The 71,448-nt window shown below is 36.3% G+C and overlaps 8 protein-coding genes across 9 annotated transcripts; 6 read left to right on the forward strand and 2 right to left on the reverse strand.

Annotated features, from left to right (window-relative positions):
- Positions 1-5,471: 5,471 nt before the first annotated feature.
- Positions 5,472-22,343, forward strand: LOC149629843 (uncharacterized). Of its 2 annotated transcripts, XM_089851522.1 has the most exons (6): positions 5,472-5,714; positions 17,044-17,217; positions 18,384-18,525; positions 20,281-20,486; positions 20,551-20,777; positions 21,361-22,343. In XM_089851522.1, the coding sequence occupies exons 2-6, from the start codon at positions 17,047-17,049 to the stop codon at positions 21,566-21,568; spliced, it is 954 nt and encodes a 317-aa protein (XP_089707648.1). In that variant the 5' UTR covers positions 5,472-5,714; positions 17,044-17,046; the 3' UTR covers positions 21,569-22,343. The 2 variants fall into 2 exon arrangements, with proteins under 2 accessions (XP_089707648.1, XP_089707649.1); XM_089851523.1 differs by lacking the exon at positions 5,472-5,714 and having other exon boundaries at positions 16,729-17,217.
- Positions 22,344-25,445: 3,102 nt separating this feature from the next.
- LOC149629844 (uncharacterized) lies at positions 25,446-28,982 on the forward strand. The gene is made up of 9 exons (XM_089851714.1): positions 25,446-25,496; positions 25,905-25,948; positions 25,998-26,040; positions 26,130-26,228; positions 26,369-26,554; positions 27,178-27,319; positions 27,398-27,615; positions 27,776-28,032; positions 28,102-28,982. The coding sequence occupies exons 1-9, from the start codon at positions 25,446-25,448 to the stop codon at positions 28,343-28,345; spliced, it is 1,284 nt and encodes a 427-aa protein (XP_089707840.1). The 3' UTR covers positions 28,346-28,982.
- A 4,196-nt stretch (positions 28,983-33,178) lies between these two features.
- LOC149629845 (uncharacterized) lies at positions 33,179-35,947 on the forward strand. The gene is made up of 3 exons (XM_089851524.1): positions 33,179-34,166; positions 34,250-35,492; positions 35,558-35,947. Exons 2-3 carry the CDS (start codon positions 35,217-35,219, stop codon positions 35,921-35,923), a joined length of 642 nt encoding a protein of 213 aa, XP_089707650.1. The 5' UTR covers positions 33,179-34,166; positions 34,250-35,216; the 3' UTR covers positions 35,924-35,947.
- A 268-nt stretch (positions 35,948-36,215) lies between these two features.
- LOC149629846 (uncharacterized) lies at positions 36,216-38,874 on the forward strand. The gene is made up of 6 exons (XM_089851715.1): positions 36,216-37,466; positions 37,523-37,664; positions 37,716-37,943; positions 38,005-38,092; positions 38,153-38,562; positions 38,621-38,874. The coding sequence occupies exons 1-6, from the start codon at positions 36,216-36,218 to the stop codon at positions 38,872-38,874; spliced, it is 2,373 nt and encodes a 790-aa protein (XP_089707841.1).
- Positions 38,875-39,038: 164 nt separating this feature from the next.
- Positions 39,039-40,471, forward strand: LOC149629847 (uncharacterized). The gene is made up of 2 exons (XM_089851716.1): positions 39,039-39,651; positions 39,711-40,471. The coding sequence occupies exons 1-2, from the start codon at positions 39,039-39,041 to the stop codon at positions 40,469-40,471; spliced, it is 1,374 nt and encodes a 457-aa protein (XP_089707842.1).
- Positions 40,472-41,116: 645 nt separating this feature from the next.
- On the reverse strand, positions 41,117-42,388 carry LOC149629848 (uncharacterized protein F54H12.2-like). Its single transcript, XM_089851717.1, has one exon. It carries the CDS (start codon positions 42,386-42,388, stop codon positions 41,117-41,119), a length of 1,272 nt encoding a protein of 423 aa, XP_089707843.1.
- A 1,245-nt stretch (positions 42,389-43,633) lies between these two features.
- Positions 43,634-44,737, reverse strand: LOC149629849 (uncharacterized). The gene has a single exon (XM_089851718.1). It carries the CDS (start codon positions 44,735-44,737, stop codon positions 43,634-43,636), a length of 1,104 nt encoding a protein of 367 aa, XP_089707844.1.
- Positions 44,738-56,217: 11,480 nt separating this feature from the next.
- LOC149629850 (uncharacterized) lies at positions 56,218-59,055 on the forward strand. The gene is made up of 3 exons (XM_089851719.1): positions 56,218-56,239; positions 56,299-58,052; positions 58,993-59,055. Exons 1-3 carry the CDS (start codon positions 56,218-56,220, stop codon positions 59,053-59,055), a joined length of 1,839 nt encoding a protein of 612 aa, XP_089707845.1.
- The last annotated feature ends 12,393 nt before the right edge of the window (positions 59,056-71,448 follow it).

Genomic DNA, 71,448 nt, shown 5'->3' on the forward strand with positions numbered 1-71,448 from the left:
TCGCGACCAATTTGAAAAACATAGGTTTACGAAAACAATCCCATTGGAAACTTCGAATGTTTCCTCTTCAATTTAAACACTTTAAACGAGAGTTTATGCCTTAAAATTATTGAGAAAATTCGAATAGAAAATATGTTGTAACCACGCTTGCGATATTTATAAACTCGCCCTACGTGGCCATAAAAGCCTTGGCTACTACTAAGAATAACTACTACGGCTCCTTAGGTTAACTCTCACTTTTATTTAACTAAATTATAAACTAAATTATAATTAAATGCCGACTTGCATTAATACAAATTAAAGAACTGAAACATAATTACTATTAACGGATGAAGTCCAATACTAGGGCAAAGCCAGCGTGGGAAATAAGGCGGTGGCACAGGGCAAATGACCAGTTTAAAAATTGCCTGGACCAGTTTAAAAATTAAATCGGAGGGGGGTCAGTGGTCCACAGGACCACTAAGAAAATTCATGGGTTTACAGAGTCCAGACATTAGCTAATATATATTAATTATCCACTTCTTCAATTTAGCAGACGACGCGCCCTGGTCAGTGGTCATGGACCAGTTTATTTATTCCAGGCCAGAGGGGTCACTGGCTCAATGTCCAGTTTAAAAAAATCCTTATTTCCCACCCTGGGCAAAGCCCTTCGCTCGAGCGAAATACTACATCTTAGTAGTGAAGAAAGACTGACTTAATAGGATAAGCAGTCGACGCTTATACAGGGTGTATCTGAATTGGACGTAGGTGCGAAAGTATTTGGGTTCCTGGGGCCAATATAAGGCGAAACTGTGGTATGACATTTTGTCGTACGCCAACCCATTTGGAAGTTACTTGAACCTCACACTTGCTAGTTTGCATAAATCACAGCATGTTGACTTCGTCTAAAACAGTAGGAATTAAGTTCAAGATAGGAAGAGTATTGCAAATTAGTGGTTGCCAGCGAAAACAAAAAAAGCCTCATAGCCATAGAGTCAATTTTTAAGGAGTAGAAAGTCGTACAGTTGGTGACTCATAAAGAACATAAATGTAAAGCAACATGTTACGATTTAGTGTGTTGAAACAACTGACCGATACTAACGGTAAACTGACAGCGATAAGTAGCGCAAACGAAAAAGGAACACCGACATTTTGCTTCATTCTTCAAACAATCGAAAGGTTGCATTTAGTTTAAAGATTAGGTTAATGTTGCAACTTATCGAAATCGGTATTCGTGAATGAATGTTAGTGGGCGAATGTTTGGGATAGATGTTGGGCAACGCCTGTTAAAACTGAGCAGTAAAATGCATAATTTGTAAAATTTAATCCTTATAAAAATCAACAAATAATGAAGAAACCTAAATGTTGAAAATGAAATTTATTACGGTTCAAAGTGAAAAAAAAGGGAACATTCCTTTCTCTAAAAAATTACAGTGAGGGAGTAATGGCGGTTTTCTTGGGGCCTCACCCGAAACTTCACCCGTAACAAAGTAAATACGGATGCTTGAACAAGAAAGTGTAAGAGAAATGATTGAAGTATCGTGATATGCGAACGTTTTATAGTGATTTGCAGACCACCCTAAAACTTTAGACTAATGACGTTTACTAACTGGTAGCAATCTGCCAGCCTTGAGATCGACAGGAGACCTACGTGCAATGCGAGATGCAATGTAATGTACCCATAAGGAAATGTACATTCTTACTCCTTAGAATTATTCTATGAAAATTGCCAATAAAAACGGTAAAAAAAGGTTCTTCTTTTAAAGGTTCAAATGCTTTAAAGCATGTAAAAAAATAATTTGCTAATTTAATGGAAACAAGACGTCGCCAGATATGAAGTCTTGTACACAAACCAAAATGAACGCTTTTGCAACCTTTCGATTGTTTGAAGAATGAAGCAAAATGTCGGTGTTCCATATTAGTTTCCGCTACTTATCGCTGTCAGTTTCCCGTTAGTATCGGTCAGTTGTTTCTGTAATATTCTTTATTTATTTAGTTAGAATATCAAACTTGCTGAACCTTATTTAGTTGGTTAAATAATTGTGCATTGTCCTTTAATGTTAAGATAAACTTTAATCTTATTCGGCATACATTTAGACTTCGACTAGGCGTCGATCATAACAAAACAATACTGGTGAATGCGCGTTGTGTCGAGTCACGGGGACCCAACTGGATAAGCTTACAACGCCATCTGGCCATATTATAGTACACTAAAGTAACATATATATCAGTTTCAACAAACTAATCGTAACATGTTGTTTTACAATGATGTTCGCTATGAGTCACCAACTGTACAACTTTCTACTCCTTAAAAATTGACTCTATGGCTATGAGGCTTTTTTTGTTTTAGCTAGCAATCACTAAATTGCAATAATCATCCTATCTTGAAGTATTTCCTACTGTTTTAGACGAAGTCAACATGCTGTGATTTAAACAAACTAGCAAGTGCGCGGTTCAAGTAACTTCCAAATGGGTTGGCGTACGACAAAATGTCATACCACAGTTTCGCCTTATATTGGCCCCAGGAACCCAAATACTTTCGCTGCTACGGCCATTTCAGATACACCTTGTATAGTACGGGGAAAGGTCAGAGGTAACAAAGGGTGTTAATCCTCTATGTAACCTTACACCCCTGGAGTAGAAACTCAGGAGGTCCCTTAATTACTACGTAAGGTTACAATGTTTTCATTTGCTTAAAATAGAACACCCCAAAATACGGAAATTTTTAATTTACTCTATCTTTTTACATCCATAACTAATGTTTTATTCACTAGAAGACAACAAAAAGACCTTAGAAGATGCGTAGATTAATGATATTGGTCCCTTAAGCGTAGATTAAAATGCGGAAAAGATACGGGTACTATTAGCCTAGTATTCCGATTTAGTCATAATCGTGATGCCAATTTTAGCTGATTTAGCATGTTTTGCCGAGTGATATTGCGTTTTACAATCTTTCCAAACACCGTATATTCACTCGCTTGATGTAAAATATAAAACATAGTTTCTTCTGATATGTTACTGAATCTGAGCTCTTGAATTTATTTATTTTTTCAGATATTATCAACATTTCATAAATTCGCCGTATCACGAATGTTTTATTACATTTTTGACAACAACAAACGTCTCAGGTGAAGTAGAAAAACCAACCTATGATCTAAAGCAAATAAAAATGGAATACAATTCTCAGCTATTAGCTGCAATTCCATATTCGCGACAGTTTCTCTAAAGCCTCGAAGCAAACGATAGTTGAAAATGTTGTTAAACTCCCAGGGTCGCTATGTAAACGGATAGTAGCGAATACTTTAGTCAAACAAGTTGGGAAAACCAAAATATTACCTCTCCGTGTCGAGATGATTATATAAACTTAAGTATCCAATGAAAACGTCGACCTTTTTGCCCTCATCCTTTCCCGCGCTTTGCGCTTCCGCATTTCATCCTAACTCTCAACATTATCTTCCTCCATTTTACATACAAAAATCGAATACTCACTAAAAGAAGCGGCAAAAACCTGCTGGCTCTTTACAACCACTTAATTTGACTTAATATCCAACTTCCAAACACAAATATTTTCTGGTAGATAAATTAACAACCTACAAGCAAAGAAAAATTCTCAAGAATGGCTCCCGCAAATTTAATAGGTCTATTTTCAACTAGGTGGGCGTATCTGATTAGATTTAAAATATATATTTTTGAAATTTTTGGTCTGGCTGTTATCTACACCTAGATGGTTTTCAGTGAAACAAACAAGGAGCATAAACACAATAGTGGAAGCTTCAGTCTTATTCAAAACATGTAAAACAATTATCATCTCTGCAAATAGCTTACACATGTCTTTTTTACCAATGCCTAACCGTTTGGGTTTTTCTAAAGCAATCTCAGCACCAAAAAATATTTTTTGATACAAAATAAATGTTTTATATTCTTATCTATATCTATATAAATCATAGTCCTTACTGACTGACTGACTGACAGACTGACTGATAATCAACGCCCAGCCCAAACCGCTTGCCCTAGAAGGCTGAAAATTTGCAGGAACGTTACTCATAAGTAGTAGGCGCGTACTAAGAAAGATATTGCCAATCCGCCGCCATCTTAAAAAATGGCGCCCAGAAATGTAAAAAATATTCTCTATGCAATTAAGTACGCGCGTTTCAACCGATTTCTCAAATATTTAGTACACTGGTTTGCTTTAACCTTAAGACGGGCTGAATGGTCTTTCGGGTTCGATTTTTCGCCATCTTTTAAAATGGCGCCCAGAAATGTAAGAAAATATTCTCTATGCAATAAAGTCCGCGCGTTTCAACCGTTTTCACAAATATTTAGTACACTGGTTTCCTTTAACCTATAGACGGGCTGAATGGTATTTTGGGTTCGATTTGTTGCCATCTTTTTAAATGGCGGCCAAAAACTTAAAACCCTTCTTTATGGAATAATGTCCGCGTGAAAAGTAATAAAAAATATCCCGACGGGCTGACGGACTGTGCCGAGTGCCTTCGCTCCTAGGGTGCTACAAAAATATTAGTCATCAGTAAAATCTACACATTCTTTATATCATTTTGGATGGAAGTTCTTATTACACGCGAGCGACGCCTCGGGTAACGGCTAGTTAAGAATAAAACAAGAGGATAAAAAAGGTCTGTCCTCTCGTAATTTTTTAAGCTTTTATCATGATTACTCTATACAACAGTAACAAGGAGTATAAACCCATTAGTGGAAGCAGTATTTTTTTTCGAAACAATCTCGCTTATGTTTATCCTCTCTAGACTTCGCTAAAAACGTATTACTCCTACGTAAAATATTAATAGACAGGCAAGGATTCATACCATTAAAGAAGGAGCGCAATATTATCCATATTTTCATTTCATATACAGAGAAAAGAAATTATTATGTTTCTGAGAGGAGCTTCCCATTTTGGTTGTTGTTTTGAAAAGTATATCACAATGCACGGGCCTTGATAGATATAGGAGGCAATGAAGGAAATATATCGCATGCACGGGCCTTGGTAGATATAGGAGGCGATGATAATCTCTCTCTTTGCACGAGAGGTTTATCTTTAAAATTTAAATAAATATAATTATTTTTAATTATTTTAATCTTCAATAATTAACATTAATAATAGTTAAATCGTTTAAAATAAAGTTATACCTATTATCATCTCAAACTTTGTTAATATTGACGTTTAAAGTGAAGGGTACCCCTCTTGCCCGCTTTCTTCAAATTTTGGGGTATATATACGATCATAAAAAATAATATATAGCTCCCTATAAGTATGAAACTCTCCATTTAAGCCATGTAAACAGCATTTTCTTCCATTGAAATTTGTAAAAAGTTTCTAATGCCACCTATTAAGAGTTTTTGGCGTTAAAAAGGTGAAATATTTGTTTATAAAATTTTCAAATTTTATATTGTAATTAAATAGTTAAAGGTCTCGAAGTTATTATTATCAGGAGCAGATGACAAAGGAGTCTCGGACGCTACCTTCCACAATATAGAGGGCAATGGCACCCGCGTACGTCACAGCTGTAGCGGTATCGTTTGCCATAGACGCTCTATCAGACATTATAGCAGACGATGCTTTTGCTGGATTATATCTGGCACCAAAGTCTGCTGGGAATTGTTTTGTAATAACGGACTAACGGTGGCTACTGAGGTTCGTCTTACCCGATCGCGACATAAATATACACAATATAATTACTTTATTCAAACAGCTGTAACCGTTGGTATTAAGATAAAAGGTAAGACCACATTTTGTGACTTTAAACCTACTAAATAGTAAATTAAGTCCAAACTAGCAGAGAAACCCAGGTAAGCCAAGGCTTATTTAACAATTTGTGCCCACTGGAATGATTGGGCTCGGGTTTTCAAATTATAAAAGCAAGGTTTTAAAAGATGCCGAAACACAATGTTATATATGTGTTTTAGGGCCAAAATATTCCGAATTTTTTGGAATTAATTGACTGCTACAAGAGGTTGGAAACGAAATCACTGTCTCTTACTTTTTGGGTTTTAAAAGATCGTGAGTGATTTCTTTTCCCAACCTCTTAGCTGTCATTTAATTCAAGACGAAATTAAGAAAAGATTGGCTCTGAAACACGTTTTAGTTTTTTAATAGTGTACATACGTTAATCGCTGGGCTTTTCATTATCAATTTTAGTCTAAAAAAGATTAAAAAGCCGTTGATTAATTATAAGCAGACGATACGTATTTTTAAAGAGAGGCTCCAGACGTGATTTCCCAGATCTCCTTTCGAGACTTTGCAGCCTCGCTATTGGTTGGAAAATAAAGCTCAAATTTTCTACGAGAGGTGGCACTAGCGTAATGATTTTGGTTATTAACCGTGACGTTCGCGGATCCCATTGCCCTCTACATTATGGAAGCTAGCGTCCGAGACTCCTTTGTCATCTGCTCCTGGAATTACTGGGTATCGCTTTAATTTGAACAGAAGTTTATGACTTCTTATCCTGGAAAGTATTGGACTCTAACCATATCCGGAACCATCTCGCTGTGGTTTGAGGTAACGAATCAAAAACGGTGACAAGAACAGCTGTTTTAATAGACTGCTAGAAATTCCGGTCAAACTAGTGTGGGGTCCTGGGCCCACGGATTGTAATGGATTTTCATAGAGTTCTAGCCAGACGGCTTTTCAACGATTGGCGCTGAAGAAGTTTTGAACACGCCCCACAGTTTGAGTGCCACAGCCTCTCGGCGTGGGATTTTTTTCAGTAGATTAGATAGTTTTCCTAGTGGGGAGGAAACTTTCGACCCTCTTTTACGATTGCCATAGGCAATTTTGACTTGCAGGGATGGATACTATTTAATGCCTTAGTGTCCAATACTTCCCAGTCATCAACTTCTGATTTGAAGGAAACTGAAATAGATTTAGTTCAAATCGACTCAATTTGGAATAAATCAGATTCAAGAACACCTAATAACACAACTTCAATGTCTTTTGAATCAGTGGGAGTAATTTTAAAATGATAAGATTATATTTAAGGGGCGACCTAAAAATTAGAAAATTTTGTGTAAACGTAATTGTATAATTTAGTTTTAAATTTTAAGTGTTTGATTTCCTGATAATTTGTGGTAAAATTTCTTGTAAATTAATTTAGAATCATTGATTGAACTTGTAAATATTATTTTAGTTTTGGTGAGCTGAATTGTTCATTGTTAAGATTTGAAACTTTGTCATGATGCTTCCTTTCAAGTTGTTTTCGACCTTTTTCTAAACAGGGTTTTCTCTATTTCAAGTTGTTTTGATAACACTTAAAAATCCTGAACGTTGGAAAAACCAAAATATTACCAAAACTAGCTGTTACCCGCGGCGTCGCTCGCGTGTAATAAGAACTTCCATCAAAATGATATAAAGAATGGGTCGATTTTATTGATGACTAATATTTTTGTAGCACCCTAGGAGCGAAGGCACACGGCGTTGCCCGTCGGGACATTTTTTATTACCTTTCACGCGGACATTATTCCATGAAGAAGGGTTTTTAGGTTTTTGGCCTCCATTTTAAAAGATAGCAACAAATCGAACCCAAAAGACCATTCAGCCCATCTATAGGTTAAAGGAAACCAGTGTACTAAACATCTGCGAAATCGGTTGAAACGCGCGGACTTTGTTGCATAGAGAAGAGTTTTTACATTACTGGGCGCCATTTTTTAAGATGGCGGCGGATTGAAAAAAATCTTTCTTAGTACGCGCCTACTGCTTATGAGTAACGTTCCTGCAAATTTTCAGTCAGTCAGTCCGAGTCAGTCAGTCAGTCAATCAGTCAGTCAGGACTTTGATTTATATAGATATAGATTAAATGAGAACTGAATTCAGCAAGTATCTAATTCTATTGTTTATATGAGTCATGACGACAATTAGTTCGCCGCTGTTATAGGTCTTATGGGCCAAGCTTCCATTCTTTGTTGCGTGTTCTCGTTTTGGAGAAACGTTAACAATCATGCTGTATAGCTAAGAATAATGTTGAGTGTAACGACATGGTTGTGTTTTCTGGCCAATCGAGTTGTCAATGGAGCTCTTAATAACGCTTGAATAATTCATTTAAAATTTTATGGTCTGTAAAGTTGCTTATCAATATACAGCGATAGTTGCAAATTCAGAAAATACATAGGCCTAGTCTCGGCTCGGAGAGGTTTATTTTGGTTTCCCAACTTGTTTTTACATACCAACACCGAACCGAACCAACCGCGCATTATGGAACCGATGTTTCAGTCCGTCTGAACGGTATTTTAGATTTTTAAGCTCTCCCAAAACTAATTCACCTACAGTAATACTTTGAACAGACCACTTTGGTTGTCTAGCGTGTACTCCTGCTACTCTTGCTTCTGTTATTAAAAGAAAATATTTCCTAATTGACATTAATTTAAAGGTATGTCGATTGTCCAGATGAATGCCCTCCTCTAGATGAAGATAATGTTATCAGCGTAAGTGTAACAAATTATTAGAAATACCATACGTGTTGAAGCGTACCTTACGTAGGAACTAATTGTGGCTTAAATCTGTAGCAATTTGAAGCTTTCGAATTTTGTTCTGTGAAAGGCAAAATTTTGTAACTCAATTTCCACGCGGTTGGTTTAAAATAACAATCTTACCCGTTCAGCATCTGCATAATGCAGAATTGAATTCTAGCCTATAAGACCGAATCGCAATCAAACGACACAAATTAGTGATTGCGATTATCGCGGGAAGATTGCGAGGTTACTGTCTATTTAAAATTGGAGGGAGCGTGCTTCAGAACTGCTTCGTGTTCTTTGTTTGCTCTTTAATTGAGTTTTTAGTGTTTAAGTGTGGTTATATAACCAGACCTAGTTATTTTGACGGGGTTTTGTCTGTGGTGTGTGTTTTTTTGAAGCCAGGGCTACAAGAAAAACCAGAGTTGATAGAAACCGATTTCGGAAAAGATCCACTTGTCAGACTATGGTGCAATCTAAATGCCGGACTCGATATTTAATAGATGGCCTTACGGTCTCTAGTTTAGAATATATTTTTTGTTTTTTTTTCTCTCTTGTAACTTTTAGTTTTACTTCGAGTTAGCCATTTAAAAGTTTCTTTATTACACTACGCTCCCGCTCGCTTTCTTTTTAAGCTAAGCAAAATCTAACAGGTTATGGGTCCAAAACGCGACTTCATACGCATTTAAGAGAAGAAAAATAAAGACGAAGAAGAATAGTACGCTTGACTTATTGAGAAGAATTAAGAAGAAGGAAAATAAAGAATCAAGAAGACGATATCAAGTATTGTGACAAGGCTTAATATTTTTTGACGACGTATATATTATTGCATGGTTATAAACCGCCCGAGACGCAGAGCGAAAAATGGCCACACAAGGCGACGAATTTAAAATTACTAGACTATCAGCCGAAAAGAGTAACTATCATTCATGGTCCATTAGGACAAAAGCCGCGTTAATTAGCAAGAGCATTTGGGAAGCTATAGACCCTGGTTTCGGCCCTGCAATGACGAATGCAGAAAGGAAGATAAACGAGAAGGCTTTATCGTTTCTCTATCTCGTGGTTGAAGACAACTTTCTAGACGATATTGGCAATCACCAAAGAGCTAAAGACGCGTGGCAAACCTTAAGCGACATGCACACCAAATATGGCCTACTTCATATTTTGCAATTATTGCGTGATTTATTTAATGTAAATAAAGGAAAGGACGAGAAAATGCAAACTTATCTAGGAAGAATAATTGAGCTTCACAGGAAACTAGACGCCTGCGGCTATGGGTTTCAAGATAAAGAATTGGCACTGATAATGTTGATGGGTTTACCAAAGAGCTACGAACATATTATTCTCAATCTGGAGCATGACGTTAACGCAATATCCACACAGCTCGTGAAAGCACGACTCGCAGTAGAAGAGAAGCGACAAGACCGAAGAGATGAAGAAGAAGAATCAGAGAGGCAAACATCCAATTAAGATTTGGGATTAGGCAAGGCGTTAGTTATCAGAAGCAAGGGTAGAGATGACGGAAAAGGCTACTATAAAGGAAGAAAACCCAGGATCGACTGGAAGAACGACCAAAGGGGAACAGAAGGCCCAAGGACTACTCCCTTTAACTCTCGCCATGTCACATGTTTTTGCTGTGGAAAATACGGACATATTGCAAATGAATGCCCTGACAAGGACCAAGCTACAGGAGCGAACACTAAGACGAAGAAGAGCACAGCGAAGAAAGCCCAGTTATGTAATGATGATGTAATCTTGCACAAAGCCCTGTATTTAGGTGAAAAGACGGATGAAGAACCAAACTATAACTCATGGTTTCTGGATAGCGGTGCAACCGATCACATGTCCTCGTGCAAAGCAAGAATGACTGACTACCGTGAAGAAAAGGCAACCGTTGAAGTAGCAAACAAAGACGTAATTTGTGTCGAAGGAAAAGGAAAAATGACATTCCATCCCCTTTCTGAAACAAACAAATACAGCATAGAACTAAGAGATGTTCTGTACGTACCCGACCTAGACGGTAACCTATTGTCAGTTGGTCGCATTGAAGAGATGGGATACTCAGTCGTTTTTAAAGAAGGAACGGCCAAGATCATCGAGCCAGACGGCGAAGTCATACTAACGGCCAAACGTCATGGAAGATTGTACAAAATTCAAGATCAAGTCAAAAATGTAGCAAAAGTAGCTAAATTGGCCAATGAAGAACTCTGGCATCGAAGATTAGGTCATCTGAACAAGGAAGCACTAAATCACTTATTAAAGGAAGAAGCTACAATAGAAACAGAAGGAAGTACAGATGCAAACTGTGAAACCTGCATGTTAGGGAATATAAGACGTAAACCCTTTCCTAAAGGACAAGCCACAAGAGCCAAAAGGCCATTAGAACTAATTCACTCAGATGTTGTTGGAAAAGTCGCACCAACATCAAAGGGAGGCTCGAATTATATGGTAACATTCATCGACGACTTTACGCGACACACAGCCGTCTTCTTTATGAAAAAGAAAAGCCAAGTTCTGGAAAAATTTCACGAATTCCGTCGAAGAGTAGAAAACTCTTTACAACTAACGATCAAAAAAACTTCGCACCGATAATGGTGAATACATTAGCAACAATTTTGACGACTATTTAGCCGAACATGGCATCACTAGGCAACTGACCATCCCTGGTACGTCGCAACAAAACGGTGTAGCAGAGAGAGCTAACCAGACGTTAATGGACGCTGCCAGATGCATGTTGATTGAATCAGGACTCCCAAGACAATTTTGGGCTGACGCTGTAAATACAGCTTGTTACATTCGTAATCGTTGTCCAACGAAATCCCTTGCAACAGTCAATCCCACTTACGGACATTCCAGTGAGAGTAACGACACGTGACACCTCAACGAAAACAAGCAAACTTCAAAAGCAAGAAACCGTACCTACTAGACGCTCAGAACGAATCGCAGAAAGAAGAGCAATAGCAGAAGCTCAATCCATCACTCCGAAAATTATGATCGTCACCGATCGGAAAGAACACTCTAGCAACAGCATTCAGGAACCTGATCCTGCAACTGTGAAAGAAGCCATGACTAGAAATGACGCAAGTGATTGGAAAGAAGCCATGACAGAAGAAATGAAGAATTTGGAAGAAAATGAGACATGGATCCTAGTACCAAGACCAACGAATAGACGAGTCATAACTTCACGATGGATATTCAAGAAGAAATTTAAGAAAACCGGCGAATTAGAAAGGTACAAGGCCCGGTTAGTTGCGAGAGGATATGATCAAATATACGGCATCGACTACAATGACACTTATTCACCAGTACCAAGATTGAAGTCTTTGAGACTAATGTTGGCCCTAGCGGCTGAATGGGATTGGACCGTCAGACAATTGGATATCACAGCAGCATATCTTCATGGAACCCTAACTGAAGATATTTTCATGGAGCAGCCGGAATTGTTTAAAGCGAAGGGAAAAGAAGATTGGGTATGCCACCTGAAAAGAAGTATCTATGGACTCAAACAATCAGGACGCCAGTGGAATGAATGTTTGGACAGTTTTTTGAAATCCATTGATCTCAAACGCTCTAACGCGGATCCTTGCATCTACTACAATTTGGAGAAAGGCATTATAATTGGACTATACATTGATGACACCTTGGTGATCGCGCAAAACGCTGACGTAGCCGAAAGCTTTGTTGTAGCAGTGAAGAACAGATTTGCCAGCAGAGAAGTAGACGAAGCAAGTCAAATTCTGTCTATAAGCATTGAGAAGGACGACGACGGTTCGATTGCTTTAAGCCAAACTGCTTACGTTGAAGAGATATTGGCGACTTTCGGTATGAGCGATTGCAAGGGCGTAAGAACTCCTTTGGATCCTGGAGTGAAACTACACAAAACGTCAGACAAAGAATGGATAGAAATGGAAGCTGCGAGCAAACATATCCCCTACAGACAAGCGATAGGTAGTTTGCTCTACCTTTCTGGATCCACCAGACCGGATATCGCATACGCTGTCACGTACCTAAGCCAATTTAATGAACGTCCAACTGATGAACATTGGCGTAGCGTTAAACACGTATTACGTTATCTACAGCAAACGAAGGATTACAAGTTAATCTACAGAAAAGGCTCCGGGCGAATTACAGCCTATTCAGACGCAGATTGGGGTAGAGACCACGTGGATCGGAAGTCATACAGTGGCTATGTATTTCAAATGGGAAACGGTGCTGTATCATGGTGTAGCAAGAAGCAAGCGACCACAGCATTATCTACAGTAGAAGCTGAATATCTAGCCATGTGTGCCACAGCCAAAGAAGCAATGTGGTTCAAAAACCTTTTGACAGAGATAGGACTTCACGATCACACCAACGAGCCGTTTCAAATCAATGTAGACAACCAAGGAGCAATATGCTTAGCGAAGAACAAAATGACTTCTGAACGAAGCAAGCATATAGATTTGAGATATTACTTCTTACGCCAACAGGTAGACGAAGGCAAAATTTCATTTCAGTATGTGCCCTCGGAAGAAAATCTAGCCGACATGTTAACCAAACCTTTGGGTGCACAACACGTAAAGGAACATTGCCAAAAACTAAGTCTAAAGAGCAAAGAACGAGCCCGTCAAGGGGAAGTGTCAGACTATGGTGCAATCTAAATGCCGGACTCGATATTTAATAGATGGCCTTACGGTCTCTAGTTTAGAATATATTTTTTGTTTTTTTCTCTCTTGTAACTTTTAGTTTTACTTCGAGTTAGCCATTAAAAAGTTTCTTTATTACACTACGCTCCCGCTCGCCTTCTTTTTAAGCTAAGCAAAATCTAACACCACTATCATCTTGGAACTCGTAATGTGAAAGATTTGCGAAAGGAAATATACCTTAGCACTATAATATGAGTTTAAAGCAGTTTGGCTTGCTTCGGATGGACGTGAAACAAGTTTGTTGGAACCCTTGTTAAGAAAAAATCCTCTTCCGATCCTTTGAAGTATTGACAAAGAAACAACATTGGCATAGTCAAAGAATTCACCTGGTTAGATTGCGGCAACCCACAAGTGTACGTTTAATTTTATTGACGGCTGTATCGAAGCCGATTTATTGGAAAGCTTTTCAAATATTTTTCTTTTGCTCTGGTTTTTTGGGGTTAGCGAGGGGGGATAGGGAATACGGGTTAGGTAGCTAGAATAAGAGATACATATACATATACATATAGTTAGGCGTGGTAAGAACTAGGGTTGGTACCGGTAATTGGGAACGATTCTAAATGTGAACACTTTTTCTTTAAAATTTTGTAACTAATTTTTGAGCGGCTCAAACTCCTTTTAAAAGGGCTTAATTTGTAGATTGAATATCGAGGATTACGATAAAAATGGTTAGAATATTGTAGGAATACGTGGATGAAAGATACGGACCAATATACGCACCAACTCGGACTAATCAACTTAAGTTGATGCCAATTTTAGGTGTTTCTTAACACAGTACCATCGGGGAATAAGCTTTAGCAAGAGTTACAATAATCCCACGATAACAAAACTTTAACCATTAGATAGGTCACGTTTTTCGCTATAAAATTGATATTAAAATCTCTGATTTCGATTCGGAATTCGATTCAAAAATAGAGTTGGAAAAAACCAAGTAAAAATTGCAAATGTGAACACGACATATCAATGTTAATTAGAATCATTTTTAAGCTATTTTACTTAAATATAAAACGTAACAGTGGTATAAAAAACCTACTTTCGGATAATATTAACTTCAAAATACATCATTGACCCGAAAAAAGACTCAAATTTCGCGTGCCTTCAGTAAAGTTTTCAATTTAGCCGTAAGAGGGCCGTAGCTACCACTACTTATTGGGCGGGAAAACGGCAAACCGAGTCAGCTGTTATGCTAGGGACTGAATAAAATGTGACTTCTCAACGTATTATTGAGCATTTTGACTCAGGTATGGTTTTCAACTATATTATCCAATTATCACTTATGAAATCTACGTAAACTTTAATCTAGGTGCATGAATTTAGGCCCTACGTATTGGTAGCTTTTTTCCTAGGACCTATTTTTATTCCTCCAATTAGATTAACATTGGTGTTCACATTTGGGTCCCGCGTTCAATATTTAGGGTCAGGGTGTTTACATTTACCAGCGACTGTTCACATTTGGGTTCCTCTAAGGGGTTTTGGAAATAGGATATTGTGCAAAATTTAAAAGAGTTTAAAAGCTGAAATCACAGCGAATTGTGTCTGAAGAATCAAATTTCATGTCCTGAAAGTTTCAGGTGTCTAACGTTAGCGCCACCGAAGTTATTCAAAGATTTGAAAAAAGTGTTCCCAATTACCAGTACCAACCCTAAAACTATCACAACTGTTGGGCCATCTCGATGAGGGTGGGGTGGCATAGCGGTTGGCGCTTTCGCCTCGCAGCAAGAGGATACCGGGTGAGAATCTGGGATCAAATCCTTTTGCGTAGAGTTTGCAAGTTCTCGATATGTTAAAAGGAGTTTTCGTCCGCGGTCTAACCCGGTTTCTCCTTTCCATCAAAACTTGCAGAGGTTAACGGTAATAGTTAGTGTAGGGCGCTGTAGGTTAGCTGTGGCATAGGGGCTAGCCACCACCCCTCTATGCATTGTAAAAGGACCCACCTGTAAACAAGCCACAGGCTTAGTGTGGAAATCCCTCCGTAGACAAAGCTTAGATTACCTTAGCGAGTCAGTAAACATCAATACTGTTACTACATTAGCACATACAAATCTAACACGCCCTCACCACCCCAACCAAACCTAGCTAATACGAAACTTTTTTATGTGACTTGTATTGATGTGCGATTGGTTTGATACCACTGTAATGGATCTTTTTACATAGTCGGTTCTTTGTCGCAATCGGTTTTAGAAACTGGATAAACTTTTCTCGTACATCTTATGATGAGTCAAAAAGTCCTTTATTTCATTGCACTTTGGGCTTTGGCAAACTTCAGATTAATAACCCAATTTAAGAGCCCACCAAGCCACGCTATTCTATGCTATTGACTGTCTCATAGTTCATTAGCTTTTATACAGGGTGTTAGGACTGAAGCACACTGGGTTCAACGGGCGATTGCGAGTCGAAATATTCTTTAACATTTTGACCATAGGCTACGCTAAACAAGTTAGAACTGAAATTAACTAAACGGTTATCTGTAAAACACTCATAGCGTGGCCCTTAGGTCAAAATGTAATACATTAGTGTCGACTAAAAATCTCCCATAGAACCAACAACACACCTTTTGAAACACCCTGTGGGAGCATTTTGAGTTTCTACGACTCTATTTTTACACTTGGGTATTTACCTCTCCGAGTGACGATAACGTCACGGAGAGGTATTACACTAGACGTGTCTGTGTGTGTGTTTGTCACCGCGTTCGCAGATGGCAAATCAGAGCAAAAGTGTTCGCAGAAAGCAATCGATGGCTTCTACTCCCATAGTTAGGATTAAGAAGTACGTGGCGATCGTCTAAGGTTACGAGATACGTCTAGACTCCCAATGGCAGGATTTCCACCAAAGGTACTCGCAATTGGGGGTTTCCTTATCATTTGCAATGAATCAATGTCCTTATGTACCCTAAATTTACAAAAATATATTAAAGAGGTATACGCTTTAATTCAAACGTCAACAATAGCTATGTTTGAAATGATTTTAGCAATAAAGTTTCTTTAAAAGATTTAACTAGAATTATTGTAGATTAATGACGATTACAATAATTAATAACGATTATATTTAATTATTTAAGAAAAACCTCTTAATTGCGTCCCAACTCGGAGACGTTTATTTTGGTTTCCCAAATTGTTTCTTTCACTTAACAAACAGAAGTCCATGAAATCGAACTAAATATATTTCGGTGTTTAATTGGTACCTTCTCTAACCTGATCTGTAAGTAACAATACACTTGTTGATTTACTTCGGTTAGAAACAAAAAATAATACATAACAGGTTGGGAAACCAAAATAAACCTCTCCGAGTCGAAAGGTTTATTAAGGGGTTTTTCTTAAATAATTAAATATATATGATTGATATTAATAATTTCAATCGTCATTAATTTATCTTAATTTTAGTTAAATTGTTTAAAGAAATGTTATTCCTAAAATAATTTTATACATAGCTATTTTTAACGTTGGAATTCAACAACAATTTTTAGAAATTTTTGGTACATATTGCGTGAACCTTTGGTGGAAGCCCTGCCATTGAGAGGCTGGACGTTTCTCATAACCCTAGCCAATCGCCGCGTACTTTTTAGTCCTAACGTTGGGAGTTGAATCCAAAAATTGCTTTTCGTGAACACGTTTGCTCCGATTTGCCAACTGCGAACGCAGTGACAGACACAAACACGCACATGTAGGTCCAGTGTAATACTTCTCCGTGACGTCATCGTCACTCGGAGAGGTAAAAAATAATACAACTTTAAGTATCGACTTATATAAGGAGATGAACTCTTTGCAAGGAAAAGATGACACACTTTTTACATTTCTTCACGTTTGGTATAAAGGTGCCTTAAGCAATTAACTTGGTTTTCTGAAGTTTGAATTATTTTATGAAATACGAAATTCACGTCTGAATTTATGTTTAAAAACTAACTTCAAATACGCATTTTCAGGGGATGCCTATGAGTTACGAATCCATAATGTCGTATGTTGCTGAATATAAAGAAAATTATACTGCAACAGAACCACTCGCGCACGGCTGTTATAAAATTTTTTCGAATAAAACCCTGACATTCAACTCAGTTCCAATCGGAGCCTTCAACGACTTAAATATTCTTTCGAAAGAAGTAAGAAAATACCAGAGCTGTGCTAATTAATTAGTTAGCTAATTGAATTTCTAATTAATTAGCAACATTTACTAATTGAAAATGGTAATTGAATTTTAATTACCTTAGTGCTAATTGAGAAGTAATTCTAATTAATTAGTATGAATCGGAAAGGTAATTATCTAATTAAAATTTAATTAGATTTAGGATTAACTAATTAGCCAATTGGATTTTCAATTAATCTTTCACGCCAATTTGTTGTAAAAAATCGAGGAATTAACTCTTGATTCATCTATTTGAATATGAAAAAGGCCTTATTATATCGATGAGGAAACCTTAGTGCTACTCTAAATTTTTCAGCTCCTCAAATATGAGAGAATACTAGTACTAGTAGAAAATTTCGTAGTTCGCAACTGCCCCATTTCGAAATTTCGACTGTTTTTCCTACTCGAATTAATAGCAGTGCGCATGTATTTACTACTCAGGAGTCCATTATAGGAACTGTGGCAAGAAAATGAAGAAATGAGACAAATTTTAACATGACGGAAGGCTTGTCTCATTTTCCGAGAATAATTCATGGCTTCCGTACCCGTTTTTCAATGGCATTAAAACATTAAACTTTGCATTACCAAAGTACATGGGCACTTTCAAACTTTTATGTTTACTTACGTTTTCTTTTTACCTTAATAAGAAAATAGTAATTCTAATTAATTAGTTTGATAAATAAATTTCTAATTTCTAATTGAATTGAATTAGTTTCTATGTCTAATTGCTAATTGGCTAATTAATTAGTTCATAAATATTTCCCTAATTTCAAATTGGCTAATTAATTAGTTCAAAAATATTTCCCTAATTTCTAATTCTAATTCAATTAGTTGTCAGCTAATTAGCACAGCTCTGGAAAATACTTGTATCATCTCTGCCTATATTCAGCTTCTTGAATAGGAACGAATTCATTCCACCAAAACGTTAGACTCTAATAGGAACTACGTTATGGAACCTCACGCCAACTTCCACTCTAGCTAGTAAAGATACCAAAAAGGGGGTCGGAAATGGGTCTGAATTAGCTTCTACTCTACAAAAAAGGATTAATAAGAATGGTGGCAGGGTTCAAAGCTACGTCCAGTTTGCAAAGTCCCATTACAGGTATATTTATCGCTGATACGCGTGTTAATTCCTCGTTTCAGATTTGGATTTGCTTGGCTTGCGTACTGGTTGTATTGACGGCGATTGACATAATTCACATGTGGGTTAAAGGAATTCAAAAATCAGTGTTGTCTGTCGCCTCTGAAAGACTCGTACTATATTTTGGAGCTATTTTGGGAAAAGGTAAAGATCCGTCATGGTTTCTAGGAGTATAACAGTGTGTCCTTCCATGGTAGAGCTCGGCATTTTCGATCAATTATTCACTTTATTTTATCTTTATCCATACCCGAAATTATCCACTGAACTTACATGTTAAATCGTATTATATTCACAAATTTGTTTATAAGTAATCGGTTATCCACCAATTTGTGGATAATTGATCGAAAATGCCGAGCTCTATTCCATGGGATAGAGCATGAGATTTGCGACACTATTTTTAGGCATGGTTCTAAGTTTATTAATAATAATACTTTGGTCGTTTGTCTAGGGGAATTGATATTTAATAAACAGTGTCAGCATTGATTTCACAATAATAGTATAACATTGGACTACTTAAATAATTACTATAAACGTTTGGTTTTTGGTTCTGGTCATAACGCGAAGAGCTCTTAAGTTATTTAATTTGAAAGTACGATTTCTTGAAGAGTTGCCCGTCGTTTCGACATAGTTCTCCCGAGCGTAAAGTTGCTAGGCCCACCGGACCCTTGGTTCAACACGAGGTTTTTAAAGCGCGCACTAACAGCGTTTAAGTTTTGGTGCAAACATCCTTCCTTGGGCGGCTGGATCGTCTTGGGTCATCCCGGGGCCTTGCGACTAACGTCCTGCGGGTTCGGGTCCAGTGGTAACGGACTTGCGTCCCAGCAACAGGGAGAGGCAGAGACCAATTGTGTGTCTTAACAAGATGGCCCAAGGGCTGGGCCTTAATACTAATTTTACACGGCTCACGTGCCACCCCATATAGTTGATCCCCCAAAGGTATAATTAAAATAAATCCTGCAACTAAAATACATTTCTGAAACACAATCGTTTATGGCCCTAAGTATTATTTCTAATAACGTCACATTTCAATTAATATTAATGAAACTAAATTGTGCACCCCACTAAAACCATACGAATCAAATAATGTATCTAAAACAATATCCTGGATCCCCTAAACGAGAAGGCACTATGACCGCAAACCGTCCCCTCTATTTTACGAAACCTAACCTAACCATCCAGCATAATCTAATATATCACGCGCACAAAGTGTTGCATGTAAATTATCAGCTTGTTTCCTTCACTCAAAAAAGCCCGCGATATTTAAACTTCGCGTTCCTCTCTCTCTCTCATCGTGTACGCGTCCGGCACAGGGACAGGGACAGGGGTTTGGTGCCCTTTCTTAAAATTTACCGGAATAAAATTCCGTGTAAAATTAAAAAAAAGGGGCTCTTCGTAAAGGGTTAGTTACATGCTAACGTATAAAGCGATAGTCGCATAATATTTACACTAGATTTTTTGGGAGGTCAATAAATTATTGTTACAGATTACAAATTATCAAACACCGTGAAATTAAAACAAGTTGGAAAAGAAAAATATTACTTCTCCGAGTTTAGAGGAGGTGTGTCAACCTTCATAATTAACTAAATATGGAATATTTGCTATTTAATAGTAAACCACTGCAGACGTTAAAACTAAAATAATGAATTATTCGAGCATTAGTATTTAATAATTAATTTAGAGGTGCCCCTAATCAGTCGTCATTTCCTTGACTTCCTAATCGGATAGGAAGCACGAATATTTTCTGGAACTACTCATTTCAAGTTCACCAGAGCGATGCTCGGATGGATAAAACTGGTTTACTTAATTTGACCATAACAAACAAGCAAAGAAAAAATAACAAACAAACAACATAAAAGTGAGATGACTTTTGTGTACGTATCTTAATATCTGTTCCTGTAGGTTTCGACATTTCTCCGTCATTGTCGATTCGCTTCAGCGTTGGAGCCTTTCTTTTGATAGTTGTGGTTTTTTACACTTTGTTCACCGGAATCTTGAGAGCCAGTTACTCATCTCAGAAGAGAGAGAACATTAACAGTGCTCGAGATATGTTGAATGTTCCCGATGTCGACGTTAAGTCATTTGCAATAGATGAGCTTTGCCAATCGGTAAAGGATTTTTAACACTTTAAATTTATGTGTACCCACTCTGTTGTGACTCCAATGATTACAGACTGACGAGGAACTGAGAATTCTCTGCGGTTTAAAAAGGGATGGTTCTAAACTTAAAAAGCATACTGTTTTGGTTGACGATTTAATGCAATTTGAAGCTGAAGTAGAAAGTAAGATAGGTGCTCGATCTGATTATCACGTTGGTTCGTCGAGCTACTTGTGCAGACCGAGAATGCTTTTTAGGAAAGAAAGCATGAATCCGGAAGTTGTGAAATTAATCAACCGAAGGTTCGTTTATGTTTCAATCATAATCCTTGTTATCATGTTCCTCATTTGCACTATGATGCTTTGTATCACTTTTTCACCAAAAAAATTGAAAATCCGAATGCTACATGTTGGCGTTTATTTTTAAAAAACAATATATATATAAACAAATGACCATATGATTAGAAGTGACCTCTAATTGTATCTTTGTTCCATTAATATTTCTCCGAAAATGAAACTCAAGCCTTCCACCCACTATCGATTGAGATACTCTGTACATCCCCGGTTTCTCCTATACATCAAACTTGCAGAGTTTAATGGTTATAGTTAATATAGAACGCTGTGGTTTCGCTGTGGCAAAGTGGCTAGCTATCAACCCTCTATGCATTGTAAAGGGACCCACCTGTAAACAAGCCACAGGTTTAGTGTGGAAATCCCTTCATAGACAAAGCTTAGAATAGTTTAAAGATGAAAAAGTTGTCCATGCATATTTTACCTGCCTAGAATTCTCTTTTGCACAAACCTTTACGCTGCATTTCTTAGTTGGTTAGTTTTTTAGTTACAGTTAAATTTTCTAAATTCGAATTACGACCCATTCACTATGTAGATTGAGGACTTTCGTGGAAACCGGACAGGAAATACCATGTCAACGCAACATAGAAAGAAATTGGCACCAATTGAAGACTGAAAATGAGTTACACGCAATCACCTTGAAGGACCTTGAAGCGAAGTTTGTATTGTGGGCAGTAATGCCGGGATTCGCTTCTTTCGTCTTCACCGTCGAAGTACTGTCAAGGATCAAAGATCTTTACTAGTGAGCGTCATACAAGGATGATACGAAATTTATAAAATTGAAAGCAGGTATTGAAAGGTTTATGTGAGACTTTGCAATTTTTGCAAATGCCATTAAAAATATTTCACAAAATTAAAAATTGAAATTTACCAAAACGAGTTAATGTAAAAACGCTTTATGTAATTTCTGTATGTCCTGTCTGCTGAAACTTAATCTTAAATGATAACAAAGAAAACAACATTGTCAGATTAAATTAAATCTATATTTATTTTAAATTCCCACTTTTTTAAAATATGTTTACCTATCGGAATGAGGATTAAATCACCAATAAGTACAGCTTGGCGTCTATGTTTAAGAGACCTCCGTGCAATAGTAGTCAGTAAAAGTGTATATAGCTTACGTCGTGACATATTTATGTTTGTGAAAAGTAAATTAGGTCCAGTAATTGGAAAAGCCTTAGTTTTGATTTATAAACTGCGAACATGGTCACGGCCAGACAGACTAACACGTCCACTTCAATACCTCTCCGTGACGTCATCGTCATCAGAGAAGTAAAGACCGACAATTTTTATACAATTAACAGTGGCATATTGCTTTTTATAGCGCGGCGAACGATTAATGTTAGTAGTGATTGGTTTATCCATACACAACAATTTAAATACAAGCACAAGTTAAATAATAAAATAGTATATACTGAGTAGGTTAAGCTGTACCCTTACTTCGAAATGTAAAATAATATCGCTTGTACTTTGCATCTCAATAAAACGTTCAATAAATTTCAAGTGTGTCGCACTGTAGCTTTGGTTGTTGATTTCCTATATTATGAAAACCATCTTTCTCTACCCTAATCGAGTCACACGACAAACTTCATTTGCCATTTATGTTAAATCGACTTCTCTACTTTCTATGGCGTTGTATTTTACTAAAACTGAAACATACATCTTTAGGTAATGTTAATATCTTCTGAATATTACACTCGTACATGCAAAAACTAGTTTATTTAAAGGGTTAATTAAATGGCCAGTCAACCTCTTTATAAATTATTCAACTAGATTATGGAAGATATTAACTATTAAACTGAATTGTCCGAAGAAGAGGTCTTAATCCAAAATTATATTTTTACACATGGGGCGAATATTTTTATATTTGGAACCTATAACCAGTTATCGACCACCGTGACTCCATGTAAGCTACAGCAGACATTTGGGTTTAACTTACGTATTGTATTTGGTTAAATAATAATAGTTAGAAAAATTATGCTGAACATGATTTTGGTACTTAATACTTATATAAATATGAAGGAAAGCATTCGGTAAGTTACGTATATGATTTGATGATATTTTCTCAAACTAAAACCATTAAAACGTGATTGTCTGGTCACTTTATTCTGCCTCTAATGGCGGGGTGAGATTGTTCTATCCTACAAAATCTCTAGATGCACAACAGTTAACTTGGTATTGATTCTATGAAGCGGTTTAACCCTTGGTGCATGGATTAACTAACGCTAGGGATTGTTCACTAACCGTGTTTCCCATGTATTTCTATCGCCAACTACATGTTCCAAAATCATTCCTTGATTCCCCTCTTCATTCCCCCAATTTGCGGGACCAAAACGGATGTAGATATAGCGCCATCTCTAGGCAAAATAAATAGTTTTAGCGAATTTTAAAGATGGCGGCGCCCAATTTTAGGCGGGATTTTAACTTTGACGTCATAGGACACGTGATATTTGGTCCAATTTTCTTATAACTTCCGGTTAGGGATAGGAGCTGCTGCTAGGGGGTGTTTGCAACATGCATGCTTAATCTTTTAGGGGAAACAAACAATCCCTAACGTTAGTTAATCCATGCTTGGGGATTCCAAAATGACTATATTCTCTTTTGTGGTATTTATGGAGCGAACATGGAAGACAAATGATGTCTATTGCACGACAAACGAAATATCATTTCCAAGATAATTACATGCATCAACTTTCTAGCTTCGTGTCATTAGGGACACAGTTAAAATAGGATTTTTAAACTGCGCAATGAATAACGACAACTACATCACGAATACAAATTTCAGAAGCCGCTTTATACACTGAAAAAACAACGTAAAATTACATTTCAACTAGATCTAAAACACAATATTCCTTGTATTTAAGCAATTACATGAATGCCTCTTTTGCCAGCTTTTCGAAACCGATTTAGTATTTTGGGTATACGTATGTCACCGCCGTATAATAGCCTCTCCGTTTAATTACATCGTGAAATAACACTATATCGACCAAGTGAACCGTTTCGATACAATCAAGGAACAAGAAACTCTTTTGTAGCATTCGCTTTCCGCAGCCTCCATAGGAACTTCAAAAAATATTTCTAGTACGTAGCTTAAAGTTACGAAATCTTTTTTCGTAAAGTTATCTTTGCGCGTCAATTTTTACTGTTCACATGTGACCAAGCAACCGACGCGTTAGTGAAATGGTCCGAGGGCAAAGAAATTATGAAATATCTCGCATCTCTAATCTCTAGCAGTCAGATCAGCGGGTTTCTTAAGGCCTATTTGACCAATTTTGATGAGTCAGCTTGAGTTGAGAAAACTAGTTGAGACGTGTAATCAGAAGTTGGAAAAGATTAATCACCAAACTAAAAATTTATCACTGACCAATGATTGCTGATTCAACCTTTTGACCTATCTAGTAGAGTCAAAGTTTTTATCGTCTGAAAAAGCCGAGGGGCTGATCACTTGCGAAATCGAGTGTACAAACGCCCATGAAATCAGATTTTCAACATCATTAAAATTTTGAAATCTTGGATGAAATTTTGAAATCTTAGGTGAAATTTTGAAATCTTGAAATTTTTGGAATTCTTAGTTGAAATCTTGAAAACTTTGGAAATCTTAGTTAAAATTTTGAAATCTTTGGAAATCTTAGTTGAAATTTTGAAATCTTTGGAAATCTTAGTTGAAATTTTGAAATCTTTGGAAATCTTAGTTGAAATTTTGAAATCTTTGGAAATCTTAGTTGAAATTTTGAAATCTTTGGAAATCTTAGTTGAAATTTTGAAATCTTTGGAAATCTGCCTTAAAATCTTCGAGAAGTTTAGTTGAAATTTCTGGAAATCTTTGGAAATCTTAGTTGAAATTTTGAAATCTTTGGAAATCTGCCTTAAAATCTTCGAGAAGTTTAGTTGAAATTTCTGGAAATCTGCCTTAAAATCTTCGAGAAGTTTAGTTGAAATTTCTGGAAATCTGTTAAAATCATAAAACTTCTTGGAATTTTTTAAATCTCTGTTGAAATCATAAAATTTTTCCAACTTTGCTCGAAATCTTACGAAATTTTTGTGAATATTTTGTAAATTGTAAAAATTTTTCAAATCTTTCAAAATCATTAGGAATTTTTTGAAATCTGAAATCGAGTGTGCAGATTTTTTGGAAGTGATCAGTCCCTCGGAAAAAGGAATTAAAATTTCAAAGAAGCTAATTGACCCGGGTATTTTAAGGGCCCGGAGAGAACTCTGTTGTGTCGACGTATAGACTTTGGGTCCACCCACATAAAATATCTGCATTATATTTTTTAGGAAACTAACCTTTATAACAGCGATCAACTTAAACATATCCATGGTTTCTTATGGTTTAATCATATGCTAAAATGTTACGGATTTAGAGGTCGTTCTTAACGGCCTTGACGACTCTAAGGGTCCGTGGACACAACCTTGTTGATCAATTCTAAAACATCCCTGTTTTGTTACCGATATAAACAATGCAGTTCAATAGCAAATTGTGACTTTTCTTAAAGCAGAAACAACCAAGTAAACAACTTTCTGAAGATTAAAGTTATTAGAGTGCAATTCTATGATATTATCAGAAATCAACTTCAATTTTTCGTCCTAGAGATTTTTCGAATTCTTACTCGGAGAAAAATGGAGGAAGTCGTTTACAACGTAACTACGGGGAGTGCGTATAAAAATACGGTAAGCTCAGATTACAAACATTTAAAACTTTGAAATTAATCTTGCTGAGCACTCACAATACTTGGGAATGTAACTGTTACTATAATTAAATAATTGAAATAACAGTAAAATAGGTTTTTCCCAAATGCGCGAACCGTAAAGTACTCGTTTTTACTATTTTTTTGGTAATCTATATCTATATAAATCGAAGTCCTGACTCACAGACTGACTGATAATCAACGCCCAGCCCAAACCGCTTAGTACACTGGTTTCCTTTAACCTATAGACGGGCTGAATGGTCTTTTGGGTTAAATTTGTTGCCATCTTTTTAAAAGACGGCCAGAAATTTAAAAGCCCTTCTTTATGAAATAATATCCTCATGAAAAGTAACAAAATATGTCCCGACGGGTTGACGGGTAATGCTCCTAGGGTGCTAAAAAATATTATACATCAGTAAAATCTATCCATTTCAGGTAAGGTTAAGTTAGGTGAGGTTCTGCTTAGGTTCAATTTGGGAAACAGGTTTCCCTATTCTAGCCACCAGTGGGAGCAACGAACGTTGACGGTATATAAACCACCCAAGAAAATGCCGAATCATTATTGCATTAGTCTCAACGTGCTTTTCTATTTTTAATATTTCACTTTAATTCCTAGGATTTAGGGCTGCTACCCTACGATTCCTTTGGCAGAATGATGTATTACATTTTCGAGAACAACAAACGCCTCAAGTATAGAGAAGGTAAAAGATTTCAGGTAAATAAATGTCATTGACACAGACCTAGTATAACTTCATGTTAATTTGAAAGCAAATTTTTACAATATCATTCATGAAATAATATCGAAAATTTACAACACCAGCTAATTATAGGGCACTAAAATAAATTCATTTTCAGGATTATACGATGATGTTTGAACCAATAAATTATAAAAAACCACCTTATAATAAGGCTCTATTTGTAAAAAGAACACCAACAGTAGAATTCATGCAATCTTGCTATAGATTTATCTCGGCAAAAACCACCACGTACAACACGAGTTCAACTGGAACGTTCAACGATATAAACACTTTCTCTCAAGGAGTAAGAAACATTTTTGCAATCACTCGGGTTATTTTAAGTGAAGAGATTTTGATAAGGAAGAGATTGGAAATTCCACGTAATGTTCTGTTAATTTGGTGTTATTAGGGACAACACTAACAACAGGACTAGCTTGTCTTACATTTAGATTTCAATTTTGGCCTGAACTACTAAAGTCAGAAGTAAGATAAGGGACTAGAAGTATCGAGTTAACCAAATTCTTTACTTAGCGAAAGTGAATATTCTTGATAACACACCAACGGTTGGCCCTCTGGTAGCGGTTTCTGAATTTCCCCTCCAAAACGGGAGACGCCCGCGGCGGTATACGGCCGAACTAGATTCAAGCACCCGCGTCCGTGTTCCGCGGCTTTAGGTTGAGGGGAAGGGGGTAGGAAATCTTTTTGGAACTCGACCAATTTTTTTCTCTCTAGAGATGGAAGCGGCATAAAATTCACAAATTTGTTCCCTAGTGCCAGGATCTATTACCAATACACCCCCGTGCATAGCACTTTACTTCTAGTCCCTTATCTTACTTTTGTTATGGTATATCTCAGCCCAAAAATTAGCATCTTAGAAATTTTCGGTATCAGTTGAAATTATCGCTTGATTTTGTGAAATTTGGTCAGATATGGATCGGGTTGGTTTGCTCGTTCGCACTTTTAACTCTGGTTGAGATCATTCAACGGAGAATCAATGGAATTCGAAACTCAGTCGTATCTTTTGCTTTCAAGAAAGTGTTTCTGTACTACGGAGCTCTATTGGGGAAAGGTAAAAAAGTCGTCTATACAGTCGCTTTGAAGCTAAGGCTATGTGTAAGGATCGTTGGACTATATTTTGTTCCCCTAGGATTTGACATTCCGGCGTCTATAGCCGTTCGAATCAGCGTGGGGCTCTTTCTATTGATAACTGTGATTCTCATCAACTTGTTCAGCAGTTTCATGAAAGCCAATTACTCCACTCAGAAAATTGAAAATGTCAACACAGTAGCGGACTTCATGAGAGTTCCAAACGTTTTGGGGGGTCCTGATCGTAGAGGGTCGGCCAGCAACCCTCTTTGTCGAACGGTATAGTTGATTTTTTTATTTTAAGTAAATTTACTTCCAAAAACTAGAGTGAAAGTCAGAAAAATTGTCTTCGACATTATTCAAATTACACTACCTCTGGCCGAATTCTTTCAGTACGACCTTTTACCTCAGAATTTACCGTAACGTTTGTTTATTTCAGAATAACACTGAAATAATCACTTTGTGCAAGTTTGTTGCTAAGAACGTACCAGTAAAATACGACTTCAGTTTACTCACAGAGCCATATGTGGGGTTTTGGGATTTTGACAGCACAGAACTTATGAGGACTATGGAGAGTCTAGGCCCAAAGTTCACAAGACGCCTCCATGTTGGCTCGGCCGAGTACCTTTGCGAACCGAAGGTATTTCTCACATTTCACACTCTACCACCAGAAGCTCTCAAGATCATCAACAAAAGGTTGGTTTTGTAGAACTATACCTTAAATCATGATCCTGTCCAATAATTTAACTTAATTTTATTTATTAGACTGCGCTCTTTCGTGGAAACAAGTCAAGAAACTCCTTGGCGTCGCTCTGTTCAAAGACAATTCGGAGGGAACGAACATGGATCTGAAAATGAAGTTCACGCCATCACCTGGAAAGAAATTCGAATGGCCTTTGCAATCTGGGCAGTAATGCTAGCAGTCGCTTCTGTCGTGGCCGCAATAGAGCTACTGACAATGATCCCTTGTCAATCTCAAAGCACCCGAGGAAGAATATTTTCAATGTAACTAACACGAAGTTTTGGAAAGTTTCAAAAACCCATCACATATTTAAGTTAAAAAAGCAATCTTTTATTTAAGTTAACAAAAATCAATCTTGTATTTGTTGAAAGTAGTGTTCATCCATGGCTAATGAAAAATTACATCAATGTAGTGGTCGGCATTTGGATAGGATAATATCTGTTTGTTTTATCCTTATCCATAATCTGAAATTATCCACGGGAAGTCTATGCTTAATGAAATGTAATCACGAATAATTATCTGATTATTATCCATGGATAACTGATTAACCAAAATTCTGTGGATTATCTTGTCCAAACGCCGACCACTACATCAATGCAAACAATATGTATTATGTTGGATTAACTTTCAACAAGCACTATAGTTACACCAATAAAAATGTTTTCAATGTAGCTAAAATGTAGTTGTAGTAGGTAATGTCGTAATGGAAACACATATAACAGGCAATTAAAATTAACTTAATGGCAACTAACAAGTATTTATGGAAATAATATGAATGTGGTTATTTTTTTTTGTAATAATAGTCAATTACCCCTAGTTGGACCCAAGATACACATGTTTTAGATGTAACTCACAAATTCGGTGATCACCTATGAAACACAATAAAACTATGTAAACAATCTAAGGTATATTTTTTTAATGAGAGTCAATGATCATCTATTGAACCCAATATTTAATCAGGTTTTTTTTGCTTCTAAATAATCAGGTATGTAGTTGAGGTCTAATGGTGGACTTTTGTTAAGTCGCTGCCGGGCAAGTCAGAACCGAAGTGTCAGTCTTCTCTGAAACCCACTAACTGGAGTGTGCTTATTCTCAATTATGGTTGACAATAAATCAAAGGCGAATTGCAAATTAAATTATGTGTTTAGAAATAATAACAAAATATTATCTTCATGTCAATTGTCTTCATGATCGTGTAAATTCCATGTTATTAGGATCACAATTAAGATTACACTCATAAATTTTGAAAGAAATATGGATTGCAAAACGTCTTGTGAATCCTTATAGCAATTTAAAATGCCGATTTACTATAGTAGTTGAATAAATTAAAAAATACTAAAATATCACAAATTATACATGAATTATTGCTTGAATAATTCATTACTTTTAATTTCAATACTTGTTTGTAACTTGACAGCCATAATTACATATTTAGATATAAACGTTTGAAGGTAGTCCTACTCTCGACTCGGAGAGTTATTTTATATTGGTTTCTCAACTTGTCTAAATTTCAGTGAACTGTGTTAGCGGTTCTGCAATGGCGAACACGTTTGCTCCGATTTGCAAACTGCTAACGCCATAATAATGGGTTTTAACAACAGACACATATACACGTACAAACAGACGCGTCAGAACCCGATTCTCCCATTTAAAAATAATAAAATTCCTTCCCCCCCTCTCTTTTGATGCCTATTGTTTACGAGATCATCCGATATGACGTAGGTGGAAACTAGGAGTGCAAAAACACGCCGCAGCAAGGAGTTTCAAATTTGACTTTCAAATAATTTACTTGAAAGTATTAAAAAGAGAAACCTTGAGGGAATCTTTAACTGCAGATAATTTAGCGCAATATGCAACAATCAGATTTTTTGACATAACAATGCACAATGGAAGAAGAGTTTGTCAGTACAAATTATGACTCCTTAGGAATAAGGTGGTGCTCTATACATTAATGTCTAGACACATTATTATCTCTACTCTTAATTTTCGTTCATACAAATGCTTTATGCATTTATAAAAAGTTATTCCACAGTACCTCATCATCGTTCCGTATTTGCTGCGTATCTGGGTAAGTTGAAGTCTCAAACGTTCCAAGAATATTTGGCCATAGCTCTATCACTAGCGGTGTATCATTGAGAAAAATTGCTTTTCGGCTCTAGTAAATTATTCGTTACTTGAATTGGAATTCATGATGAAGAAATGATTCCGGAAATTTGTACCTCATGAGAACAAACTATATTTTTGTTCTTAAGTCCGTAACCACTCCACTTCCTTCACCTTCTTCCCAAGGAAATGTTTACGTCGTCTACTTTCAAAAAAGAAAGAAAAAATGGACTTTCATTTTAGACTCGTGGTGGAGGAGATTCCCCCCCCCCCCGCACGAGTATTGCGCCGACTTTTCAAGGTCTCTCTCCCTAGCTTTTGGCAAAGGGTGAATAGACTTCGCCTCTTCGGAAGGGATGGTGCTGTCTGCTGAGAGTTCTACTGTTAAGTTAATATTTATCAGTCTCTCTCAGAACTGGAGGTATGGCGTCTAGTAAAGAAAGTTTTCCCTCACGCTAGCTTTTTTAGCCCCTATAGTTTCACTTTTTATTATCTTACATGTCGCACGAGTGTCCTTTCTGCTGGGGCTTGTTTATTATCTATTTTTTTTGGTAAATATTTTTTGATTCCCGAATCCCAAGTCGGACGGAGTGGCGCCCTAAGCGTCACTCCTATGAATAAAAAAACCTTTTTGCGCCCCCATAAAAAGAACGAGCTGCTCGTGGGTATTGTAGTTGTAGAATTGGCAGTGCACGGTCTAGACCGTTGTTTACGCGAATAAAAAGTTTTTATTATATTTACGAATTGCGTTTATTTTTCTTTCGTTACGTGGACAATAAGTCATTAAAGCGGGAACCTTGGAACTTCTAATTGTAATTATTTTCTTTAGGCCTCTTAATCTTTTACTAACTTTGCGGTTACAAGTCCACTTATCGGTTTTAAAGAGTTCTTTTCACTATGCGGGCTTGAACACCGTCGATTTTAGTCGAAACTCAACCTTTGAAAATAGAGTTATGGGAATTGTAGAGATAGCTTAATTGTCTTTTTAAAATCAATTAATACTTCGTTAGTGTATATTCATGTAAAATCGAATAGAAAATGATCAAATCGCGATGGATAAAAGTCCCAATCAGTCGAAGAGCATTGAACCAAATTCCCATTTCGACGTATAAAAGTTGAGGGAAATATATTTTCAGGCTTTCAAAAGAATCCCAGTTGACAGAAAAATCTTATCGCGTTAAAAACCTTGTTTAATGTTAAAGTAACTTTTTTAGACACACCTTGTCAAAAATAACTTGAATTTTTATTTACCTACGCTTATCCACATGACGAATTTAAACTTTAATGTTTTTATCAACCAATTAACAGACATAAACTTGATAGTTAATCAGATTGTTTTAATGTGTCACTCTCTTAAATAGATATAATTGCTATTAATTATTTTAATCGTCATTATTCTAGTTAAGTCGTTTTAAGAAAAGTTAGTCCTATAATAATTTCAAAAATAGCTATTGTTGGCGTTTGTATTCAAGCGTATGTCTCTTAAACAATATTTTTAAATTTAGGGTATATAAGGCGATTGATTCATAGTAAATAATAATAAAAGCCGCAATCGAGTGAACCTTTGGTGAAAGCACTGCCTTTGGAAGGCTAAATGTTTCACGTAACCCTAGTCGATCGCCACGTATATATTAACCCTAACGATGATAAAGGGGTATAAGTAAATATTGAGTACTGCGAACGCGGTAGGAATATTGCCAACACGTTCGCTCCGATTTACCAAATGCGAACAGACATACACACACACAGACACGTCAAGTGGATAAAAAAATCGAAATAAAGGTGTTTTGACGATGAAATACCAAATTAATGTCGATAAGTCTCGTAGAAATACTGAGAAATATTTGAAATACGAAAGAATAATATAAATGCGGAGAAATATTAGAGGCACAAAGGAATAATGGAAATATTGGAAATTTAAAGGAAATATCGTGAAATATTGGAAATTTTAGGAGAAATATCGGGAAAAAAAGAAATACAAAAATAATAGAAATAAATCGTAAATAATTGGAAATAAGTAATCCGGTCTACATTTTTTGGCGAAGTGAGTAGCCCCTCGGTCCCGTCGACTTCTAACTTTGATCTTAAACAGGTCGTTCATTACGTTATACAGCCCATCACCCTTTACCCAAAATCACTTGAGCAACTGGCAAAATCATCAATTGCTCGACTTTAGAAATAGTTCCTTTCTAAGCCCCCTGTGGAGGCAAGGGACTATAGAGAATGCCGGCACCGGCTGGGTGATAGCAGTTGTCAATACCGACGGCGTGGTAGCCACTTCATTATGTTAGGCGGCTATTACTAAATTTCTTTTCTTCTTACAGATATAAAAACATGTCTCTTCTTCAGACTGGATTTCGCTCATTCCTGCTCTTTATTATTGTGATGTTTTACCTGCTCAGTCTGGTACAAGCACAATTGGAAAGTAAGTAGCATATTGTTTTTCTCCAAAAGATCAACTTAGATAGACTTTTGAAAAAGAGTGTACAAGCCGTACGTTTTCATGCTTTATTCAGGGTTCGTACTGAACTAGGATAAGTCAGGGATTTAAAGTTTCTTCCTAAAACGTCAGGGATAGGTCAGTGATTTCGATTGGTATATCAACCAACACCTTAAAGTGGTTAGGAATTTTGGGGAAATTTGGTCAGGGATAAGCTGGAAAAGTCAGGGATTTTCAATATAAAAATTTCGTCCGAACACTGTTACTGTGTTTATCATTCCATGAAATAGAGAGTAATTTTATTAACTTTTATTATCATTTCTTATAGTTCACTGCTTTTTTGATTATTTTTAATTTCAATGAATAGTTTAAGAATAATTCTCTAATTTTTTCTTTATACATTTTTTAATTTTATTGAATAGTTTACGAATAATTCTCTAATCTTTAATTTTTTTTCTTTTTTGAACCGTGTTGTGTATAGTTGGTAAGTTGAAAAGCTTATTTTTTTAATTATAACTTCATTAAATCGTTTAAGCAAAATGCTTTATCTTTCATTAAAGTAGTATATAAATAAGAGTTCTGGATAAGGGAAAATGGGGATTGTTTTTAAATTTTGCCGCCTCATAGTACGGTAGAGGCCGCCAAAGGTAGTACGGAGGGTCCGTACACAATTAGACGAGGGGATTGGATTCTTACACCGTTTACAAGTACGGGGAAGACCGATTAGTTCTGGATAAGGGAAAATGGGGATTGTTTTTTAAATTTTTCCACCTCATAGTACGGTAGAGCCCGTCAAAGGTAGTACGTAGGGTCCGTACACAATTCGACGAGGGGATTGGATTCTTACGCCGTTTCAGAGTACGTTGGGGGGGGGGGGTGGGAGACCGAAACAATTGTATGAAAATTATTTGCCTAATCATCGGTGCTTTCCCTGGTATATTACGGGAGTCTGGTGTCGAGACAGAACGAAGAGTTCTCAAATTTCTCTTCCGAGAGACGGAGACGACCATCCGAGAGAGAGAGAGAGGAAAACGTTTTCAATGTGTATGAAAGAGCGTGAATTATAAATTCTTCATAGGGATTATACGTACAACATTGACTATAGGGTATATAATTTTTCCGAACAATGGAAAATGAGGATTGTTTTTAATTTCACCGATCCAAGGGTACGGGAGAGGCCGACTAAATATTACGGTTAGTGCATACCTAGGAATCGATGGGGGATTCAAATATGGATGTATTTTTACCGGTTTAATAGAAAATCCAGGTATAATTATAAATTATCCATACCAGTTGTACAGTCTACATATATATACGATTCAGAAAATAAAGTACCAAGAATTCAAATTTATAATTGAGAAATAACCATAGCTTCTTTCGAAGAGAAAGGTTCAAAGTTCAACCAAATTTACTATATAAAGCCGATTCTCAACCGAATCTCTTAATCCTCGTCATTCGAATACAATCTGGATGATGTATGGTAGTCTATGTTTTATACATTTCGAAAGGACTTTAAGGAGTATAGATCAAGAATTCAAGTAAGATGTAAGAGGACTTTATCTGCAAAGACTAAAAATAATATATAAACTAGAGCGTTAAATATTAAAATTAATTTCTCCAATCCTTAGGTATAAGAAGTCTGTAGTGCTTGATTTTGACTTTGTTCAAGGTAGGGAGTCTCGCGTAGCGAAAGAATTTGCAGCCATTACAGTAGAAAATCCACCTAAAATCGCCTCGTGGACGTTTACTCCTCCGTACCCTGAAAGTGAATTATCCGAAAGCGCCAAACGACAAAACAATTGGCTTATTCACAACCTACATGGACTACCTTGGGACTATGGATTCACTCCCTACAATAAACTCAACGAGTGTGTGTCAATGGCCGTTCGAGGGTGTGAACGGGTGTTTTGCAAGGGTGAAGAAAAGTGTTATTTTTTATCCAACATAATTCACCGTGAAGTAACTGATTTGAACGGAGTGGGATGTCCCAAACCTAAGGACATTGATTTGGACGGACCGTTAATTTCTTGTTTAGCCGAACATAGAAACAGTTTAAAAACTAAGAAATATTTTTGCGCTCTTCAAAAATGTATCCTATTCTCCACGTGGATTTATAAACATCAAGATTATGTAAATTCTTTATTGGTAAATGAATAAAAATCAAAAATCTCATCTGGTTTCACTATTATTTCGACTCCAATTTAAAAAACATTCCCCCCCCCCGGGTTAGGAAATATGACTTCACGGTTTCAAGGTTTATTTGCACCTTCTGAAAAAAAAAAAAAAAAAAATCGTCTCACAATAGGGTGAAACTCTTTGCAGTTTTCCAGTACATATTAACCCTTATACCTTTCCCAGGAGCTCTAATAACATTATTGTTTTTCACACCGAAGATAATGGGTGGAATTCAATATTGAATTTTGTACCTTAGTATTTTCGTGGGAATTGATGAAAATTGGAATCTATTTATGAACTTTGTGTTTTCGAATAAGCAGTCAATAGTCTAGGAATTGCGACCCCCACCCTTATTTGAGATAGTATATATACCGACCTTACGGTATCTATAACTATATTCATCAATCTTCATTGTGAATAATGTCCACCACAGGCAGCTCTAGCTCTCAGTTAAATAAAAATGTTACTGTTGCCGTAATTCGGTACACGGCGACTTTAGGCCCCATTCCCGGGCGTCCGGATTTGCCTGAATTCGACTTTCGGCTTTTTGAGGTGACGGTTCGCAAAACCCATAATGGGTTTTGGGTGGATTTCCGCCCAAACCCATTAAACAACACGATTGATGTGCACCTTTGCTATCATCCAAACATCGCAAACATTCAACGAAAGCTTGGTGGAATGAACCAACTGATACGGGTACTTTTCTAGGCCTTTAATTTTAGGTTTCAAAATTGAATTATCAATTTTTATTAATTTTCAAGGTTGAGAAAGTGGACCGAAGTATCACCGATGAAGAAGACTCGTGGGTTAACTTGATACACTCTGCCCTTAACACCCCACAGTCGTCAACTCCCCAGCTCCCGTCTACTATCCCAATTGCAGCGTCAGCCCCAGTTCCATCCACATCATCATCTACCACTGCACTATCTATCACGACACCTTCATCATCTGCCACTGCACTATCTATCACGACACCATCATCACCCCAACTTGCGGAGAAGCGGAAGAAGAGAAGCACCACCACGGAAAAAACAAATAAGAAGAGACCGAAGAGAGTGGAATTCTCTGATGAACTTGAGAATCTAATCGCTTTGCAAAATATAGTAGACGAAGCGTTATTAAATTAAATGATAAATAAAGGCATTTTTGAAGCCTGAAATAATAATAATAATTAAAAATAATAATAATAATTAAAAATAATAATAATAATAAAAAAATAATAATATTAATATTTCAATATGTATTTGTTAATCTCTTTACACTAATAAATAATTACATACTTTTAATATCCGTCTCATATTACTCAGACCGGGAAAGGGGGGGGGGTTAGAACTACGAAAAAATTATCCCCTCAATGCATATATAAGCTGATTCAGACCGTTCATATTGTTAGTCGCAAATAAAGATCAGGCTATTAAAATGTACTCGTGTACTTTCTGTGGAAGAAATTTTAGTTTCAAGCACAATTTAAACAGACATATTCGCGAAGTACACGGTAACGAAGAATTTGTCTGCCAAGTTTGCGGCAACGGTTTTAAGCGAAAATTAGGATTGCAACGACATTCGCGTATTCACGCGACTACTTTAGTGGAATCCACCACTCCTCAAACGAATAATGATCCTTTACCTTCAACTAGTTTCTCAGAACCTAGAGAAGAGGATTCAACCCCATTGCTGGTTAATGTGGAGGAACTTTCCGTTCTCGATGATGCAATTTTAAGCTCACGCTATACTCCTAAAACTGCGCAATCGGACAGTGAAGTTTTACTAGCCAATATTAAACCTGCCTTAACTAAATACTTAGAAAACCGTTTAATTAAGAAACGTGGTATAAAATGGAATGTCTTTATACAAACGAGATATACGCGTGAACTCAACGACGGTGAGGAAGTTGAAGCGCTACCCTTTTTCCGCAGCAAGAACCAAACTACTCTACAGCCTGATATTATCCCTTCCCAAATTGACACCTGTGGCAAGCAGATTGCGAAGGCAATGGAGGAATTTCAAGATATGGGTAGTGGCTGGACCATCGACCGTATCTTGTTTTTCCAAGTCGATATAATAACCTACATGCCACTGGTTGGTGGTGCGCGTGTAAGACTCCCATCCCAATTGAGTAATGGGAAAGGGGTTTTGAATATAAAATCGAAAGACCAAAAGTGTTTTTTATGGTGCGTGCTAGCGAAGTTACATCCTCAGCCTGTTAATTCAAACAGAAGCGAAAGTTCAAAATACAGTATTTTTGAAAATGAGTTGGACTGCAGTGACATATCTTTCCCCTTTGAATTAAATACTTTTAAACTTAAAAAATTTGAAATCAAAAATCATCTATCTATTAATATCTTTGGATATGAAAAAGAGGTTTTCCCTTTACACGTCAGTGACAACAAAGTTCCGGAAAATCGTCAAATAGACCTTCTCTATCTTCTGTCTGGAGAAACCAGACATTTTTGCCTCATAACAAATCTTAGCCGTTTATTAAGTCACTTCACTAATTACAATGGAAAAGTTCACGTATGTCGATATTGTCTACACCGCTTTGCTGGAAAAAACTCCGAACAAAGATATAACGAACACCTTAGAAACTGTAACGTTCACGACCCGCAAGTTGTTAAAATGCCCTACAAAGAACCCATTTTGGAGTTTAAAAAAATCGACTGGTTACAAAAGGTAAGGAAACTACAACAATTTACATAGGGTAGAATTAAATTCTCTTTTCATTTTAGGTTCCATATGTTATATACGCGGACTTTGAGTCCATTATTGACAAAATGCAAATATGCCTTCCGGATTCTTCCCTTTCCTCAACAACTAAGCTATCTGAACATGTAGCTTGTGGTTTTAGTTACGTTGAAATCGGACCCGACGGTATTAAATATTTGTATTAAATATTTTCAGCTACTAATATTATTTTTATAGGAAAACCAAACGCTCCCGTAACCTATCGGGGGACTGATGCTATCGACGTTTTTCTTGAAAATTTGTTGATGGAACGGGAGAACATCACTCATTTATTGAATGAGAATATCCCCATGAACCTTACACCGAAGGAAGAAGAAATGTTTCGAAACGCGACTCATTGTTACGTCTGCGAAGGGGTTCTTACGCTAGACGATCCTGGAGTGACAGATCACTGTCATTATTCTGGTACGAATTTCACGATACTTATTTTGACGATAAATATAAATACTCTACTTTTCAATGTTAGGTCGTTTTCGGGGAGTTGCGCATAACTCATGCAATTTAAAGCTACGTGTAGGAAAATTCACCCCCGTCATAATGCATAACTTATCGCGGTATGTGAAATATCTTTTTCCGCGTAACTTACGTACATAAACAGTTATTGTATGTTTTAGCTACGATGCTCATCTTATTATGCAGAGAATTGGATTGATTAAAGAAGAGAACATTTCCTGTATTCCGGCAAACACTGAAACATATATTAGTTTCACTTTAGGCCGCCTTCGTTTTATTGATTCTTTTCGCTTTATGCCAGCCAGTCTCGAAACCCTAATCACTAATTTGGCCATGGGTGGACCTGATAAATTCCCCATACTGAGCGCATTTTATCCTGCTCATCAAGTTCCTTACCTGTTAAAAAAACTAAACTATCCATACGACTATATGAGTTGCGTAGAGAAATTTGAAGAAACCATACTACCCCCAAAAGAGGCATTTTTTAACACCCTGACAGATGAGCATCTATCAGATGAGAGTTACGAATCTGTCCGTCAAGTGTGGGATAATTTTAACATCAAGAACCTAGGTATTACGATGGTATCTTATGAAATTTACTTTTGTCTCTAATGTCATTTGCTCAATAGGGGAACTCCACGATTTGTACGTTCAAGCAGATACATTACAGCTCGCTGATGTATTTGAAAGTTTCCGCTCCATGTGTGTGGAATACTACGGCCTGGATTGTGTTCACGCATATACTGGGCCCGGTTTCGCCTGGGAATCGGCACTGCGCATGACCAAAGTCAAGCTTGACCTTCTTCTCGACATAGACATGCATTTTTTTATTGAGCGTGGAATAAGAGGGGGTGTGTCTATGATTAGTCATCGCTTTGCCTAGTGGTCGGCGTTTGGACAAGATAATCCACAGAATTTTGGTTAATCAGTTATCCATGGATAATAATCAGATAATTATTCGTGATTACATTTCATTAAGCATAGACTTCCCGTGGATAATTTCAGATTATGGATAAAGATAAAACAAACAGATATTATCCTATCCAAATGCCGACCACTAGCTTTGCCAAAGCTAACAACCCATATATCCCCGAAACCTATGACTCTTCGAAACCTTCCAACTACATCATGTATCTTGATATGAACAATCTGTATGGGTATGCTATGGTGGATTCTCTCCCGACGAGTAACTTCGCTTGGGTACCAGTTGAAGACCTTTTAGACTACGCCAATAAAATCGTTCTACCTTTATCCGACGACTCAACCTATGGCTTTATATTAGAAGTGGATTTAGAATACCCCGAAGAGCTACATATCGACCATAATTGTTATCCCCTAGCGCCTGAATCTCGACCTATAACTACAGACTTATTCTCATCTTATTATAACTTCATGCTTAAACAATTAAACCTGGCCGTGAAAGACACCCTGCCAAAGCTTGTGCCTTCTCTTTTCAACAAGGAACGATATGTAGTACACTATCGCAATCTGAAATACTACGTTTCAAAAGGTCTTAAATTAACCAAAGTTCATAAGATCCTATCCTTCACCCAAAGCCCATGGCTTCGCCCGTTCGTAGAGTTCAATACGGAAAAAAGAAAGCATGCCAAAAACAATTTTGAAAAAGAATTTTTCAAACTTTTAAATAACAGCACTTTTGGTCAGTTAAAGTACTGAATTTCAATTTTTATAAGTTCTAACATGATTTTTCGATCACAGGCAAGACTATGGAAAATCTCCGTAATCGTATCGATTTCCACCTCGTACAAACACCTGAGCGGGCTATCAAAAAAGCGTCATCTCCTTCATTTAAGCAATACACGATTTTCCACAATGAGCTTGTCGGTATTGAAATGAAGAAGAAGTCGCTAACCTTAAATAGACCCATCTACACAGGCTTCACCATTTTAGACCTTTCCAAACTAGCAATGTACGAGTTTCATTACGAGTACATGCGCAAAACGTATGAAAACGAAGCCCGACTTCTTTTCACGGACACTGATAGCCTGACATACGATATCCAGACTAAGGATGTCTACAAAGACTTTCAAAACTCTTCCCACCTCTTCGATTTCTCGGGATATCCCGAGAATCACCCTCTTTTCAATAACACGAACAAAAAAGTCATTGGAAAAATGAAAGACGAGATGGATGGAATTCCTATACGAGAGTTCGTTGGTCTCCGTCCCAAAATGTACTCTATCCTTTCCGAGAAGGGGGAGAAAAAAACAGCCAAGGGCGTTTGTAGGAGGGTGGTGAAGAAAAATATTCGACACTCTAGTTACCGCGAGTGTCTTTTTCAAAATCGTATTACTACAAACTCAATGAAGAGAATCCTGACTCAGAGGCATCAGCTTTTTACTGTCTCCCAAAACAAAATGTCTCTCAATCCTTGTGATAATAAAAGGTATATTTTGGGGGACGGTGTTAGAACGCTTTCCTACGGTCATAAATGGATCAACATTTTAAAAGGGAAATAAAACTTTCAATCACACTGTTGTAAATTCATAAATTAATATTATTAAATCGAACTTATCTTTGTTCGATGTAATTGCATCTAATTAGTTATAAATATCTTATTTAGAATGTATTTTTCTGTAAATAAACTTTGAAAAACAATATCATTTATTGAAAATTTATTGAATATCTTGAATACATAAATTCTTTGATCATCTCATCATTAAGATTTTTATTTTTAGAAAATCTAGACACGATATTAAACATTTTAACACCCCTACATCTATTAAGAGCGAAATACACACAAAATCCTCCACACGTTCTACTAAGATTTCCTTGTAATTGTAACGAGTTAAAAGTCACAGTTTTACTATTTCTTTCGACAAAGTCATTAAAACGAAACATATCAGGTGGATTTCCGTACGAGTCGAACATTTCGGTATTGGCATTTCTGGAGAAATACAAGGCTACCCAGTGCTGACCAGCACCGTTTGACGTATCGGTGTTCACGATATAAAGAGACAGAAAAGTCGTCACAAATTTTGGTAGTTGGTCAGCGGCAAACACACCCCGAAATAAATTTCTGGTGAACTTATCTTTCCCCAAAATTTTCGTTAGTTGTATCGTATCCATTCTAGTCGAAGATTACGGTTCGGTTCTTATCAATTTCAATCAAACTCAATAACGGCGATGGTTTCTTTTAACGCGGAAGCGAATTTCATTTCTAGTCTCAAATTTCCATTTTTAACGAGATGAAAATGGGAGGCATTGTTCATTAAATCGGCCGTCAAATCAAAGACAAAAAGACAGTTTCCCCCAGGGTAATCGTCGCGGCTTATTTGATTTCCTTCGTCAATATTCCACTGACTCGTTTGAAGAAATAAATTAGCGTACGCTTGGATGTAGCTATGTTCTGAAAAGTTTGGCGTCAGCGGTTTATGTGGTACGCTACTGCCGTCGGCGAACAAACCAATGTGATTCACATCAACGGGTTGGAAATTATATGGTGACAATTTTAGATCACCCAAAAACGCACTTTGTTCAACCATCCCTATGACGACTCTATTCGGTTTCTGCCCATTAAATAAATGATCCTGCACGACGCTCATGTTGCCTTTTGGGATAGAAAACGAAGTAACTTCCGTGCGGGTAATTGGGTATTTCGCTCTCGACATTTGTAACACCTTCGCGTGTGCAAGCGGGATTTCAGGTATCAATTTGACTTTCCTCAAATATAACGATGCCGCTTTAATGTTCAGTTTACATTTTACGTCAGAATGCAAGCAAAAATCAGTATTGGGCTTTCCAAAAACAAATTTTAAATCCACCAAGTTCAAAAGGTAGCGAGGTTGTTGGCAAATGTCTAAATGAAGAGCACCAATCATATCTATAGTTCCTTTTTGGGCGAATTTAGCCCTCTTCAAGAAACCCTTGTTATTCGCAAAATCGTTGAACTTGTACGGCGTGTCGCGATAAAATAATGAGCTTGTCAGATGACTATTTTTAGCAGAGTCTCCAAACGTTAACATAGTTTGAATCATACTTTTGTACGGGTAATTTTGAGCGCAAGGGGTAACCGATTTCTCGTTTAAAAACAAATGCACTTCGGGAAAGAGACTATGCAAAAACAAATTAACTGGGGCTACATTATCCGCCGGTGTAGTAACTGTACCATCCGCGGCAATCACGGCTGCTTTCGGGGAAGATCCATCGTCCATTTTCACATCCACTTGAACATGAAGCAGAGTTTGGGACAAATCCGTGTAGGATTCAGAATTTCCACTAATGCAGAAAACTAAGTTTGAATTGTTGCTGATGCTGGAAATGGGAAAGTATTCGACCCATTCACCACTGATAATTACCGTTTGCGTTAACGGGACTTGGAAAATATCCAATTCGCCATTGACGCAGCCACTAGAGTTAGGATGCATCAGCGCCATATTCTTGGGCTTTAGGAAAATATATCGGAATAAGAACGACACGATGTTTTCCTCTTCTTAGCTTTAACCCGAGTGACTTTGCGATGCACCCTCCGCCTCTTTTTAATTCCGGATCCTGTCATCTCCTTAACCACATTCGCAGCTGACAATAAGGTTTCTTTACCGGCGCTCTTCGATCTAGTCACTAGAGACTTTTTAATTGGAATACCACTAGCAACGTCCGTCACGACTTTCGCTCCGGTATCGAGAAATTTTCTTCCAAGAAACTGAGCACCACGTTTAAAAAGGGGCATGGCGCTCCGAAAGGCCGAAGCCAGTATGTTCCCTAATCCATACCCTCTTTGTACAGGAACACCCCGATATACAGGCATGGATCCGAAACCAGCCTGGTTTAAATAGTAGTCCTCATAATCGCTTAGGGCGGAAATGTAATGGGGTCGTCCCATGATGTTTGTCATTCGCCGCTATTCACTGAACTGAAAGTTACCCCATCCATCTCGTATTATTATAAGGTGAGCCAGGTCCTCCGCGGTCTGAAGTGTAGAGTAACGTTCACCTTCCCTCGTTCGAATTGTATAGGGTTTCCCAGTTCATCCATAACGTTAATTTCTATAGTTTGTATGTCCGAAGAAGCTACAGGCAGATAATGAGGTCGAGCAAATTCCACATCGACAGTTTCTCCGTCTTTTCCTTTCACGCTGATTATTCTCAAAAGAGGGACTTTACTATCCCCTACGATCGTATTTGTAACTACGTCAGAGTAAACAAACAGAGAATGTAATCCAGCATCCAAATCCACGATATAAGGCGCCATCATGGATTCCGTAATTACGTAATCTTCATTTGAGTCAAGCGTAAATCCCATCATAACCGCAATATCACCAGGTATATTTATCGTGTAATTATAGTCCATAAAAACGGATACGCGTTTTAAACTAGCAGTATACGTGAATTTGATTGTGCTATCATTGAACAACAACATTCCGAGTAAATCTCGAATTGATAAGAAACTGCCTTTAGGAATAACAACTACCGTTTCCATAGTTTTAGCGTCAGTGGACCAAATTCTTATAAATCTTTCTTCCCTCACATTATTCCAGGTTCTTGGATAACTTATTTCCGTCAATCCAACTTCGTAAGGGCCATTAAGTTTTACTACTTCTGGAAGATACGTCCTAAATTTACTCGTAGTATTGTTGGGAAAGTATTTTGTCGATGAATCGGATGGTAAAGTGATATAGAAACTCATTGTAAGTCAATTTCCTGCACCCAACTGTCAAATTGAGGTCCGTATCCACTCCAACGCACCAGCAATTCTACGGTATTATCAGCTTTTTTTCTCTTTTTCAGCACTTTTTCAATTTTGAACGCGCAAGTCTCGAGATCTTTTCCCACCTTTTGTACTTCCTCTTTGTAAAAAACACCCAAAATGGGTTCCGAATTTAACGCCTCGAGTTTATATACCGGCGGTTGTCTCGGTATTTGCTTAATTACTCGAAATAATTCTTCCGAAAAATTAGGGACGTATCCTTTCTCAAAAAGCCCTTTGTTTTTGCTTATTCTGACAATGTCTCCGATTTCAAAATCGTACTTCACAGGGGGACTGAAGTCAATATCTCCGTATAAATTCTTCCAAATGATTTTGGAATTTTGAGGTGTTACTTCTATAGGTTTACATTTAATTGAACGGTGGTAACTGTTATTATAAGCACTAACTAATCTGGGGAGCACATCGACGTACGTATATGTATTTTTCGCAGTAAAGTATCGATACATCCTTGATTTAAACGATCTGATAAATCGCTCGACAATACTGGCTTTCACTTCCGAGTTTGTCGCGAAAAACTTAATTCCTCGTGATTTTAACTCAGCTTGAACGGCTTTACACACAAACTCATTCCCATGGTCACTCTGTATTCGCCTTGGTTTTCTTTCACCATCCAGTATCTTTTTCAACGCCTTTACTATAGTATCTCCTTTCTTATCTTTCATCGGTTCAACGAAAGCGTATTTACTAAAAATATCTATACAAGCAAGTATATATCGATAGCCTTTGTTTTGTTTGGAAAGTTTCTGGAGGTGAATGAGGTCGGCTTGCCATTGATCGTCTATACCGTACGCTATCGTCTTATTTCGATTATATCGCCACCTGGTATTTTTATGTAGAGTATAGGTATCTTGCTTTTGTAAAAATTCCTTAACGTTTTTTGTCGTCACTTTGAGACCCTTCTCTTTAGCTGAACGATACAATCCGCGAATACCAACGTACCCACCAGAGTCAGATACGTCGTAATAAATATTTTCTAGCTTATCCATAAATGGTACTATTTCCGGATGTGCGTGTCGCATAGTACAATATTAAGAAGTCGAAAACTTCGATTATTATGAAACATAATATTATTAAGACGCCGGTTAATATTTTTGGATTTTTTGAAAAGGATTCAAATAATCTGGACACGATACCTTGCGCTACAACTTCTGTACAACCATCCATTTTGAGATATGAAAGGGAAATAAAGGCTCATAACTCGTGATAAACGTTTTATTTGTAATTACAATCAAATCGTCACCCATTGATTAAGTTTGGGTGGTGTCGCGTTAAACATTAATGATTTCAATACACGCGCTCTAGTAGGGTTTTTGATAAATTTTTTCGGTACATTGTTATTTTGCAATATTTCGTAGAAGCTTTTGTAACCCGTTGGGTCGGTATTTGGTATGGTTTTTCTAACCGCATCGTAAATTAAATCCACTACGTTAGTTCCGGGCACCACCCTTCCCCCAACTTCCATTTCGCCAAGTTCGTTCCACGAAATATACCTCAATGTCCAAGTGTACAACGATATCGCGTCAGAAAGCATGCTCGGTGGGATAGACGTTGCAATTTCTTCGTACCAGGTTTTTTTAACTGATTTATTTTGTTTTTCAACTGGTTTCCGATTAGATGCAATGTGTCGTTGCAAAGTTTGATTATATAAAGTTAATTTCTCCGATTCGCAAATACGAGGGTTGTCGAGAATAGTTTTCATTTCTTTATCCAAGGATGGTATGTCCGATTCGAGAGCGACATCTTCGGTGGTAGTATTCTTCATTCGACGTAAAGCGTCCTCGGACACCAAAATCATTTTCCGAGCCATTTATTTATTTATGGCACGATTTATGGCAGAGCCTGCAACTGAACTAACGATTGAGAGTAACGGTGCTAATAAAAGTGGGAGAAAACCTCCTTTCTGAACTAGAATCTGTTTTCTCTTAGCGAGAGGAATTTTTCTACAAAGTTTATGCAACACATTACGGTGTTTCTTCAATTGTATCTTTTGCCCGTCTGTTAGTTGAATGTTACCGCGTAGTACATTTATACAACATTCGACTAAGGCTAATATAGCGTCACGATTCGATAGTTTGATGATAGCCTTCCTCTGTTTCGCGTTACAAGTGCTCAAAAATTTTAAAAAATTCAAGTTTTTACACACCCGTTTTGATGTTGATATAGTCATTTTATTTCGGTACAAAAATAGCGGCTTCTTCCCCTGGTATTATTCCCGTTCGCAGTCGATATTCATCTGCAGTGTTTGGCTTCAGGTCGATGAATAAATAACCGTATGGTTTCGCCACGGCTTGACGAAATGCATCGACAACAAACTTGGTATTAGAAGGGGAAATTTGTTTAGCGATATTTAAGACACTGGAGACGTCTCTAGCCGAAAGAAAAATTACGAGGTATTGGGAATTTAAATTGAGGGTCCTAACTTCTTTCCCGTGATAAAACAAATTTTGCATTAAAATGAGTACCGAAGTGTTACGGTGATGGGAACCTCGAATAAATAAGTTAGTGACGTCTTTGTTATTAGCTATTTCGCATAATAGATCGTCGAGGATTATAAAATTTCTAACATCGGGATTCAAATTGCTCGGGTCTAATAAACCCTCGTGAAACTCAACGTTAGGATTATTTTCCAACACGGAATTAAATAATTTCTCTTGGTGCTCTGTATAACACCAAACTATTCTTTGGGGAGGTGGAGAAATGCAGGACGCATTATGCTTAATTAATTTGGCAATGAAATGTGACTTTCCACATTGAGTGGGACCTGAGACAAGCCCAGTGAATGGATGCTTATAACTGGGTCCATGATTTTAAATGAGCTACGATATAGAGAATTGAGACTTTAATACCAATTATTTATTGTTTAAAAATCTTCAGTTTTATACAACATCTTTTTAGCGTTACATACAATGAAAGACATAATCGCATCGCGAATATCCTCATTTAAAAAGGTGTCAATTTTATGGGTAATTTCGGAATAACTAATAGTATCCATCGCGTCTACAAAATACGTGTCTAAACGGGTGTTCCAATCAATCATCAGACAATCGTGTTGTTTTTGTGAGGGATGATCAATTTTACAACCATTGCATTGCTTATCCACGTATTCAGTAATATGGTCCAGTACGTCTCGTTTGATATTTTTGAAGACCCGTTTCACTTCGTTGTGATACGCTATGACTTCGTCGTATTTGTCCATCAAGGTCTTCCAAGGGTATTGCGATATGGTAAAACCCCTTTTGGTTAGGTACTGCTTTCCATAATTCGTCCCAGTTCCGGGGATGATTTCTCTCACGTCCACCACTCTCCGATTTTGGACTCGTCTTGTTTCTGATCCTTCGAAGAAAAACGAAGAATTTTCAATGGAATCGCTTTCCAAGAAGGAAGATATTTGATCGTTCTTGTCCCGAAGTTGTTTGAAATGACTTTCTGTTAAAGCGATGCCCACACTCCCATCCAAAGTTCCGATAAAAATGTTACAATCTGGAGTAACCGTTACCCCTTTGGTGGTAGAAATAGGGAAAGTCTTGAGAGGATTCCTATAAGTTTCGAAAATATCTTGTAAATACTGTAAAATATCAAGGTATAGACTACCATACTTACATCGTCTAGATTGTATTCGAATGACGAGGTGTAAGAGATTCGGTTGAGATAAATCAGAATGATGGTTAAAGTTAGAAAATCGGCTTTATATAGTAAATTTGGTTGAACTTTGAACCTTTCTCTTCGAAAGAAGCTATGGTTATTTCTCAATTATAAATTTGAATTCTTGGTACTTTATTTTCTGAATCGTATATATATGTAGACTGTACAACTGGTATGGATAATTTATAATTATACCTGGATTTTCTATTAAACCGGTAAAAATACATCCATATTTGAATCCCCCATCGATTCCTAGGTATGCACTAACCGTAATATTTAGTCGGCCTCTCCCGTACCCTTGGATCGGTGAAATTAAAAACAATCCTCATTTTCCATTGTTCGGAAAAATTATATACCCTATAGTCAATGTTGTACGTATAATCCCTATGAAGAATTTATAATTCACGCTCTTTCATACACATTGAAAACGTTCTCCTCTCTCTCTCGGATGGTCGTCTCTCTCTCTCGGAAGAGAAATTTGAGAACTCTTCGTTCTGTCTCGACACCAGACTCCCGTAATATACCAGGGAAAGCACCGATGATTAGGCAAATAATTTTCATACAATTGTTTCGGTCTCCCACCCCCCCCCCCCCAACGTACTCTGAAACGGCGTAAGAATCCAATCCCCTCGTCGAATTGTGTACGGACCCTACGTACTACCTTTGACGGGCTCTACCGTACTATGAGGTGGAAAAATTTAAAAAACAATCCCCATTTTCCCTTATCCAGAACTAATCGGTCTTCCCCGTACTTGTAAACGGTGTAAGAATCCAATCCCCTCGTCTAATTGTGTACGGACCCTCCGTACTACCTTTGGCGGCCTCTACCGTACTATGAGGCGGCAAAATTTAAAAACAATCCCCATTTTCCCTTATCCAGAACTCTTATTTATATACTACTCATTAAACCTTGAAAATTCTGTGATGTACAGAGGGTAAGTTTTCCACCTTACTTTGATTAACATTTCGTTTAATACTTCAAGAATAATGCTCAAGTTATCCTTCTACCATTTAAAATCGTGTTATATATAGAATGTAATTATTCCTGCAAATTAACTAGTTTGTGAGAAATGCTTTAATATTTCATTTAATATTTAAAAATCGTGGAATGAACAGGTTGTAAGTTTTCCCGCTTATTTGAATTTTTTACAATTGCATTGAAAAGTTTCAGAATAATGCTATTATATTTGCTTTATTTATTAAAATCGTCTTCTGCGTAGACGGTAAATTTTCCAGCTTATAATGTCATCGATTAGTTTGAGGATAATGCTTTATCTTTTATTTATTTCAATTTAAAATCGTATGATGTTCAGAACGTAGGTTGATCATCTTCATTGAGTTGAGAAAAGTACCACTAGAGTGGCCATTCATCCGCTAGGATATAAGACCCAATTAACTATATCACGCGCTTGTGGCGCCATACCGGTGCAACCAAGGGAACTAAAAGGAACCGCGGGAAATTTGATTGATTTCAAGAATACATGCCTTTGTTCATTTCTTATCTTGGCTTCGAGATGGCGACGCCATCGCATGATAGACTTGGTAGCTGTCCGTCCGTCCCGATGTTTTCAAAAGTGTCCCACGTACCCCAATAAGCAGATTAACGCAAAGGCCACTGTAGTGGTACTTTTCTCAACTCAATGTTCATCTTATTTTGATTAATTATAACTTTTGGAACAGTTTTAGAATAATGCTCTTAAAATTCTTTATAACTAATATTTGGGTAATTTTTAGGATGTACGTTTCCCGTCTTATTTTGATTGCTAGTAATTTCATAGAAAGGTTTAGAGAGTAATACTTGTGTACTTTTAAAATCATTTTATGTATAGTTCGTAAGTTTTCCAACTCGATTTCATAGTTTTTAATTTCGTAGTGTCGAAGGAAAAGTAAATAGCACAGGGGCAGGGCCGCCATATTGGGCTATTTCCCTCGCGTCAAGTAGCACTGAAAGCGACAGAGCGAGTCAACTAGCTTCCCGCGTGTAGCGAATGCGAGCTCCATCTGCAGTTGCCTCTTAGCGGTAGCGAACTCTCCTAATAAGGTGGCCCTTCCCCTGCGCGTTGGTTTATCAGCAAGCATTTAATGGAATTTTCTATTTTATTACTTTAAAATAATGTTTTCTTTTCTTTTACTATTTAAAATCGTGTAATGTATAGGCGGTAAATTTTCCAGTTTATTTTTATTATAATTTCATTGAATAGTTTGAGAATAATGCTATTATTTTTTATATATTCTTAAAAATCGTGTGATGTTAAGATAGTAGGTTTTCCATCTTATTTTGATTACTTGTAATTTTATAGAATTTTTTAGAATAATACTTCAACATTTATTTTTTTTTAAATCGTTTTATGTAGGTAGGTTTTCCAGCTCAATTTCTTTATTTTTCAATTCATTGAATACTTGGTTTCATAAAATGGTTTCGCATAAATTATTCAAATCGTCTTTTTCCTAGTGGGTATGTTTTCTAGATTATTTTCTTTAAATATAATTTCAGTGAATAGTTGCGGAAAATTGCTTTGTTTCTTTTTTCTCTCTTAAAATTCGTGTTATGTACAGACGGTATATTTTCCAGTTAATTTTAATTAACTATAATCTCATTGGGCAGTTTTGAGAATAATTATATTTTCTTTTATCTATTTTTTAAAATAGACTCTGGTGAGTTTTCGCTTTGGTCCCATTGAACCGAATTCCCATTCGACAGAAGGGGGTTTTTTTGGGGTCCCATTCGACCGAACGTAGCCAAAGGTGCGATTTTATTATAGTCCCATTGGACCGAAATTCTATTGAACTGGAAGAAGACATACTGTGTGGTTTTGCATTAAATATATTTTTAATTTCACAACTTATTATTGTTAAAATAAATGTGAGTTGAAAATGTATTACTGCACTTATTTTAACTACGTTTTAATTACGGCGAACCTCACCTACCCTAACCTAACCTAACCCAAACCAACCTTGTTTGGAGGTAAAAAGATTATTTATATGAGTATTAAAAGCCCGCCTCTTACCACGAACAATTTATTAGCAATAATAGAAATATTTTGGAACTGATGTCAGATAATTAATTGGAGAATATTTTGGAAAAAGTGGCAGCTAATTAATAGGAGAATATTTTGGAAAAGGTGGCAGCTAATTAATAGGAAAATCTTTGGGGAAAGGTGGCAGCTAATTAATAGGAGAATATTTTAGAAAAGGTGGTAGCTAATTAAAAGAAGAATATTTTGGAAAATGTGGTAGCTAGTTAAAAGGAGAATATTTTGGAAAATGTGGTAGCTAATTAGTAGGAGAATGTTTTGGAAAAGGTTGCAGCTAATTAATAGGAGAATATTTTGAAAAAGGTGGCAGCTAATTAATAGGAAAATCTTTTGGAAAAGGTGGCAGCTAATTAATAGGAGAATGTTTTGGAAAAGGTGGTAGCTATTTAAAGGGAGAATATTTTGGAAAAGGTGGTAGCTAATTAAAAGGAGCATATTTTGGAAAAGGTGGTAGCTAATTAAAAGGAGCATATTTTGGAAAAGGTGGTAGCTAATTAAAAGGAGCATATTTTGGAAAAGGTGTCAACGAATTATTGGAACCAAACCAAACCTAACCAAACCTAACCAAACCAAACCTAACCTAACCAAACCAAACCAAACCTAACCAAACCAAACCTAACCTAACCTAACCTAACCTAACCTAAGCTAACCTAAGCTAACCTAACCTAACCTAACCTAACCTAACCTAACCTAACCTAACCTAACCTAACCTAACCCACCCGAAACCAAAATATTAAAACATAGTTTTCGGAGATTCGAACCAACAACCTATCGCTTCGCAGTCCAACATCGTATCCACTACACCACCGAATCGCTGACGGCTACAGTGTTTCAAGTTATATTCATGTATTTTTAGGGGCATATTCGGACGATTGGGATTTCGGTCCATCGGGAATATAGCCATTGGGCTGGAAATCTGAAATCATTGCGGGATATTCGGTCGAATGGGATTTCGGTCCATTGGGAATTCGGTTGAAAGGAACGATACCGAGTTTTCCACTTTAATATTGACGATTAACAGAAGTAAGATGAGACTAGAAGTAAAGAGCTGTAGCATGGCACAAGTGAACAAATTTGAGGATTTTATGCCGCTTCCATCGCGCCTGCAATAGAGAGAAAAAAATTGGTCGAGTTCCAAAAACATTTCCTACCCCCTTCCCATCAACGTAAAGCCGCGGAACACGGACAAAGCTGGTGCTTGAATCTAGTTCGGCCGTCTACCGCCGCGAGCGTCTCGCGATTTGGAGGGAAAATTCAGAAACCGCTACCAGAGGGCCAACCGTTGGTGTGTTATCAAGAATATCCACTTTCGCCAAGTGAAGAATTTGGTTAGCTAAGTACTTCTAGTCCCTTATCTTACTTCTGCTATTAATAATTTCATTGTGTATTTTGAAAATATTTCTTTTACGTTTCTTTTTCATTATAAAATCGTGTTATATATAGGCGGTATGATATAGCGCTTATTTTTATTATTAAAAATTATAAAGAATAATTTGAGACTAATACTTTAATTTATATTTTATTTTTACAGCAAGTTAGTTTGATAATTTATATTTTCATTGAGTAGTTTGAGAAAAATTCATTTTGTTTTCATTTAATTGCCTTTTGTACAGATAGTATGCTTTTTATATTATTTAGATTATTAAGAATGTGATTGAACACTTGTAATAATGGTATTGTTCTACTTTTACTTTTTAAAATCGCGGTATGTATAGTCAGTAAGTTTTTCAGCTAATTTTGATTTCATTGAATAGTTTCAAAATAATGATTTATTTTTCCTTCACTATCAAATCTTATGACTTACAGTTAGTAAGATATCGAGCTTATTTGCATTTTTTAAAAATTTTATTACATTGAATATTTTAAGAATAATAATTTTTTCTATAATACTTGAACAGATAGTAAGTTTTCCAGCTTAAATTGATTATTTATAATTTCATCAAATAGTGTGTGAATAAAGCATTTTTTCTTTTTCCCATAAAAATCATTAATATTTCAGCCGGTATGTTTGCCAGCTTATTTTGATGGTTAAAAATTTTAAAGGCCGACTTCCATCGAAAAGGGTTCAAGCGAACTGAAAACCGAGCATCGAGACTAACAATGGTGCGACCACGTGCCGATTTTCGAATCCCCGCTGGGTCAAAAGATGGAAGGGTTCTAGCTAACTGATAGCCGTGCAATGTGGTTCTAGCGAACTGAAGATACACAATAGAGAATTTCCTTCAGGGGAAAGCAAAAATTCGAGAGGAAATAAATTTAAAATGATTTCTCTTGATCATCTTCAGTTCGCTAGAACCACATTACACGGCTTTCAGTTAGCTGGAACTCTTCCAACCTTTGACCAAGCGGGGCTTTGAAAATCGTCGGTTAGTCTCGATGCTCGGTTTTCAGTTCGCTAGAAAGCCTAGAACTCTTTTCGATGTAATTGGGCCTTTAACTTATAATTTATACCTTTTTAAAATCTTGATAAATATAGTACGTAAGTATTGCAGCTTATTTTGAGTATTTATTAATTCATGGAACTGTTAAAAACTCTTGATTTTTTTTTCCTACTTTAAAAATGGTGTTATGTATAGTCGGTAAGCTTTCCAACTTATTTTGATTATTTTTAATTTCATTGAATATTTAGAGAACAATGTTTCATTTATTATCAACTTTTTAAAATTGCTTTGCATAGAGCTCTTAAGATTTTCTGCTTATTTTCATTATTTAATTTCACCAAGAGCTGATTCAAGTTAATAAGAAGTTAAGGTTGTGGTGCTATCTTACCATAGTTTGTTGAAAAGATTTGTCTGCTAATATTCACGTAATATATATTAAAAAACACAGCGCGCCCTGGCAACAGCAAATGTCCAACAGACATTTGCCTCAAAGGAGTGTGAAAAGAAAAATCAAATGGTTTTTACCGATTCTACTAATTATAAGAAAAAATTAAAAATTTCCGTAGGATTTTAAATTAAAATTAGATTGAGATTTAATAGAATTGAAATTAACACCTCCAGTCACCTAACGTAAAGCCTTCTTATTAAAAAAATTTAGAGGCACGCTCTGCCACTATGGTCACATCGCGCTCAATTTTTAACAAATCTCTAGGTGAATTTCCTTCGACTTGGAGCGTGCCATGTAAATTTCTATTTTCAAGAAGGCAGGGTGCTACGTGTTGGGTTGTAGGTGCTAATTTCCAATTACCTTTGAAATCTTAAACTAATTTAATTTTAAAATCGTTCCAAAGTATTTCCTGGATGTTTCACTATGCATTTTGGTCTTGTAATTATTTGAAGAATCAGTAAACTATCACTTGATTTTCGTTAGTGTTGTGAACCTATACCAAGTATGCTAGAATCAGAAGTAAAATGAGACTAGAAGGACTGAGCTAACCAAATTCTTCACTTGGCGAAAGTGAATATTCTTGATAAGGCACCAAAGGTTGGCCCTCTGGTAGTGGTTTCTGAATTTTCCCTACAAAACATGAGACTCTCGTGGCGGTAGACGGCCTAACTAGATTCAAGCACCCGCGTCCGTGTTCCGCGGCTTTAGGTTGAGGGGAAGGGAATAGGAAATGTTTTGGAACTCGACCAATTTTTACTCTCTAGTGTAGGCGCAATGGAAGCGGCTTGAAATCCTCAAATTTGTTCACTAGTGCCAGGATCAACTATAAATGCTAGAGCTCTTTACTTCTAGTTTCATCTTACTTCTGCTAGAAGATCTACTACCAATGCTAGAGCTCTCTCAGGCCCTATGTTCTTATTAGCTTGAATCCGTTTTTGATCTCATTGAACGTGGAAATTCCTGAAGCAACTTTAATCTTACATTTGAAGCCAACTTATAAAACATTAATGATGCCACTACAAAAGAGTGATCGTAGTATTTTACATTATTTTCGCTTCTCCAAATCTATGTATCCTTAAAATTCTTACAATTTGAATTGCTCATGAATGTTTATGTGCCATTGGAAGATCCTTATCACTTAAGGAGTAGACACTTTTTAATTTCAAATATTGTTATACAGGACGGAAATAGTTCTTGTTGAACTAACAGGAATCCACATTGCATCAGGGATATGGCACTGCTACTTCACGATTTGAAAAGAACACCAGCAATACTTTTGTTAACTAACACATTGAGCCAGAAATATGACACTTTTGGAAAAATTAAAATCATTGTTAAATGGAATTGGAACTTTATATATATTATTGGAAAAATTAAAATCATTGTTAAATGGAATTGGAACTTAATGTATTATTAAGTGTGAATTAAACCCTGAAAAATTATTTTAAAAATTTCACCCAGCCCGTTTCCGAGTTGTAAGCCCGGCCCACCGCATTAAATGACTAGGCCTGGTCCAGCCCGTTACATGTAGATTATTTCATTTATTTTTTTACATATCATCATTGAATTGAATTCATATTTGCTTTAGCGACGTGCATTAATTTCTGTTACTAATAATGTCGATATATTATTATTATTACGCGTTCAGTCTAAGTTCGCTGCCACTTTCGCGCTCCGCAATCGGGTCTCGTTTTGCTATTTCTGGGACATTTTTGATGACGCTTTCGCTGATTCTTGTAGTCTAACGGTCTTCTATAAAGTTTGTCATAGTAGTAGTTAGCCAAATCCATTCCGGTTTATTCCGCCGTAACGGTTGCGCAGAATATGCTATAGCCTAGTAGAACATTAAACTCTGTACCTCCGGTATCGTCTGCTACGATATGCCTGCTTCTTCAGACTCTTGTTGTGTTTGCGATAATCGGTTTTATGGTAAACAAAAGTGTCATTTTTGCACTGGACTATGCAAGCGCCGTGTACATAAAGATTGTACCCCTAATTCATACTTTACCTGTACGGAATGCAAAGCCGCTACTCGCAAATCTAGAAGTCCGGCTCGGCGACATAGTAATAGCGCCATACCCCGCGATAAAGAGATGAATGGGGACATACCTTCGCCTAAACCACCTGCTAAGCTGGCGGAGGGCGATAAGGGTCTCATCTTAGAGGTGGTGCACGAAGCATTCGTCCATCTACTTAGCGTTGATAGCCTCACTAGGGAATCTGATTCGATACTGGATAAAATGATGAATAAATTGGATAGCAACGACACCATCCTACTTAAGATGCAAGCTACGTTATCAGAGTTCCAAGAACGTCTGGCTTCATTAGAAAATGAGAACGCTGGCCTTCGTCGAGAACTTGCCAGTCGCCAAATACCATTTCAAGCCCCGCTTGGGTCACGGGCTTCTAGGGACGAAGCTCAATCTTTTCCACCATTGGCTAACCGTCCTGGCGCTCTCAACCCATCTGCCTTGCCCTGGCCACAGGGTTCCATTCCTTCATTCTCTGGAGCATTACCCAAGGCTGTGCAAACAAAAACTGACATCAACTCCACTCGTCATGTTCCTGCATCTAAGCCTGTGGTCTCGGGTGTGTCTTTGACAAGCCGGATCAAGGCTGCACCACGTCGAGTGAAGGCGGTCAAGAAAGCACTCTTTGCCACTGGGTTGGATGTTGGGATCACGTCGAAAGAACTGCAAGATTTTTTGAGGGCTGATTCAGGTGTGCAGTCGGTGCAGTGCATAAGACTGCGTACTAAAAATCCGAATGCCCGTCATTCGTCATTCTACTTGACGTGTGATGATGAGTCTGACATACCAAAATTGAGGGATCCCAATATTTGGCCTGCGAACAGCTTTCTAACAGATTTCCATGGGGTACCGAGAGACGAGCACAAACATGTCTCGGAACTGCATGGTGAAATCTCAGACGCGGGTTCCCCTGCGGATTCTTCAAATGTCCAAGAATGAAAGAACTGACTATAGCTTATCAGAATGTGCGCGGTCTACGAACCAAGTCTAGTACCTTTTTAACTAACCTAATCGTTAATGATTTTGATATTGTTTGTTTAACAGAGACGTGGCTTAACCACTCTCATTTTAATTCGGATTATTTTCCAAATTCCTATACTATTTTTCGGGCGGATCGTTCAGATCCGGATTCTGTCAATGTTAGGGGCGGGGGATCCCTCATTGCTATCAAGAAGTCCCTTGTTTTTCACCGTCGAAGTGACCTGGAAGGAGCCGAAGAGTGTGTGTTTGTCGAGTTTAAACTAAAAAATAATCTTCCGCTTCTTCTTGGCACTGGTTACTTTCGCCCCTCAGATGACGACGCTCAGTATCGGAAATTTAAGAATGTTTTGGTATCCTCGTTGGTAGATTATGACGGTGAAATTCTGATTCTGGGTGATTTTAATCTCCCCGGTATCAACTGGACTCTGGGTAGCAGTGTGGGATGCACTCACCAAACTAGAACTAAGGCTGCTCATGTTCTCGATGTTTGTTATGAATTTAATTTAAACCAAATTAACCCAGCTCCCACTTATGGTAATCTTCTGGACCTTTGTCTTACTAATGTACACGGCATTGATACTGTACCTCTCCTTGATCCATTTGTGGACATTGACAACTACCATCCGCCTTTTTATTTGCTTTGTCCATTTGACATTTGTAGGGTCTCCCCTAATTTACAACCAGTATATCAATTTAAAAAAGGTAACTATTACTTGCTATACTCAATTTTACGCGATTCAGATTGGTCGGTGGTTTTGGATTCGCAGGATGTTAATTTTTGTGTCCAGACATTAACGGAATATATAACGTCAGCTATGGATAGTTCGATCCCTAACAAGATTCCGCGTAATAATCGGGGCTTCCCCTTTTGCTATTCTTTGGACCTCCAAAAGGCTATCAAGCGCAAAAAATATTATTTTAATAAGAAAAAGAGGTCGGGGTTAGCCTCCGACATAGCTAATTTTAGGCTGTCCCGTTCGTTGGTGAGAAGGCTTACAGTAAGGGACAAAGCTGCTATGGCAGTAAATGCTTGTCGAGACGCCTTGTCCCAACCCAAAAAATTTTGGAGTTTTATCAATGGTAATCTAAAAGACAGACACTCTGATATATTATTGAAAATTGGTAAGACAATCATTACTGATCCGGAGCAATTGGGGGAAACATTCATGGCGCATTTCTCAACAATTTCGACTGACAATACTGAAACTAGTTCAAAATACACTTTTGATACTTCTACCTTAGTTACAACGCCTAATAACTCTTTAAAACTAACTCAAGCGGACATATATGCTGCTATTACTCGTCTACCCAACAAACTCTCTACTGGTTTCGACAAAATTCCGTCGTTTGTTATCAAGGGCTGTGGGGATATATTGTTACCTATATTGGAGCATATATTTAATTTATCCTTCCGTACTCACTCATTCCCAACGCTTTGGAAAAAAGCTGTCATTGTCCCGGTTTACAAGTCTGGAAAATCCAGCGATGTCCGAAACTACCGTCCGATTTCCCTTCTTTGCGTTCTTGCTAAGGTATTTGATAGAGTAGTACACGTACATTTACAGCGTTGGTTTAGCTTGCTACCCAACGACTGTCAACATGGCTTTGTTCCGGGTAGGAGTGTGGAAACGAACCACGTTTCCTTTATGGATTACGTGGCTCCTGAGGTCGAGTGCCGGGGCCAGGTCGATGTTGTATACCTTGACCTGGCCAAGGCCTTCGACCGCGTCTCCCACTCTTACCTTCATGACAAGTTAGAGGCCCTTGGATTGGGGGGTGATATCTTGGAATGGATTGCTAGCTATCTGGCGAATCGAGTCAATGTCTTGAAATGCAATGGCATAATTAGTGGTCGGCATTTGGATAGGATAATATCTGTTTGTTTTATCTTTATCCATAATTTGAAATTATCCACGGGAAGTCTATGATTAATGCAATGTAATCACGAATAATTATCTGATTATTATCCATGGATAACTGATTAACCAAAATTCTGTGGATTATCTTGTCCAAACGCCGACCACTAGGCATAATCACATCGAAAACATACGAAGTTAATTGTGGGGTTCCACAGGGATCATCTCTTGGACCATTACTCTTTAATATGTATCTTTTCGATTTACAATTTTCGGTTTTACATTCCCGTATTCTTCAATTTGCTGATGACAATAAAGTTTTCAAAAGTATTAATTCTAACTTAGACGGTAAATTACTTCAAATTGACCTTGACTCTATAGGAAGATGGTGCTCTCTTAATAAAATACCAGTAAATCCAACTAAATCCGTGCATGTCACATTTACAAGGCGAATTGCTAGAGAAATTTCTAACGACTATACCATTGAGGGCGCTCACATACCCCTTAAGTCCACTGTGAGAGATCTTGGCGTGATCTTTGACAGAGGACTTTATTTTACCGAGCAAGTACATAAATGCGTTGCTTTAAGTCGCCGTACTCTAGCTGTTTGCATGAAGATGTGTAGGAAATTGAATTCCCTAGACCATTTCCGTCTCCTTTATCAAGCCCTAGTGAGATCACGGGTCCTGTATGGTGGCTTGGCCTGGGGTGGTTGTAGTAGATATCTAAAGGTACTACTTGAGAATGTGCAACGGAAGTTTATTGAATATTGCCATACTTATTTCATGAAAAAGGCTCCATATGATTACCATATTTTACTAGGGTATTTGGACATTCCTACTATAGCTCACATTCTCCTTATTAACGACGTTAAATTTCTACATAAATTAATTAATAATAGGATAACTCTTCCAGATTTGCTAGGACGGTTGGACTTTCTAGTCCCCAAGTCTGGAAGGTTTAGGAAAACATTTAGAGAATCTCTTAACCACTTAAATCCAATTAAAAGAATGCAAATTACAGTTAACAGTTTTGGCGAAAATTTTGATATATTTAATGTTAAATACAAGGAGCTGGATTAACAAGGTTTCACTTGGTTTGTTTTTAATTTATGTTCCATTTGATGTTCTTAACAGTTAGGAAATGCAAATATGATATTATTACAACTGTGTATATTCTCGTGAACCTTCGTGGTTTTTTATATGCACAATAAATAGTCATTCATTCATTCATTTTGTCCCAACGTCATATTTGTTCTTAGAGGCTTATATTCATTTAAATTATCTTTAATTTGAATTTTGAATTAAAGTAGAACCACGTCCGGCGAAATTGCACATTTTTGTTGATGTTTTCAAATTTTTCTTTAATATGAAATACTACCATAATTGTTATCATTATGGCTGATATTTGATGAGTTATTATGGCTATTATTATTATTAAGCTCATATTTAGCTTTACGAAGACATTTCGGTTTCGGCAAGAAACGAAACGCTACCCCGGACATGATGATGGCGCTCCCAATCAAGGAATACAACGTTGGTCTATATCCATTCAAAGCAATCTCAAACATAATCGAAAACGGAACGAAAGCCAAACTAATCAAGGCTTGGGCTCCGGGCTCGCCAAAACGATGGGAAAAACTGTATAACAGATTAGAGCCTGCAATTGCCACTGATGATGCAACAACTGCTAAAGTCCCAACGTTACAATCGACTTTAAATACTTGATCAGTAAATAAAATTTCAGCAACGCTAACAAACTTCAGTAACAAATATAAAACGTAATTCAAGACGTAGAGGTTAAAGTTCAAGATCTTTTTGGAAACCAAACAAGTCGTCGCGAAGGAGAATGCCGCTAACAGGGCCAAACCTACTCCGCGTACGTCTAACGCGTCATTACCGGAAAAGAGGAACGAATTTTGACAGACAACAAATACTCCGTAGATGGCCAAAATTGAACCGAATATCGAAGACAATTTAAATTTTTCGTCCGATACAATTGGCGATATTATATTGACGATTAAGGCGTTTAAAGCCGTAATTGCTGAAACATCGGACTGGGGGATGTAAACAAGGGCAAATTGCTCCGAGTAAAGATATGTTGTCCAACTTATCAACCATAAAATCGCGAATGGTACTCGCGACATATATAGATTTGGAACATCACTGGATGATACGAACAAAATGGGTTGGTAAAACAAGACACCAATGATCCACCTGTACATACTCATGACCATGACGTTGTCACTCTTCAAGAACATCTTTTGCAGGACTTGACCAAAGGCCGCGCTTAGATCACCGCCCAAACAGAGAACAGTGGGTAAAATTATCCAAAATCTAGACGATAACGATAACATTGTTTTAGAGCTTACAAACCTTTCGCGTCAAGCCACGAACTAAACCCTTTTTGCCATATTATTTTATCAATACGGTAAAGCTCCGGTAAAGGTGCGTTGCGGTTTTATACGTTTACCAATATGCCATACAGTGGTTTGAATTATCTGAGCTTTCCAAGCCTCGGGGGCGTAACATACGGACTTGAATTTAAATTTTGTTTAGAAAAAACAGCTCGCATAGAGGTAAAATGAAACAAGTTGGGAAAACCAAAATATTACGTCTCCGAGTCTAGACGAGGACTAACTACCTATTTATTTCTTGAATTAGCAATTACAGGCGTTGAATTTTAAATAATGAATTATTTAAGCCTTTGTAAAAATTCTATTCACAATTTTATTGGCATGTAAAGATTATCCTGTCGTTACACCTCAACATTTTTCCAAGTTACCCAGCATTACTGTTAACGTTTGTCCATACTGAAGATAAATTATCTCTAGCCGCACAAAAAGCGATCATGCACCAAAAAAATTAGAGCTATTGCCCGATTAGACCTATAACAACGGCTTTCTTAGTTACATCGAAATGGTCTATTATAGGACTTATTTATTTCATTTTCAATTGCCTTATGGTTGTCAGAGAATTCATTTTTCACGAAAAAAAATATAAGAGATGGGCCGATACCGATGCCATATCGGTATCGGTACCGATATTTGGCTTTAAACGATATATCGGTATCGGTTAAAAATGAACGATATTTCTACGCGATATTTTTTAAAGAAAAATACTTGTGTTGAGAGTAGATGGCGCCATAAAACTAAATATTTAACGACTCACAAGCCTAGAGAATTACAGCAGAGTGCGCAGAAGTATAACTGGGGATTTTGTTACTCCACGGGCCACTAAAAAAATATAAGAAATTCTCAAAATTGTTTTACAAATCTAGTCTACTTCAAATACTCATATTGGAATAAGTTACAAGCTGTGATTTATTATCGAAATAAAGTTACTGTTTTCCAACCTATATTTTAGCATCTATTTTCTTATTTATTGTTATTATTGAAATCGGTTAATATATCGGTATCAGTATAATATCGGTTTATTCGAAAGATAGGGTAAAATATCGGTATCGGTACGTATCGATTTCCCAAGTATCGAATGATATCGGTATCGGTTAAAACTGGTATCGGCCCATCTCTAAAAAATATTATAAAGAATTTGGAAAGATTCAAAATAGTTTTCCTTATTTTAATTCATATAGTCAGTAAATGATTCGTAAGTATAAAGTTACAATTATCAATAATTTTGATTTTCTCAAAAGTGTCAGTTGGTACATTGTGCCGATTAAATCCTATATTTCGTACCCCGGTGCAATGTGGACTTCTTTTTGTTGACTGCGAACTACTTCCGCTCTGTACAAGAATATTTATAATATGAAAGTAAAGATTTTTGATGTGCTATGTATCTTCCAGAAACAAAAACTAATTCAAAGGTAGAATTTTAGGGAACTTCAATTTTGATTGACAAATTATCAAACATTTTGAAACAAATGGTAAAACCCTACGATCACTCTTTCATAGACATTATCACTAATTGCTCATATGCCTTTGAAAGAAAATTGAAGTTGCTTCTGGAAGATTCACGTTTAAATCTCGCAAAAGCAGAAACACTGCTATTATTGCCTAATCTTTTGTTAAGAAAACACAAAATGTTGAAATTTTTAAAAATAATATAAAAAAGAAAAATATCTTCTCCAACTAATATAGTTAACTAATTATAGATAATAGCAGAAATTTCTCACCACCTATGTTCAAGATTAAAATTAATTAAACATAAATATTTCAAATTGTTCACTATATTAATAAATAATCGTTATAAGCATGGAAATGTTACCTAGTGCTTCGTATTGAAAATGTTTAGGAATAAATTAAAAATAAAACATTCTTAATTTATTGCCTATTTTACTAAATAACCAAAATTAGCACAACGTTTTACCATCTACGCATGCCACAAGGTTTAAGAGAAAAAAATAAAAAATAAAATCATTCTCAGTCTATTTATTTAGTTAATGATTAATCGAAAAACGAAAAATACTTTACCGACTGCATAAAATGATGTTTGAAAACAAAGTAAAAGATTATCAAAATAAATCTTTGAAGGAAAAGTTCAGGTAACATAGCATTATTTAAAAGAACTCCCTTTTTCTAAATATAGAAGGAAAAACTAAAAAAATTATCTCTTAGTACAAAATAATTAGCATTTTATTAGTCTTAAAAACAATCAAGGACTACTATCTATTGGTTTAGTGGCGTCTACTAAATCGAACCACTTACCCCAAACGGGATTGGTTGAATTCACACAGGCTGAGAGAGGTTCGATTTAGCAGACGCCACTAAACCAATGGAGCCGCAGTAGTCCTTGATTTTTTTAAGACTAATTAAATGCTAATTTATTTGTAATACGAGATCATTTATTGTTTTAATATTTTTTCCTTCATTTTTTGGACGGATTATAATTAGGATGAAAATGTTAATTTCGAACTATTGATGGTAACTATTTATATTGGCAAAGAAATCTTACCTCCTATGTATTGAACCATTTTAAAAATAAAGAAAATTAAAAAATGTTCATTGAATTATTCAAAAATCAAAATAAGCAGCTGATCCTACCGGCTATGCAGACAGAATGTTTAACTAATTTTTTATATTGGCAAAGAAATCTTACCTTCTGTGTATTGAACAATTTTAAAAATAAAAAAAAATTAAAAAATGTTCACTGAATTAATGAAAAATCATAATAAGCAGCTGATCTTACCGGCTATGCAGACAGAATATTTAACAAAGTAATCAAGTTGTTCAATTAATAAATGAAAATACTGTACTTATTTCAATTCAACCAAAAAATCTTACGTCCTTTTGTCCAACATTACATTTAAAGAGAAATTTAAATCATTCTCAAATTATTCATTTAATTAATATATAATCGAAATGAGTAGACAAAGCTTATCACCTATTCAAAGCGCAATGTTTGGAAATTTAATAAATTATCAACTATTCTTTGAATTAATCTAAAATAGTAAAGAAATCTTACCACCTATGTATCGAATAAAGTTAAAAATAGAGAAAAATTCAAAAATATTCATTGAAACAGTGATGAATTAAAATAAGGAGCTAATCTTACCGACTATGCAGACAAAATGTTTAAGAAAGTAATCAAGTTAAAAATTACTCTCAAACCACTATTTCAATTAAAAATGTTTGATTATAAACAGAAAAATCTTACAAACTGAGCATTACATAATGTTTAAAAATATGGAAACATTATCCAACTATTCATTGTATTAACTAATTATAAAAATGATCAAAGAATCTTACCATCTACGCCTTAATGTTTTAAAAATAAATAAAAATTTCCAAATTGTTGATTAGATTAATAAGTATTCAAAATAGGCAAAGAAATCTTACCAACTATACGATTGAGAATGATTGAAATAGTAGTGAAATTAAAATTTATTCTCAAACCGTTATTTCAATTAAAAAAAATATTAATTAAAAGCAGATTTATCTTACGAACTATGCGTAACATATTGTTTAAGGATTGAAATTAAGATAAAAATATTAATTTCGAAATATTCATAATAAATTTTAGATATTGGCAATAAAATCTTACGTTCTATGTATTGAAGTCAAGTATGTTAAAAATCGAAAAAATATTCATTGAATTAGTGAGGAATCAAAATAAGCGGCTGATCTTACCGGCTATGGAGACAGAATGTTTAAGAAAGTAACCAAGTTAAAAATTATTCTCTAACTACCCATTCAATTAATAAATGAAAATTCACTATATATTTTAACGCAACAAAGAAATTTTACCTCCTTTTGTCCAACATTATATTTAAAGAGAAACTTAAATCATTCTCAAACCCTCTTTTTTAATTACAATATAATCGAAATGAGCAGAAAACTATTCATTAAATTAGCAATCTAAGAAAGTAAAGAAATCTTACGTTCTATGTATTGAAGAATGTTAAAAAATAGAGAAAAATATAAAAATATTCATTAAATTTGTCAAGAATCACAATAAGCAGTTAACCTTACCAGCTATGCAGACAGAATGATTAAGAAAGTAATGAAGTTAAGAATTATTCTCAAGCCATTATCTCAATTAAAAACAAATTGATTATCTGCAGCTAATCTTACCGGCTATGCAAACAGAATATATAAGAAAGTAATCAAGTTAAATATTATTCTCAAATCAATATATATATATATATATATATATATATATATATATATATATATATATATATATATTAAACAAGATTGAATATCTGCAGCTAATCTTACCGGCTATGCAGACAGAATGTATAAGAATGTAATGAAGTTAAATATTATTCTCAAATCAATATATATATATATATTAAAAAAAATTTAATATCTGCAGGTAATCTTACCGGCTATGCAGACAGAATGTATAAGAATGTAATCAAGTTAAATATTATTCTCAAATCAATATATATATATATATATATATATATATATATATATATATATATATATATATATATATATATATATATATATATATATATATATATATATTAAACAAAATTTAATATCTGCAGCTAATCTTACCGGCTATGCAGACAGAATGTATAAGAAAGTAATCAAGTTAAAAATTATTCTCAAATCAATATATATATATATTAAACAAAATTTAATATCTGCAGCTAATCTTACCGGCTATGCAGACAGAATGTTTAAAAAAAGAAACCATTAGCAAACTATTTATTGAATTAACTAATAATAAAAGTAATCAAAGAATCTTACATATTACGCCTTAATTTTTAAAAATAAAGACAAATTTACAAATTATTGTTTGGGTTAATCAGTATTCAAAATAGGCAAAGAAATCTTACCGTCTATACGAGACACAATGTTTAAAAGTTAAAAAAATTCGCAAATTATTAATTGGATTAATCATTTAGTCAGTATTCAGAATAGGCAAAGAAATCTTACCGGCTATACGAGAAAGAGTGTTTGAAATAGTAGTGAAATGAAAAATTATTCTAAACCACTATTTCAATTAAAAAAATATTGATTATAAGCAGATTAATCTTACGATCTATGCGTAACATAATGTTTAAGGATTAAAATAAAGATAAAAATATTATATTCTAAATATTCATGGTAAATTTTTGATATTGGCAAAGAGGTTTTACATTCTATGCATTGAATCAAGAAGAAATGTACCTTTAAGAAGACCTGAATTCGATTCAGGTGCTAGCGTGATAGTCGACAATCCCCCCCTTCACGGGAAGGGGTGGAAACGGCAAACGGGACTTAATATATTATCTTACTCTATGTTTTCCACCATCTATACTTCTAATCATTTCCCTTTTGGTATAAGAACTAAATACCCCCAAGACAAAGACCCCGGTCATAATCCCTCATTTTTAAAACGTACAAAATCCCCCGGTCATTTTCCCCCCATCCGAGGAAAGAGTACAAAATCCCCCCCCTCTCTTATATTTTTTTCCGATATAGCATTACTAATTTTTGCATAACATTGTTCTTAATTTTTATATACTTAATTTAATAGAGATTTCCCTGCCTATCAATAACAGTTTTGGGGGAATTTGTCCTGGGGATGGGGGAATTTGTCCTGGGGATAGGGGAATTTGTCCTGGGGCTGGTGGGAATTTGTCCTGGGGCTGGTGGGAATTTGACCTGGGGCTGGTGGGAATTGACCAGGGGCCAGGGGGAATTTGTCCTCGACATCTATTCGGGGGTAAATTGTCCGGGGGATTTCGTCACCTACGTGAGGGGATTATGTCCATTTCTTCTCTGATGGGGGATTATCTCCTACATTCATCACTTTTACTCGTTAAGCATTAAGCAATTGCTTTGGTTTTTGGAACTCACGAAACCATAAGTATAATACACTTGATTCGATTTAGCAATGTAATTATAGAACGATTTTCAAGAACATACGCATATACCTAATCCATTAAGTTAGGTTCAAAATCTTTAACTAACTTGTTAATGGCAATTAAAAACCACTGGCGTACCGTTTCAGCACAGCGGGTAGCCTTCCATTTTCTTTTCACTTTGCTCGAGGTTTTATTTCTCTAGTCGGAATACGTTATTCGCGTCTGTACGACCTATCCCTAAGGGATCCAATGGGAAACCGCTGAACAATGACGGATATGAATGGGGTGGGGCTAAGAGTAGAAGCCTAAAGCCTGTCGAAGTCTTCTTATGGTATATTTCTTCTTGATTGAACAATATCGAAAATAAAGAAAACTCAAAAATATTCATCGAATTAGTGAAGAGTCAAAATGAGCAGCTGATCTTACCGGCTATGAAGATAGAATATTTAAGAAAGTAATCAAGATAAAAATTAATCTCAAATCCACTATTTCAATTAAAAATTATTGATTATAAGCAGATAAATCTTACAAACTGTGTGTTACATAATGTTTAAAAAAGACATCATTATTTAACTATTCATAGAATTAACCAACTATAAAAATAATCAAATAATCTTACATTTTACGCCTTAATTTTTAAAAATAAAGAAAAATTTCCAAATTATTGACTAGATTAATAAGTATTCAAAATAAGTAGAGGAATCTTACCGGCTATACGATAGAGAATGATTGAAATAGTGAAATTAATAATTATTCTCACACAGTTATTTCAATTAAAAAAATATTGATTAAAAGCAGATTAATCTTACGAACTATGCATAACATATTGTTTAAGGATTAAAATTAAGATAAAAAGATTAATTTCGAAAAATTCATAATAAATTTTTGATATTGGCAGTAAAATCTTACATCCTATGTATTGAAGAATGTTAAAAATCGAGAAAATTTCAAAAATATTCTTTGAATTATTGAAGAATAAGCAGATAATCTTACCGGCTAGGAAAACAGAATGTTTCAGAAAGTAATCAAGTTAAAAATTGTTCTCAAACCATATTTTAAAAAATGTGGTAATTACGAAAGTCAGCATCGACGTTCTGAACGAGATTGAGAATGTAAAACATCACGATCATAAAGATCAGGGTTGAGTGAACGACAGTTTCAAGACGCGACATGTTGGTATATCTGAAAAAATCAAATATTTATGGTAGAATCTGGAAGGACTGTAGAGGTTTGAAAGACATTTGACTCGAAATAATAACTGACTGCGCAAGTAGATATACTGGTTTGTTAAGGCTCGTTCACATTAACCAACTTTGTCACCCAATTTAGCCTAGTCAGGTCACTCGTTCACACCACCCAACCAGTCGGGCCGACTACCTTTGAAACACAAGAGGGTGTACAAAGCGGTACATAACAATAGGAGTGATTTGTTTTGGATTATAAAATATGTTCAAACTCATATTCTCGAAAAAATTCGACTACTTTACGAGCATCAAAAGCTATTCCCACTAATTTTTTGCAGTTCTTCCCTACTATATTACTTCTGACATAAGTTTATATGATATGTTCCATAAGTGTGTCACTCGTTAATGAGAGTTTGTCATGAAGTGACGTAGGCGAAACGTCATAGATACTCGTAAAGCGACGCCTGGTGAGGCGCTGTCAAAGGCTTAGTGCAGACTAAAGAGGAGGATGGACTGCAAAACCGAGTGTAGTCAATTCTCACGTCGTTCTTGAACTAGCTCTCATTAAGCCACTAGCATTACGAAGTATAGGTAGTGACATACTTATGGAACATATCTTATAAACTTATGGAGAAAGATATACTTTAAAATAAGACGATTTGTCTCTTATGCTTCTGATAATATTCAATGAGGAACAACCATCAAAAAATTCAAAACTTAATAATTAACCCATGTTAAACAAGTTGGGAAACCAAATAAACCTCTCCGAGCCGAGACGATGTTACTTTCTAAACACAGGTCCACCAGTCAATGAGAAAAACCGGAAATACATAATTCAAATTCGCGAAATATTGCCAAGGTCTTTAGCAAAGGCTTAAGCATTTAACAATTTCCTTTGTATCCTCAACAATTCTAATGAGGACCTAAAATGTATCAATGAAGGGTGTATTTAACTTTCGGCTCACTCTGAACCGTTAACACCTCCTATAAGAGGAGGCGAAACAAGGTCATTTCAGGTTTAAATTTAGGTTATCTTATCTCATAGACCCAGTCGTTTCTACACGTATGGAGAGATGAGGTATTAACATCCTTATTATTTAATGAAGCTAAAAGTTACGTTTACACTATATATAAATGTAGTAAAGATGAATTAAAAAGTAAACACCAAATTTTAAATGTTAATATCAAAAGATGTTCTTGGAATATTGAGATGAAACAGAGCTTTATAGCTACACAACTACTAAAAGAATCATAATGCCGAAAAATATTTAAGTATTTCCATTTAATATTCTGCAAAAAGAAAATGTTATCGTTTTGTAAGAGATCTTTTCATCCTACTCGCTTTATATTAACTTTCATATGCGTGTAGTGTTTCGATTCAGATGCAATCTTCATTACTCGTTCTATATTAACTCTCACTTGTGTCATTACATAGAAATAAGTTTATCTTAAATAATTAATTAAATATAAATGATATTAATTATTTTAATCGCCAGTAAATAACTTGAAAAATAGTTAAATCGTTTAAATTAAAGTTGTTCCTATTATCTTTCGAAACTTTGCTAATATTGACGTTTAAAGTGAAGGGTACCCCTCTTGCCCGCTTTCTTCAAATTTTGGGGTATATATACGATTCGTTTCCATTGTAATAATAGATAAAAGCGCATTCGCGTGAACCGATGGTGGAAGCCCTGCCATTGGGAGGCTAGACGTTTCTCGTAACCCTAGCCGCTCGCATCTTAAACCTAACGACGACGATGGAGTAGAAGCCAATGTTACTGATTGGTGTCTATGTGGTATAGACTAAAGACCAGTAGATGGTGGTTGTTAGACGCCAATGAGGATAGATTAGTGTGTATGTGGTATACACAAACTAGTGTCCATGTGGAGTGGACGAAAACCAAAACTGGTGGTGTGGGAACTCAAGTAGAATAGCCAGCGGAGACAAACACAATTTTAAAAATTTCCGTGAACTGTCAATGCAGTCCGGAAATTGGGAACACGTTTGCTCCGATACGCAAACTGCGAACGCGGTCACGTGGGGTGTGACAGACAGACACACACACGTCCAGTGCAATACCTCTCCGTGACGTCATCGTCACTCGGAGAGGTAAAAATGGCCAAGGCCCGAAATCATTTTAATTATAAAATTAAATAATGGCCTATACTCTCGGTTCTCTCTCTCTCGAGCTGAAAGAAAAACAGCACGTGTCCCATGACGTAATAGCCAAGGCTTATTGTGATTGGTTTGCTCCCTCTCTGACTTTAGTCGGCCCGACTCCAATCGCTTACCTACCCGATTAAAATCCGAGCTTGAACCTGACAATAGTACGGTTGTGTGAAACGTTCATATTGCCTGACAATCTGCCCTGACTGGTCAGATCGGGTTTGTCAGCTGACTAAAGTTGGGTAATGTGAACGGGCCTTTAGAAGCATTTACGACGTGGCAAACACAGTGCAAGCTTCTCTACCCACTTCAGGTTATATACATAGGTAAAACCATAAGTAACATAAAAACATAAGTATGACTCTTCCTATTGTAATAATGCAAATTTCAAAATGAAACCTATAATCAACACTGACACTCTCACTTACATCAGGCCAGGACTTGCAACCCCGTCGAATACTTCATGCTGGTCTTTGGTCAATGACATAGTTCTACAATTTTAGCCAATCACAATAAACCATCTCCTTGTACGTATTTGTGTCGGAAATAGCTCGTCTGCTATTTATTGTACAAGCTCGCGCAGTCGCGGTGTTTGTATGTTTGACTTTGAGATTGCCATAAGTCGGATATTTCAGCACCAAAAATAATAAGCCATTTGAAGTCTAAGTATTCGGTAACTAAACTTGCCCAATTCAATTTTGAACTTCGTAATGTGGCCGCGCTAAAGTCGGTAAAATGACAATACAAATCAACTATATAACCAAGGCTTAGGACCGTTGACTCAAATCTCAATGGCGTCTCTTTAAACCTCTGAACCGGATTTTCCATATGGGGCGGAAGTCGCTTCATTTTCTACCGCTAGGGGTCTCTATGCTGGGCGCGAACTTATGATGACGTAAAAGGTCCGAAAATAGGTTTATAGTTAGTTTTTTCTAATTGTCATACTTATGGTTATTATGTTACTTATGGTAAAACTTGATGTCGACGTCTATGTGATTTTAAAAAGCTATACGAAAAAATATGCCATAAAGATAAAATGAGGAATACATAGGTTTATTTCTTCTAGGCCCTACTTTGAATCTTTAACAGGTAATTTTCTGGGCTTTTCTGCTTGAATTAAAGGGGGAAGGTGTAGAAACCTTCACCCCTGACGTCATGCATAATATATCTGAGCTTAGAAAAAACCACCTGACATTGACGTAGCTATCGAGATGTGCCGGTACTCCCGCAACCTATGACCGCCGAACCCAAATGTTTTTGCGTGTCCTGATCTAGGAAACTTAGGGTCAATGTGAATAGCCAATGAAACGCGAAGAATGAGGAATGGGTGGTTTAACAAAGTTTGAAGGCCTTCCCTTTTGCTTAAATCAGATATTAGTATTGGGTATATAAAAGATTGCAAGTTGAATTGTACTTTCTTATAGGGTTAATAAAAACAGGTCCCAATATACATTTCTTTGTATGTTCAACAGTTTCTTACGAGATGCAACAAATTTCTTTGTATGTTCAACTGTTTCTTACGAGATGCAACAAATTTCTTTGTATGTTCAACAGTTTCTTACGAGATGCAACAAATTTCTCTGTGTGTTCAACAGTTTCTTACGAGATGCAACAAATTTCTTTGTATGTTCAACTGTTTCTTACGAGATGCAACTTGGCACCAGTGCCTTTCTTATTTTCTACTGCTAGTACATATTGTTCGTAAAGAGGTATTTTCTGGGCTAAACTTTACTTTAGCCCA

Source organism: Phalangium opilio, unplaced genomic scaffold (genome assembly GCF_054372755.1).
Source record: "Phalangium opilio isolate 3A_F unplaced genomic scaffold, DU_Popi_V2 ptg000105l_1, whole genome shotgun sequence".
In the NCBI taxonomy this organism is placed as follows: Eukaryota; Metazoa; Arthropoda; class Arachnida; order Opiliones; family Phalangiidae; genus Phalangium; species Phalangium opilio.

Bases quoted from the DNA above. Each gene is read 5' to 3' on its own strand.
- LOC149629845 (XM_089851524.1), top strand. From the start codon at position 35,217: ATGTCCACCACAGGCAGCTCTAGCTCTCAGTTAAATAAAAATGTTACT. The intron at 35,493-35,557 runs GTACTTTTCTAG...TTAATTTTCAAG, and splicing joins GAATGAACCAACTGATACGG to GTTGAGAAAGTGGACCGAAG.
- LOC149629847 (XM_089851716.1), top strand. From the start codon at position 39,039: ATGCCGACCACTAGCTTTGCCAAAGCTAACAACCCATATATCCCCGAA. The intron at 39,652-39,710 runs GTCAGTTAAAGT...TTTCGATCACAG, and splicing joins TTTAAATAACAGCACTTTTG to GCAAGACTATGGAAAATCTC.
- LOC149629844 (XM_089851714.1), top strand. From the start codon at position 25,446: ATGGAGGAAGTCGTTTACAACGTAACTACGGGGAGTGCGTATAAAAAT. The intron at 25,497-25,904 runs GTAAGCTCAGAT...TAATGCTCCTAG, and splicing joins GGAGTGCGTATAAAAATACG to GGTGCTAAAAAATATTATAC. The intron at 28,033-28,101 runs GTTGGTTTTGTA...TTTATTTATTAG, and splicing joins CTCAAGATCATCAACAAAAG to ACTGCGCTCTTTCGTGGAAA.
- LOC149629843 (XM_089851522.1), top strand. From the start codon at position 17,047: ATGCCTATGAGTTACGAATCCATAATGTCGTATGTTGCTGAATATAAA. The intron at 17,218-18,383 runs GTAAGAAAATAC...TCCTCGTTTCAG, and splicing joins TAAATATTCTTTCGAAAGAA to ATTTGGATTTGCTTGGCTTG. The intron at 18,526-20,280 runs GTAAAGATCCGT...CTGTTCCTGTAG, and splicing joins TGGAGCTATTTTGGGAAAAG to GTTTCGACATTTCTCCGTCA.
- LOC149629846 (XM_089851715.1), top strand. From the start codon at position 36,216: ATGTACTCGTGTACTTTCTGTGGAAGAAATTTTAGTTTCAAGCACAAT. The intron at 37,665-37,715 runs GTATTAAATATT...TTATTTTTATAG, and splicing joins CGTTGAAATCGGACCCGACG to GAAAACCAAACGCTCCCGTA. The intron at 37,944-38,004 runs GTACGAATTTCA...TTTCAATGTTAG, and splicing joins AGATCACTGTCATTATTCTG to GTCGTTTTCGGGGAGTTGCG.
- LOC149629849 (XM_089851718.1), bottom strand. From the start codon at position 44,737: ATGCGACACGCACATCCGGAAATAGTACCATTTATGGATAAGCTAGAA.
- LOC149629850 (XM_089851719.1), top strand. From the start codon at position 56,218: ATGTGCGCGGTCTACGAACCAA. The intron at 56,240-56,298 runs GTCTAGTACCTT...TTTGTTTAACAG, and splicing joins GTGCGCGGTCTACGAACCAA to AGACGTGGCTTAACCACTCT. The intron at 58,053-58,992 runs GTCAATGTCTTG...AATTAATAATAG, and splicing joins CTAGCTATCTGGCGAATCGA to GATAACTCTTCCAGATTTGC.
- LOC149629848 (XM_089851717.1), bottom strand. From the start codon at position 42,388: ATGGCGCTGATGCATCCTAACTCTAGTGGCTGCGTCAATGGCGAATTG.